This window comes from Salmo salar, chromosome 03 (genome assembly GCF_965601325.2).
Source record: "Salmo salar chromosome 03, fSalSal1, whole genome shotgun sequence".
In the NCBI taxonomy this organism is placed as follows: domain Eukaryota; kingdom Metazoa; phylum Chordata; class Actinopteri; order Salmoniformes; family Salmonidae; genus Salmo; species Salmo salar.
Genome location: NC_138293.1, coordinates 84,689,645 through 84,761,733, shown reverse-complemented (window position 1 = coordinate 84,761,733; position 72,089 = coordinate 84,689,645). Strand labels below are relative to the sequence as shown.

The 72,089-nt window shown below is 44.6% G+C and overlaps 2 protein-coding genes across 2 annotated transcripts; one reads left to right on the top strand and one right to left on the bottom strand.

Moving 5' to 3' along the window:
• Window positions 1–16,295: 16,295 nt before the first annotated feature.
• On the bottom strand, window positions 16,296–22,851 carry fa10 (Coagulation factor X). The gene is given in 9 exon segments (NM_001173786.1): window positions 16,296–17,957; window positions 18,243–18,360; window positions 18,572–18,687; window positions 18,955–19,089; window positions 19,350–19,463; window positions 19,652–19,676; window positions 20,066–20,235; window positions 21,772–21,954; window positions 22,790–22,851. Coding segments are annotated over 8 exon segments (1,305 nt in total). The 5' UTR covers window positions 21,863–21,954; window positions 22,790–22,851; the 3' UTR covers window positions 16,296–17,421.
• A 10,187-nt stretch (window positions 22,852–33,038) lies between these two features.
• Window positions 33,039–61,246, top strand: LOC106606542 (putative G-protein coupled receptor 139). Its single transcript, XM_014202816.3, has 2 exons — window positions 33,039–33,556; window positions 54,769–61,246. Exons 1-2 carry the CDS (start codon window positions 33,406–33,408, stop codon window positions 55,749–55,751), a joined length of 1,134 nt encoding a protein of 377 aa, XP_014058291.3. The 5' UTR covers window positions 33,039–33,405; the 3' UTR covers window positions 55,752–61,246.
• Window positions 61,247–72,089: the final 10,843 nt, after the last annotated feature.

Genomic DNA, 72,089 nt, shown 5'->3' with positions numbered 1-72,089 from the left:
AGGCAGTCATATGGAGCTGTGGCTGAAGACGGCCTACAGGTGCAGTCTGGGAGAGTGATAGGAGGGAGGGAGGGTGGGGGGGGGGGGGGTGGGGGGGGGGGTAATAGGGGCGAGAGGTGACCGTTTCAGGGGCTCACTGCAGCCTGAGGAGAAAAGGAGTACTCTCAGATTACAGACGTTACCCTCAGTTAAATGTCACTCATATTCATTACCATCATCTGGGGTGTATTCATTAGGCACCAAACGGAAGAAAATGGACTGAAACAGAGAGGGACTATCTGGACTTGTCCAATAAGATACATTCCTTTAGATTTTCTGTTGCAAAACATTTTAAAACTTAAGGCACTTAACCTTAATTTGCTCCAGGGGCGCCTTACTACTACAGTATGGCTGACCCTGTAAAACAACACATTTCACTGCACCAATCCGATGTATGTGACAATAATTATAAAATATATATAATAATAATATAAAATAAATAAATATGACCCCCTTTGTTATAGCGTTCCCTCCCAGTCAAATTACTTAAACAATATCAAATATAATATACATTGATGGTACAAAGCATTAGGAACACCTGCTCTTTCCATGACACACTGACCAGGAGAATCCAGGTGAAAGCTATGATCCTTTATTGATGTCACTTGTTAAATCCACTTCAATCAGTGTAGATGAAGGGGAGAAGACAGGTTAAAGAAAGATCTTTTAGCCTTGAGACAATTGAGACATGGATTGTGTATGTGTACCATTCAAAGGGTGAATGGTCAAGACAAAATATTGAAGTGCCTTTGAATGGGGTATGATAGTAGGTGCCAAGCGCACCGGTTTGAGTGTGTCAAGAACTGCATTGGAGCATTGGAGTCAATATGGGCCTTGGAGTCAATATGGGCCAGCATCCCTGTGGAATGCTTTCGACACCTTGTAGAGTCCAATCCGGATGAATTGAGGCTGTTCTGAGGGGAAAATGGGTTGCAACTCAATATTAGGAAGGTGTTCCTAATGTTTTGTACACTCACTGTATTATTTAATCACTTCAACATTGCAAATTAGTATGACTATAAGTCATATAGATACAGATATTGCTCAGTGTAAGAAGAGGTTGTGTAATACTGTAAAATTCTATGTGGTTCTAGGAAGTGCATGGTGCAGCAGCGTCTCGCAGGTTAGGTGTCCATATGGCGCCCTGCATTAGGTGATTAAAGGTGTTAGAGTCAACAAGCTCTCACAGTCTCTCGTCAGAATTAGACATTCATCCATTACCACTTTAAGAATCATTCTTTTTTTAGGCTTTGCCAATGCATTGATATTTAAATTATTATTACATTCTAAAATATGTGAGAATAATGTGGACATTGCCTGACTAAATAGATTAGACGCAGGCAATTTATAAATTGTCTGGCTGGACTGATGAGACAGTGGATTGCGCAGTGAGATGGAACAACGTCATAGCTTTAGCCAGTGGTAAATTGTGGATTATACAACAGGTGAGGCTAATCCTGAATGCTGATTGGTTAAAACCGCAATCCAGCTGGTGTCTATTCGCCAAGTTACCACCTTAAAATGCCTATTTCCTCTGACTGCGCAATCCATTGCCTCATCAGCCCAGCCAGGCAATTTATAAACTTGATCTCCACTATAAAAAGCATCTAGACATTATCTCAGGTGAAATTGCGTCTCATTAGCTCATTGTTATGGATGTATCCAAATAAATGTCACTAGAAAACAGCTTAAATGAATGGAAATGCAGCTACTTTGTTGTTATTCTGGCTGCACTGTTTGACATGACAAAGTTAGCCGTAGTTGGCTAGCTAGCAAACAAGGGATAAGAACTTTGCCAGCCAGTATGGTAATAGAACATTTAGAACAAACAACTAGGTCACATCCATAGATACAGAACAAAAAGACCTAACAACACCCGTGCCAGTATATCCTCCAAACTGGCATTATCACTTAAAGAGACACCGGCTGGAATGCGGTTTTAACCAATCAGCGGCCAGGATCAGACCCACACGTTGTATATCTTAACGAAATAAGGGCCGACGCAGTGGTTCTAGGCGGAGCCCCACCTGCCCTAAATGACTGGTTGCCATTAACTTCAAAGAATGAACTCCGCGCTGTGGCTGGGGCTCAGCTCTGCCTCGTCCCGCTGCGTCGGCCATTATTTGAGCCCCACATTTTTAACACAAAATCTATATATTCAAAAAAAATTGGGGGGGGGGGGGGGGGCTTGCCTGTTTTGCATGTTATTTTGGCATTAATACTTGTCACATATCAGTTTGCAAACAATGTAAAAAAAAATATATATAATTGAGTTAATTAAGCCGCATACAAACATGGTCTCTGTTTTGTTTTCTTGAGTAAGGCAGCTCCAAAATGCAGGTGTGTCAGCCTAGCTCAGTGCTTTCTGTGGTGGTGGGGCAGCCAGCTGAAAATACGGAGCAGCGCGCCGTGATTGGCTCAGTGTTCTGTCACTCATAGGGACACTACGTCACCGCCAAGTCTAAGGGTAGACTTGGGTATGCTGCCATAGAGTTACGTTAGAAGTGCCCATCCAAGAATGTTCAAGGTCATTGGCCACAGATAAAATTACATCAAATCATGTTATATGTACAGTAGCTTTGATTGGACTGATCATGTGAACATGATTCTTTCAAAATCTTAGCTAGCAGTCATGATCATGAATCAAGTTGACAATCTATTGGCAAATCATTTTTAATCCTTGTCATATGAAGAGAAATAATGCAGAGAAATTATAGATAAAACGTATCAGTGCTCATCGGCCATTGGACATTACTCAACAAGTTGGAAATCGCAAATTCCACAATGAGTGGTTTGTAAGGAATCAGTGACAGTAGCTAAATGTAAGCATTGCAAAGCAATCACTAGCCTGCTATTCAGTGGAGTGGCTGTGCGGTCCCAAATCTGTGATTAAGGGGCCAAGTTTAAAATGATAAACATTCAACATTGGCCATGCTGTCAATGAAGCATGATTTGTGCCATGCTGAAAACAACTGTTAACTCAGAACTGCGAAAACTTGACTTCAGTGAGTTCAAGACAATTGGGAAGTCAGGAATAAATGAGCTCCGACTGGGAAAATACGTTTTGAATGGTCATCCAACTCAGAAATGTAAATCCGGCCTCTTTCTAGAGCACGACCTGAAGATCAATGATGTCATCATGATTGAACCTTGTTTTTTTCAGAATTCCCAGTTGTTTTGAAAGCACCATAAATCCAGAGAATGCCAGAATTTGTTGACAAAATGTTCCCACGAAGGACCGCCGCACCACCTTCCTGTTCAAGTGAGCACAGCACAACAAGGTCAGTCCAAAAATGTATTGTATTCTGCTGCATAAATGATGTAATATGCCAGGGAGATATGTATACCGTAGCTAAGAAAGTAATACTAAGTGTAAGTTGTGTAGTAAGATGTTAGTAGCCCATGTGCCTCACCCTAATAATTTGGTCTATTTACCCCTCTTAATTTCGCCGACTGTTCTGACTTGGTGGTGCACATGTAGCCAATAACCTGTTTTAGATAAATGTAATCATCAAATATTGTAAGAGCTTTCGTTGTCTGTTTATATTCCTCCTTTATTTATCCTACGGTTCTGACTTAAGTGTACAGGGAGAACACTGTAAGAATGGCTCATGCTCTGAATTCTGTCGCTGTACATAATGGCGCCGAAGGAGATGGCTGCCATTTTACGGTCTCCTAACCAATTGCGCTATTGTGTGAGTTTTTTTCGCTTTGTTTGTAACTTATTTTGTACATAATGTTTCTGCAACTGTCTCTTATGACCGAAAAGAGCGCCTAGATATCAGGACAGCGATTACTCACCTCTTACTGGATGAAGAGTTTTTCTCTAACGAGTCGGACTCGAAGGATTTACTTCAGACATCCGACAAGGCCCAAATCCCTGTGATTCGCATGAGAAAGAGACGGAGATATCGGGGACGTAGGGTGGTGTAACTTGTAAGGATCTGACAGCGAGTGGGTAATCTGCCTCTACCATCAGTCCTATTAGCCAACGTACAGTCATCGGATAACAAAATAGACGAACTACGATCACGAGTATCCTACCAACGGAACATTAAAAACTGTAATATCTTATGTTTCACTGAGTCGTGGCTGAACGACGACATGAATAACATACAGCTGGCGTGTTTTATACTGCATCGGCAAGGTAGAGCAGCCGCCTCCAGTAAGACAAGGGGTGGCGGATTGTAAACAACATATTTGTAAACAACAGCTAATGCACAAAATCTAATAGTAAGGAATTCTCAAGGTTTTGCTCGCCTGAGGTAGAGTATCTCATAATAAACTGTAGACCACACTATTAACCAAGAGAGTTTTCATCTACATTATTTGTAGCTGTCTATTTACCATCACAAACCGATGCTGGCACTAAGACCGCACTCAATGAACTGTATACGGCCATAAGCAAACAGGAAAACACTCATCCAGAGGCGGTGCTCCTAGTGGCCGGGGACTTTAATGCAGGGAAACTTAAATCCGTTTTACCTCATTTCTACCAGCATGTTAAATGTGCAACCAGAGGAAAAAAACTCTAGACCACCTTTACTCCACACACATAGACGCATACAAAGCTCTCCCTCGCCCTCCATTTGGCAAATCTGACCATAATTCTATCCTCCTGATTCCTGCTTACCAGCAAAAACTAAAGCAGGAAGCACCAGTGACTCGGTAAATAAAGAAGTGGTCAGATGACACAGATGGTAAGCTACAGGACTGTTTTGCTAGCACAGACTGGAATATGTTCCGGGATTCTTCCGATGGCATTGATGAGTACACCACATCAGTCACTGGTTTCATCAATAAGTACATCAATGACATAATCCCCAAAGTGACTGTACGTACATACCCCAAACAGAAGCCATGGATTACAGGCAACATCCGCACTGAGCTAAAGGGTAGAACTGCCATTATCAAGGAGAGGGACTCTAACCCGGAAGCTTATAAGAAATCCTACTATGCCCTCCGACAATCCATCAAACAGGCAAAGGGTCAATACAGGACTAAGATTGAATCATACTACACCAGCTCTGACGCTCATCGGATGTGGCAGAGCTTGCAAACTATTACAGACTACAAAGGGAAGCACAGCTGCGAGCTGCCCCGTGACACGAGCCTACCAGACGAGCTAAATTATTTCTATGCTCGCTTCGAGGCATGCAACACTGAAGAATGCATGAGAGCATCAGCTGTTCCGGATGACTGTGTGATCATGCTCTCCGTAGCCGATGTGAGTAAGACCTTTAAACAGGTCAACATTCACAAGGTCGCAGGGCCAGACGGATTACCAGGACGTGTACTCCGAGCATGCGCTGAGCAAATGACAAGTGTCTTCACTGACATTTTCAACCTGTCACTGACTGAGTCTGTAATACCAACATGTTTCAAGCAGACCACCACAGTCCCTGTGCCCAAGAACACTAAGGTAACCTGCCTAAATGACTACCGACCCGTAGCACTCACGTCTGTAGCCATGAAGCGCTTTGAAAGGCTGGTCATGGATCACATCAACACCATTATCCCAGAAACCCTAGACCCACTCCAATTTGCATACCGCTCCAACAGATCCACAGATGACGCAATCTCTAATGCACTCCACACTGCCCATTCCCACCTGGACAAAAGGAACACCTATGTGAGAATGCTATTCATTGACTACAGCTCAGTGTTCAACACCATAGTGCCCTCAAAGCGCATCACTAAGCTAAGGACCCTGGGACTAAAAGCATCCCTCTGCAACTGGATCCTGGACTTCCTGACGGGCCGCCCCTTGGTGGTAAGGGTAGGTAACAACACATCTGCTATGCTGATCCTCAACATGGGGGCCCCTCAGGGGTGTGTGCTCAGTCCACTCCTGTACTCCCTGTTCACTCATGACTGCATGGCCAGGCACGACTTCAACAACACCATCATTAAGTTTGCAGATGTCACAAAAGTGGTAGGCCTGATTACCGACAACGACGAGACAGCCTATAGGGAGGAGGTCAGAGACCTGGCCGTGTGGTGCCAGGATAACAACCTCTCTCTCAACGTGATCAAGACAAAGGAGATGATTGTGGACTACAGGAAAAGGAGGACCGAGCTCGCCCCCATTCTCATCGACGAGGCTGTAGTGGAGCAGGTTGAGAGCTTCAAGTTCCTTGGTGTCCACATCACCAACAAACTATCATGGTCCAAACACACCAAGACAGTCATGAAGCGGGCACGACAAAGACCATTCAGGAGGTCTCTAATGCACAGATGCAGGTTCAAACTATTCAGTGTTTTCAGTGTGTGTTCATTGTCATAGTGACAACTGGAAATTATACTTCAATGTATGTAGGTCTAATAAAAAATTATATAGTAACTTGTATTTAAATGTGGCAATTTATCAACACCGTTTAGCCTGCACAACTTTTTGCAGCAAGTGATTTCCATTTTTCCAATTGACTCATGATCAACTATTTGCAATGCTTCAATGCAACAATGTTATCATAACTGGCCAAAAGTGATCACACCAATGCACTTTCTCCTCAACTTTCCCGAAATGCATTTTCTATGCTGTAGGTTGTATCAATAGTTTCTGCGTTTTGCTTCCATGTTTTAAAATAATTGGAGAATTAGGTGAATATGGTCTGATACACCACGGCTTTCAGCCAATCAGCATTCAGGGCTCGAACCACCCTGTTTATAATGTCTGATACACCACGGCTTTCAGCCAATCAGCATTCAGGGCTCAAACCACCCTGTTTATAATTATAGATCTGTGATGCCTGTGATTATAACATTACAGTCCTTTTACTAAAGGAAGACACCAGTATTTCAGTCACACACTGAAATAACATAACAGTCCCTTTACTAAAGGAAGAAACCAGTAAATTGTGTATACTGTACAGTACATTTATGTCTTAAAGCTGATTATTCTTTCCTAACACAACGCAGACTGTATAGCAATTTAAATATAAGCACTTGTGAGAAGCATATGCCTTGTATAATATAAGCCATTTAGCAGACATTTTTATCCAAAGTGACTTAGTCATGCGTGTGTAACCAATGTGAAATGGCTAGCTAGTTAGCGGTGGTGCACACTAATTGCGTTTCAATCGGGTGACGTCACTCGCTCTGAGACCTGAAGTAGTTGTTCCCCTTGCTCTGCAAGGGCCGCGGCTTTTGTGACGCGATGGGTAACGATGCTTTGTGGGTGTCAGTTATTGATGTGTGCAGAGGGTCCCTGGTTCAAGCCCAGGTTGGGGCGAGGAGAGGGACGGAAGCTATACTGTTACACGTGCATATATTTTGGGTTTGGGTGGCCCCGGGAATTGAACCCACAATCCTGGCATTGCAGCGCCATGCTCTACTAACCAAGCCCTACCTTGTGCAGGCGTTCTTTCTTTATTCATAATATCTGTTATACATAGTCCTCCCAAAGACACTTTGGTACCTCTCATTTTAATATGTGCCTTCTCTCTCTCTCGTGCTCTCTCTCTCTCTCTCTTTTTTCTCCTGTGAGAACTCTGGCTGCGGTCTCTCCATTCAGCCTCTAAGCTCATTTCCTCTGACACCTCCACCTGGCAGTCAGGGCTCTCCCCGTCACCCTGCTGTGCCCCAGGCTGGCACTGCCATCCATTCCTATGCCACTCTCCAACCCCTTCCCCTGGAGGACTCCTCACCACTCCAGGGCATGGCCGGGCTTCCTCTCCCCAGGATGCTGGCTCCATCGCTGTGATACACTGAGACGGTTCCCCCAGTCCTGTGATACACTGAGACGGTACCCTCAGTCCTGTGTTACACTGAGATGGTTCCCTCAGTCCTGTGTTACACTGAGTTCCCCCAGTCCTGTGATACACTGAGACGGTTCCCCCAGTCCTGTATTACACTGAGACTATTTCCACAGTCCTGTGTTACACTGAGACTGTTCCTTCAGTCCTGTGTTACACTGAGACTGTTTCCACGGTCCTGTGTTACACTGAGATGGTTCCCCCAGTCCTGTGATACACTGAGAAGGTTCACTAGTCATTATTGCTGTTGCTATACAGTATGTTGACTGTGTGGTTACTATCCACTGCCAGTCCAGCAACAGTTATGTCACTTGGGGATAAATATAATTTATTGAATTGAACTGAATTGAACGGTGCACTGCTCGATGAGACAGCCTAATTAAGGGCTACCCATGACACGTGTTCAGAGAGTCAGAGACACACAGTGGAAGGGTTATATCCAAAGGACAATAGCCAATCCTGGGTTGTATTCATTAGGTAACAAACGGAAGAAAACTGGCTGAAACAGGGAGGGATCTGATCTGGTGAGGACAGACGAGCACACCGATCGCACGCTTGAGTTGTCCTTATTACGAATGTCAGGATGCGAGTCCATGACCTCACATAGGACGTAATCACTATGACAGGATGCAGGCGTGTAAGGCTAGCAGGACAGGAAGAGAGCTAATTTTAAGACTGAATGGTGAGTGGAAGGACACGACATCAACACTCCTCTTAAACACAGTGGAAGGACATGACATCCCCACCCCTCTTAACCTCTCTAGGGTAGGGGGCAGTATTTTCACATCCGGATAAAAAACGTACCCGATTTAATCTGGTTATTACTACTGCCCAGAAACTAGAATATGCATATAATTAGTAGATTTGGATAGAAAACACCCTAAAGTTTCTAAAACTGTTTGAATGGTGTCTGTGAGTATAACAGAACTCATATGGCAGGCCAAAACCTGAGAAGATTCTATATGGGAAGTGCCGTCTGACCATTTCTTGGCCTTCTGTAGCCTCTTTATCGAAAATACAGGATCTCTGCTGTAACATGACATTTTCTAAGGCTTTCATTGGCTCTCAGAAGGCACCAGAACGTTGAATAATATCTCTGCAGTCTCTGGGCGAAAAACAGTAGGGGTTTTGGAGAGTGGTACTTCTGAGAACAATGGCACTGGCGCACGCGTGCATGTGACAACTCCATTTTCTTCTATCAGTGTTTGAACAGATAAAACGTCTCCCGGTTGGAATATTATCGCTATTTTATGAGAAAAATCGCATAAAAATTGATTTTAAACAGTGTTTGACATGCTTCGAAGTACGGTAATGGAATATTTAGCATTTTTTTGTCACGAAACGCACCGGCGCGTCACCCTTCGGATAGTGACTTGAACGCACGAACATAACGGAGCTATTTGGATATAACTATGGATTATTTGGAACCAAAACAACATTGGGTGTTGAAGTAGAAGTCCTGGGAGTGCATTCTGACGAAGAACAGCAAAGGTAATCCAATTTTTCTTATAGTAAATCTGAGTTTGGTGAGTGCCAAACTTGGTGGGTGTCAAAATAGCTTGCCGTGATGGCCGGGCTATCTACTCAGAATATTGCAAAATGTGCTTTCACCGAAAAGCTATTTTAAAATCGGACTCCGCGATTGCATAAAGGAGTTCTGTATCTATAATTCTTAAAATAATTGTTATGTTTTTTGTCAACGTTTATCGTGAGTAATTTAGTAAATTCACCAGAAGTCTTCGGTGGGAATGCTAGTTCTGCACATCACATGCTAATGTAAAAAGCTGTTTTTTGATATAAATATGAACTTGATTGAACAAAACATGCATGTATTGTATAACATAATGTCCTAGGAGTGTCATCTGATGAAGATCAAAGGTTAGTGCTGCATTTAGCTGTGGTTTTGGTTTTTGTGACATATATGCTAGCTTGAAAAATGGGTGTGTGATTATTTCTGGCTGGGTACTCTCCTGATATAATCTAATGTTTTGCTTTCGCTGTAAAGCCTTTTTGAAATCGGACAATGTGGTTAGATAAAGGAGAGTCTTGTCTCCTTAACACAGTGGAAAGAGATTACATCCCCTCTCCTCCTTAACACGTGGAAGGACATGACATCCCCTCTCCTCCTTAACACAGTGGAAGGACATGACATCCTCACTCCTCAACACAGTGGAAGGACATGACTTCCTCACTCCTCCTAAGCACAGTGGAAGGACATGACATCCCCACTCCTCCTTAACACAGTGGAAGGACATGACACCCTCACTCCTCCTAAACACAGTGGAAGGACATGACATCTCCTCTCCTCCTTAACACAGTGGAAGGACATGACCTCCCAACTCCTCCTTAACACAGTGGAAGGACATGACATCCCCACTCCTCCTTAACACAGTGGAAGGACATGACATCCCCACTCCTCCTTAACACAGTGGAAGGACATGACATCCCCACTCCTCCTTAACACAGTGGAAGGACATGACATCCCCACTCCTCCTAAATACAGTGGAAGGACATGACTTCCTCACTCCTCCTTAACACAGTGGAAGGACATGACATCAACACTCCTCTTTAACACAGTGGAAGGACATGGCATCCCCACTCCTCCTTAACACAGTGGAAGGAAATGACATCCCCTCTCCTCCTTAATGCAGTGGAAAGACATGACATCCCCTCTCCCCCTTAACACAGTGGAAGGAGATGACATCCTCACTCCTCCTAAACACAGTGGAAGGACATGACATCCCCACCCCTCTTAAACACAGTGGAAGGATATAACATCCCCACCCCTCCTAAACACAGTGGAAGGACATGACATCCCCACCCCTCCTTAACACAGTGGAAGGACATGACATCCCCACCCCTCCTAAACACAGTGGAAGGATATGACATCCCCACCCCTCTTCAACACAGTGGAAGGATATGACATCCCCACCCCTCCTAAACACAGTGGAAGGATATGACATCCCCACTCCTCCTTAACACAGTGGAAAGAGATTACATCCCCTCTCCTCCTTAACACAGTGGAAGGACATGACATCCCCTCTCCTCCTTAACACAGTGGAAGGACATGACATCCTCACTCCTCAACACAGTGGAAGGACATGACTTCCTCACTCCTCCTAAGCGCAGTGGAAGGACATGACATCCCCACTCCTCCTTAACACAGTGGAAGGACATGACACCCTCACTCCTCCTAAACACAGTGGAAGGACATGACATCTTCTCTCCTCCTTAACACAGTGGAAGGACATGACCTCCCAACTCCTTCTTAACACAGTGGAAGGACATGACATCCCCACTCCTCCTTAACACAGTGGAAGGACATGACATCCCCACTCCTCCTTAACACAGTGGAAGGACATGACATCCCCACTCCTCCTAAACACAGTGGAAGGACATGACTTCCTCACTCCTCCTTAACACAGTGGAAGGACATGACATCAACACTCCTCTTTAACACAGTGGAAGGACATGGCATCCCCACTCCTCCTTAACACAGTGGAAGGAAATGACATCCCCTCTCCTCCTTATTGCAGTGGAAAGACATGACATCCCCTCTCCCCCTTAACACAGAGGAAGGAGATGACATCCTCACTCCTCCTTAACACAGTGGAAGGAAATGACATCCCCTCTCCTCCTTAACACAGTGGAAGGAAATGACATCCCCTCTCCTCCTTAATGCAGTGGAAAGACATGACATCCCCTCTCCCCCTTAACACAGTGGAAGGAGATGACATCCTCACTCCTTAATACAGTGGAAGGACATGACATCCCCACTCCTCCTATGCACAGTGGAAGGACATGACTTCCTCACTCCTCCTATGCACAGTGGAAGGACATGACATCAACTCTCCTCTTAAACACAGTTTAAGGACATGGAAGATGGGCTGTTATGGCACTCTGGCAAGAAGGAAAGGTCAGTTACACACAGTAACACATACAGTGCCTTGCGAAAGTATTCGGCCCCCTTGAACTTTTCGACCTTTTGCCACATTTCAGGCTTCAAACATAAAGATATAAAACTGTAATTTTTTGTGAAGAATCAACAACAAATTTTGCACGCCCAATTTTTCAGTTTTTTATTTGTTAAAAAAGTTTGAAATATCCAATAAATTTCGTTCCACTTCATGATTCTGTCCCACTTGTTGTTGATTCTTCACAAAAAATTACAGTTTTATATCTTTATGTTTGAAGCCTGAAATGTGGCAAAAGGACGAAAAGTTCAAGGGGGCCGAATACTTTCGCAAGGCACTGTAAATGCATGCACACACACACACACACACACACACACACACACACACACACACACACACACACACACACACACACACACACACAAACACACATACAGTACAGCTTTCATTCTATGTTATGGAATATAAAATAATTGTATTGTCCTTCAAGTTCCTCTTTGTAATTCATTTTACAAGCTTGTATATTATACACACACTAGTCTCCTTCACCAGCCAGATATCTCTCTATATATGGTAGCACTTAGCCTGGGGACAAGGTTACACACACACACCACACCACACCACACGCACACGCACACACACACACACACACACACACACACACACACACCACACACCACACACCACACACCACACACACACAAACCAACAGTGTGTCCGGTCCTGGTGTTTTCTCCTTCTCCCTGTTGGTGAAATGTGCTGACTTGCTGATTGAGGTAAGTAACGTAACCCAGGCTACAGGGTAAGAACAGGGATTATCCTGACATCAGCTGTCAGTGCAGCTCCAGCCCATTCTACAGGCCTTATTGCCATGGTGACTTAAGCCCTCCGGCTGTCGAGAGGTCATGATCTTTAGACAGTTAGGGGAGGCCTGCCCTCTGATGCTAATGCAATACACTAAAGATCAGCTGAGCGTGACCTCATTATGTGCCAATGTACAGATAACTACTAAAATAAAGGAAACACTTGAGTAAATGAGGGATACAAAGTATATTGAAATCAGGTGCTTCCACATAGGTGTGGTTCCTGAGTTAGTTAAGGAATTAACATCCCATCATGCTTAGTTTGTCTACCATGGCTAGAATAAGGGATCTCCGTTACTTTGAAAGAGGTCTCTAAGGAGCATAAGGTTTTAAAGTGAGTGTTCATGTGTGTCTCAGTCACCAGATCTAAACCCAATTGAACACTTATGGGAGATTCTAGAGCTGAGACAGTGTTTTCCACCACCATCAACAAATTATGGAATTTCTCAAGAATGGTGCCGCATCCCTCCAACAGAGTTCCAGACACTTGTAGAATCTATGTCAAGGTGCATTGAAGCTGCTCTCATGGTGGCCCAACGCCCTATCAAGACACTTTATGTTGGTGTTTCCTTTATTTTGGCAGTTACCTGTAGATCTACACACAGGCAGGGAGTAACGCACACACACACACGCACGCACGCACGCACGCACGCACGCACGCACGCACGCACGCACACACACACACACACACACACACACACACACACACACACACACAGTACATACAACCTTAATCTGTCCCTCTTCAAAAGCAGCCACATGGACCCCAGTACATTCTATCTTCCTTCACAGAGCCTTGAAGAAGGTTATCTGCCCAGGTTGCTCTATGGGGCTGCAGGGGGTCATAACCCATTAACCCTTTGTGGGTTATGGACAGGTTAGCAGAACAAAGGCCAACTCAGGATTTACTGTTCAATATCATCCAGAGGCCTGGAAAGGGACAGGTAACAACAGTGTTTTGATGTATCCTCCTGAGTGATTGGATTGCGTGCGTCATGTTAGGTAGGATCAATTATACACTTGACTTGAATGTGATCAATCATTATATACTGAAGATCTGGGCATTTGTGTGTGTTGTGGTTTGTGAGACTGTGTGACTAACTGATTGATTTATGACTAATGTAAAAGTCTAGTAGGCCTGCATAAACAACATCAACGACTGCTCTCTGTCTCTCTCTCTCTCTCTCTCTCTCTTTCTGTAAAGGAGAAGCCTTCATCTGCATCTGCAGTTTAAAAAATATTTTATTTATACATTTTCTGTTTTCAAACAGCTATTGCGTCTGCAGTTTTGAAACAAAAACTGTCCCCCAGCCCAACCTCAGACCCAGGCGGTGGCCCCTGGAGGAGCAGCGTCACCTCCACACTGCTGCACAATTACCCAGCCAAGTGAAGTCTGACGCTGTCTGGCATCCATGGAGCTCCATGTGAGGAGGGCCTCAGCCTGCACCACCCAGCCCAGTGGAGAGCATCATCTCTGGGCCAAGAGTGAGAAATCTGGGGTGGGGGCTGGGTGGTTGGTTGGAGCATGAATGGAGAGAAAGAGAGAGAGGGGGGGTGGATATCAGATGGGGATTATGGTATAATCATAGATATGTCATCATAGACTACTGCCCCTCCATTATAACACACACACACACACACACACACACACACACACACACACACACACACTTTCCCTCTCTGACATATGACCTCATACACAGGCTCAGACATATTGCAGACAGATAATCCTTACATAAGACAGGGTCATTTGATGTTACCCCGAGCACCCCCAACACACACACACACACACACACACACACACACACACACACACACACACACACACACACACACACACACACACACACACACACACACACACACACACACACACACACACACACACACACACAGCATCATATCCTCAGCAGGAGACATGGTGGATTTGAGGTCACAGCATGTGGCTAGTATAGGGGGTTATGGGGTAGCTAGTGGATTACAGTTTTGTAGGGCAGCAGTCCGATTTATAGTTAAGTACACCGACAGGATAGACCACCAACCTACACATCACCCCTACACTCTCTCTCTGAAGATGAGTACAGCTATGTAGATACTGGCTTTGTCCTGAAATGACACCCTATTCCTTTTACAGTGCACTACTTTTACAGGCCCTGGTCAAAAATAGTGCACTACTTAGGGAATTGGGTGACATTTGGTGCGTAATCACTGTAAACTATATTCCCCAGCTGTCTCTATCTATCACATTGCAATGTTTTTTTCTGTCAGCTCAAAGTGAGAGCACTTTATATAAAGGGCCATAATCCCATTTCTCTCTGTCACATCAATAACAGGCTCTCTCATGTTCCTCCATTCTCACCTTTTCATCAAACCCAGTGAGTCTCATCCCCTTCCTAAACCGCTCTCTCTCTCTCTCTCTCCACCTCCTTTTTTTCATTCTCTACATTGGAGTTGCCATATTAGGGGATTTTTTTCCATCTTACAATTTGACTACTTTGGCTGTGTTTACAGCCCAACTCTGATATTTTTTCCACTAATTGGTCTTTTGACCAATCACATCAGATTTGTTTCACATCAGATCTTTCTCAGAGCTAATATGATTGTTCAAAAGACCAATTAGTGAAAAACAATATCAGAATTGGGCTGCCTGTGTGAACGCTGCCTTATAGTAGATTTGGTGGGAGTTTTGCTCAGTTTCTGTGTGAAAGTGTCAATTAAATCTGGCAACACTGCTGTGTATCCACCTGAAGTGTCCTCGTTGTTTTCTACATATTGCCCATTTCCCTGCAGGGCTGGGCAGTACTAGTGTGCTTGTCTCAGGGCTGCGGTGCGAAAGGATGTGGCAGGGCCAGCACACGGGGCCAGGCACAGGAAGGAAGGAGCTCCACTCAAATTCCTCTCTATTGGACAGAGGCTAAAGGAGCTGGGGGCATATTTTGGAGCCAGGAGACATCTCCTAGGAGAATGCCATGGCAACCAGGGCCCCAAAGCGGCGAGGGCCCCCAGGCTTTGGCAGGGGTGTTCCAACTCCCTTTTCAAGTGCCCGATCAAAAGTGGCAGGAAAGGTTCTGTTATTGGCAATTTGGCATCTCTCCTTTCTTTTCTTTGTCTTTCTTCCCTTGCTCCGCCTCTCTTTCTTTGGTTACACAGGAGGCTGGGAGCTGTCCCGGACCAGGCCGAGGTCACCAAGGGGGCTGTGAGAAGATGGAGAGTAGTGTCTTTGCAATGGATTGTGGGAAAATGTTGCCAAACAACGCTAGGGGGAATGTGGCTGTGATGGTAGCTTGATATTGGACACAATAGTGAAATGTAGCATTGATGTAGCATCTGTAGCAGTGGGGGTAGAAGTGATCATTCTACACTCAAATGCCAGCTATTACAGATAAGATCACCAAATCTGTCTGTGTGAGTCTCCTGCTTCTTGCTAGATTGCTCTCGACATGCTAGTGAAAGTCATTTACACCACCAGCAAAAGCAGTGGTTCTGATCCATATAAGAGCTTTGAGAAGGTGCTGGAGATCAAAGTAGGCTACAGTTGACGACATTACAAAGTTATAGACGGCTTTACTCGTCGTCATTGTGACACATTTACTTTGACGCAGATGTTCCTTAATGCGCTGCAGAACAGACTTGAGAGTATACCTGTATACGTGTGGTCTTCCCTCTCTTTTGTTCTTCCTTCTCTTCAATTGACCCATATTCCTCAGTAATGAATTAAACTGACACCAGGGTTAACTTTTATTAATACATTCTTAGTAAAGTGATTAACATTAAAAGGTATACAGTGCAATTACCAACCCTTCTCTCCCAAAAAAAGAACATCAGTTAAGAGTAAGACAAGAGCAACAGAACACACATGCTGCATTATTTAATGTTCCCCTAGTCTATCTGCAGTCAGCCAGGTACTATATTTGGTAGGACATGATACAATAGTATTTTAATGAAAATACCGCCACCTTGTGGGATAAATAAAGAACTACACAAATGTGGGTTGTGTTCATTAGGGCAGTGGTTCCCAACCTTTTTCACTAACTGTACCATCAACAGAATTTTGCTTTGCCTAGAGAACCCCTGAAATACCCCCGCATGTACATTTTACCAGTAAGCCTATGGTCTCATGAGTCTTCTCAAGTACCCCTAACTCATATACTATACGATAGGTGGAATTCAACTTATAGGCCCAATTATTATTTTTTTAAATTAAACAACAAGGGATAATTTAAGCAAAAGACATCAGCCATATGGACAACCAGACCCTTCCATTGAAAAAAGACGTAAGATAAGAGTAAGGTATGTTACACAAACAGAATGCATCTCAATTTCCCCCTTTTTCTCTGGCCCTCCCTTTACGTTGTGATTTCCCTCCTTCATCATGCTCCCTGTTCAGCTTTCTTCCCTCCCTCCTCTTCTCCTCCCACATGACCCCTATCCCTTTCCACCTCTATCCAATATTACAATATCCTCCATTTATTTATTTCCTTGACAGTGTCACCTCCGTTCTCCCTGTCTTGTCTTCCCTAATTCTTATCCATTTAAGCCTTTGTCCAATACCATCAACCCTCACAATTATTCTCCTAACCCCCTCAACCTCTCCCTCTCTTCCCTGTACCCTCCCTCCCCCTGATCACTACCCCTGAATCCCAAACCCCTAGTCCCTAGCCACGAAGCACTTACATAGATCTGAGAGGATTGGACCGGTATAAGCAATATGGCGGTAGCTCCATCTGGCCTTCTGATAGGCCAGACAGGAATTGGCGCCATATAGCTTAAAGGACATCTTTCCAATCCTCTCAGATCTACCCTACTGCATAGGGGGTGGGGGTTAGGGGTTGATTTGGGATTCAGAGCCCCTTAGCGTGAGTCCGTGAGGGGCTGCAGCCAGAGCAGGAAACGGGACACCTTCTGGTAGATATAACCCTGACTACAGTCTGCCCCTGCTGGTCTGGAGACTACCCCGGTCAGATAGAACACCTCCCTGTGGAGAGATAGGATGGGACTCCCCGGCCCCAGGATGCAGTCACCCTTGGGTCTCACCGTCGTACAGCCCATCTTGTTGGTGACCAACCCTGGGTGCCTCTCCACACACTGGGGCAGACGCTCATACGCCAGGTGGTTGAGAGTGAGTGGGCCCTGGACCTCCGTGGCGTCCACAGGGTCCTTCCAGCCGGTGACCACGGCCGGATACTCGCCAGTCATCAGGACGACCTCTGCAAAGTCGCGTTCGGGCAGGCAGGCAGCGACCACGTGTTTCTTATAGACGATGCGCTCGCGGAGCTCGAGGACGGCCAGGTCGTTGTCAGGGCGACCGGGTACGTAGCGGGGGTGGACGTGGACGACTTGGACATAGAGCGTCTGTTCGCCATCTTCAGATGCGGTTTGGCGCTTGCCTGGGAGGGGAGGGACGAAGTACTCAAAATCAATGAAGGAACACATACTGTAAAGCAAATCAAAAACATACCCTCACACACACGCAGGAATGAATGCACGCATGTACACACACACACACACACACACACACACACACACACACACACACACACACACACACACACACACACACACACACACACACACACACACACACACACACACACACACACACACACCCACTTCCACCACCAGTGGAGCCTGAGCCCGTAGACTGGACATGATGCCCCATGATGAGCACTCACCGACAGCCACCTGGAAGTTGACGTATTTCTGGGCACACTGGGCTGTAGTTAGAACCAGGTTCTCCTTCAGAATGACACCACTACAGAACCCTACAGACTCTGTACTCTTCAGAATGGCCTGCACAATGACAACACAACAGTTACAATATACAGCAGAGATGACACAGCAAAATATATTATCACATCTATGGGAATATGTGCTGTAGCTTTGAGAGTGAGGGGTTGACTTCATGAGAAAAATGAATCTGAGAGCATAATAGTGCCTGTCAGTGGACAGTGTGTACCTAGTTTGAATTGTGTGTACCTCATAGTGGTGTGTGTTTTCCTACCTGCCAGGGACACTCTCCAGAGTTGCAGGCTAGTCCCTCAAAGTTGCTGGCGATGTTGGTTGACTGTCTCTTTGTCCACTGGCTTAGGCTGTTCACCTTCCCACAGGGGAATGTCACTGAGAGAGGGATGGAGGGAGAGAGAATTACTGAGTATAGTTTAGTACAGTACTGTATAGTATAGTACAGTTTAGTATCTAGTATAGCATAGAATTAGCCTCGTACGAACCATCCTGATCTCGCAAGCTTACATTCTGTTTCACTATCCGCTAGCGAGATCAGGATGTGCGTATGAGGCTAGAATAGCATAGTACAGTACAGAATCGCTTAACATATATGATAGTATAGTATAGTATAGCATAGCATAGTAATATCTGGTCACTGACCTGCAGGAATACACTTCACCCTCTCCTTCTCCTCTAGTTTCCAGCCACGGGCACAGGAACACTCATAGGACTGGTATCCTGGCTTACAGAACTGACTGCAGCCCTTGGTCTTATCCAACATACACACTGTCTGATCTACAATCACACAGAGAGAGAGAGACAGAGAGGGGGAGAGGCAGGAGGGAGAGATGAGAGGATTACAATTAGGCATATTTCAAATTTCGACAGCACAGTTAGTGGATCCATAGAAAGATTTCAAATAATTACGGATTTGTTGAATTTGTTATTTTGAAACTTAATTAAAAAAAACATGTAGGCTTCTTCACTGTTGATGTTTTTTTTTTTACAACATGAGTTCCCCACCAACTCGGTGTTGGGTCCTTCACGTCTCTCACCTGTCTCGCAGTGGACTCCAAAGAAGCCTGACTTGCAGACACAGTCGTATCCCCCCACGCTGTCTGAACACATGGCTCCGTTCTTACACGGCTTCTCTGCACACTGGTCCCCATCTGTACGCACACAGGGTTAACAACACAGCCAGTCAAATGGTACAGTCACTAATACAACACACGTGTTCTTGGGTGAAGCGATTTTAACTGTCACACCAAATCACATGGATTTCAACTGAGTGTTAACCTAAAAGACTAAGTACTCTGATATGTTTGAAGAGAATGTCAGTCAAAATCATTACACTTACCTATGTAGACTGACCAGAAGATATCCTGAAAGATCAAAACAAAGTCCACTGTCAGTTTGATTCAAAATGTCTACAGAATCATCAGGAGTCCACTGTCAGTTTGATTCAAAATGTCTACAGAATCATCAGGAGTCCACTGTCAGTTTGATTCAAAATGTCTACAGAATCATCAGGAGTCCACTATCAGTTTGATTCAAAATGTCTACAGAATCATCAGAAGCAAGAAGAGAGATTAAAAAAAGGAGAGGAGTGGAGAGAAGCAAGGAAAGGAGGAAGGTTTGGAGGTTGTTAAAGAGGACGTCTGAGGTGAGAAAAGGAAGGATGAGCTGAAGGAGGTGAGGAAAGAAGGGAGTCTAATAGAGGGAGGTGTGAGGAAAGAAATCTGCTCAGTGGGAAGAGGGAGCATTGGCCCACCGTGCGGTAGGAGTCCTGGAAGATCTCCCTGGCCTCCTCGTAGTTGCAGACCTCCTCCAGACACTCCCTCTCCAGGTTGGCAGGGAGCAGGCTCTCCTCGTTGCCCACGCTGGCCCTCTTCTGGCGGGACAGGGTGATCACTTCACTGGCCTCCTGTTTGTCCAGGAACACTGGGGGGGGGGGGGGGGGGGGATTTTAGTTGTTGTACTTTTGATACTCATTCACAAAAATAACTTTTTTATCTCAATGGATAGTCTATTTTTCATAAAACCTGATTCCACTTAAATAGTTAGGTCACACATTTGAAAATAGTTTAATACAGATTCTCAGCCTAAATCTGTCAAATCTATGTAGTAGAGTACAATAGTAACAATCTTTGTTACTAATTAACTAAGGCCTAAACCCAGTGCCAAAAAAGCACAGAACTACACCAATAGACCTAAACACTCTTCACACAGTACCTTTGACTCTACGGATCCCCACTCCCAAAAAAGGGTCTCAGATTCCATTAAGAATGTAGCCTAATGTCTCCATGACAAACTCTCCTTGTCTAATGTCATCCTGCCCCTTCCCATGTCCTGGTGTCCTGTCTACTGGATAAACAGGCCCTTTCCATGTCTTGATGTCCTGTCTAGTGGATAAACAGGCCCCTTCCCTGTCCTGGTGTCCTGTCTAGTGGATAAACAGGCCCTTCCCATGTCCTGGTGTCCTGTCTAGTGGATAAACAGGCCCTTTCCATGTCTTGGTGTCCTGTCTAGTGGATAAACAGGCCACTTCCCTGTCTTGGTGTCCTGTCTAGTGGATAAACAGGCCCTTTCCATGTCTTGGTGTCCTGTCTAGTGGATGAACAGGCCCTTACCTGTCCTGGTGTCCTGTCTAGTGGATAAACAGGCCCCATCCCTGACCTGGTGTCCTGTCTACTGGATAAACAGGCCCCTTCCCTGTCCTGGTGTCCTGTCTACTGGATAAACCAGTCCCTTCCCTGACCTGGTGTCCTGTCTACTGGATAAACCGGTCCCTTCCCTGTCCTGGTGTCCTGTCTAGTGGATAAACAGGCCTCTTCCCTGTCCTGGTGTCCTGTCTACTGGATAAACCGGTCCCTTCCCTGTCCTGGTGTCCTGTCTAGTGGATAAACAAGCCCCTTCCCTGTCCTGGTGTCCTGTCTACTGGATAAACCGGTCCCTTCCCTGTCCTGGTGTCCTGTCTAGTGGATAAACAGGCCTCTTCCCTGTCCTGGTGTTCTGTCTACTGGATAAACCGGCCCCTTCCCTGTCCTGGTGTCCTGTCTACTGGATAAACCGGTCCCTTCCCTGTCCTGGTGTCCTGTCTAGTGGATGTGAGTTCCTCCTTTCAATGTTAAGTGCTTTGAAACCCAGTGAACCCTCGAAATAATCCGTTTTCATTACTGACTGGATTGGCCATCCAGGGACAATAACCATCCAAGGAAAGTCCCTCTGTGCACTTTTGTTGGGGGTGGCAGGAAGCCTAACGGTTAAGTGCGTTGGCCAGAAACCTAAAGGTCGCTGGTTTGAATCCCCGAGCCAACTAGGTGAAAAATCTGTCGAAGTGCCCTACAGCAAGGTAAATAACCCTACTGTAATTACTCCTGTAAGTCGCTCTGGATAAGAGCATCTGCTAAATGACTAAAATGTCAAATGTGTTGCTCAAGGCCATCAGCCAGCAGCATCGTGTCCCTGGTCCGTTACCTGTCTTGGTGTTTTTAGTGTCTAGTCTGGCCGTCACAGCTCCCAGTAGCAGTAAGGAAAGCAGGGTGGCAGTGGTGGCTAGGGAGCCCATTGTGGCAGCTAGAGGACAGTCTGTCTGAGTCTGTCTGGCTGTTTGTCTGTCTAATCCTGTCAGCTCACCTCAGCAGAGTTCAAAGTTCACACCTAAAAACAACAAGGACCAGAGTTCAGAGATTCCCACATTTTGACATAGACATCACAGATGACATAATGGATGAGCTTCAAAGAGGAGGGTCATTTTATGTGCAGGATCAGAGTAACCTACAAAACAAGAGGATGAAGACTAATTGTTGTGAGTGTTGTTAAAAGCTTTTGGATCTTGAGATCATCATTAAAATCTTAAACTTCAGTCTTGCAGCTTCCTCACTCTCTATGTAAAAAGACCTACAAATCAACAACCTGCTTGTTTAATAGTTAAGACATCAAATGATCCCATCAGAAGTGACGATGCATTTTCTGAAGAACCCCCGGACTTGGTTACAATGCTGCCATCGTGTGGTATTAAACCCCGTTTATTATTGTCTCATCCATTTCCAATCATAAACAACAAAGAGGGATAACATCAAACACCCAAAACAAACTAGATTCATTGGTATTAAGCCTAATCAAATAGTTAGTTTAATAGATTGGCTGTAACAGAACAAAACAAAACAGGCCTGTGTGTTTCTATTTAGTCCAATATGAGTATGAACTGGTTCATGTTGTGAATGATGCTGCTGTCGGCTATAAAACAACATATGACACGACCAGACTAATCTGACATGATGCCGTAAAAGCTTGGGCTACCACAAACTGCTAAAAACATACGAATGTATGGATCTTAAACGACACTTGAAAATATAGAGGCCTATCATGCATCCACGCTATGTTATGCTACCTAAATCGCAACGAGTATCCCATTATGGGAGAGATGGACCGCTATTCAGGGCGCGGCAAAACGCATGATTATTAGAACGGTGAAAAATGCACGGTAACCTACCGCGTCGGACTTCAACCGGGGCTTGGACGGAATGAGAAGGATGACAGAAGCCTGTTCGGTTGGTTCTCTCTCTGGTTCCGACACGCAGTTCACCGTGTGGATCCTCGGCTCTGAGATCGCAATAGAGGTTGACAGCATCACACTCCAATGTTGCTTTTTCAGGCCACTGCGACGTGTTTAATCAACCACGTGAGGGCGGTCTTGGATACTTTATTCAAAGCCATTAATACAAACACTGTATGTAGGCTACTATACTGTATTGGTCCGTCCTACTGTAACCCGTTCTACTGTAACCCAATCATGGATTGTTGATGCTACTGTATGTACTGGCCATTGAGAGGTTTGAAGCCGCCGCCATATTGGTACTCCTGAGAAGGAGCAGTTCTCCAATGCTTCAAGGACAAAATTCCATGCATTAGTAGTTTTAAAAAAAGTTGGGACAGTAACATTAGTACTCAAAAAAATTACTTTATTTGTATGTTTAGTTCACATAATATAATTTAAAAGTATGCATTAAGGTGTCTGTGGTAGAATATGCATGGCAAAAATGAATGTAAACGTAAATAAATGCATTTCTATAGCTTCCAAAATCTTTTTTTTACACTGGAGGAGAAATACACATTTTACACTGGAGGAGAAATACTAAAATGGCTTCGTAGTGGCTTCAAAACAGCGCCCCCTGTCAGTTATCCAGTGTTTATACACATCGTTAATATTATCCTATGGTTCTATGTAGGTCTCTTCACTGTTGACGTTGAGACTGGTGTTTTGCGGGTAGTATTTAATGAAGCTGCCATTTGAGGACTTGTGAGGCGTCTGTTTCTCAAAGTAGACACACTGATGTACTTGTCCTCTTGCTCAATTGTGCTCAACTCCTCTTTCTATTCTGGTTAGAGCCAGTTTGAGCTGTTCTGTGAAGGGAGTAGCACACAGCATTGTACGAGATCTTCAGTTTCTTGACAATTTCTCGCATGGAATAGCCTTCATGTCTCAGAACAAGAATAGACTGACGAGTTCCAGAAGAAAGTGCTTTGTTTCTGGCCATTTTGAGCCTGTAATCAAACCCACAAATGCTGATGCTCCAGATACTAAACTAGTCTAAAGAAGGCCAGTTGAATTGTTTCTTTAATCAGCACAAAATTATAAACTTGGATTAGCTAACACAACGTGCCATTGGAACACAGGAGTGATGGTGGCTGATAATGGGCCTCTGTACGCCGATGTAGATATTCCGTAAAAAAAATCTGCCGTTTCCAGCGTCAATAGTAATTTACAACATTAACAATGTCTACATTGAACTTCTGATCAATTTGATGTTATTTTAATGGACAAAAAAATGTGCTTTCTTTCAAAAACAAGGACATTTCTGAGTGACCCCACACTGTTGAACAGTAGTGTATATGGTTGACAATGTTGAGCTTTCAACGTGACTTTTGAAATGAAGCATCACTTTCATGATCCTCGACCTGAGGACAAGGTCGAGGATTGAGGAACACACACCCTTTGGTGTTGAATTCTCCAGTCATTGGTTGAATGCCCAAACAACACAGGGTTTTCCATCCTTGATTGGTTAATCACTGGGCTGGTTACCTTGCTGTCTTCTCCCCCTCTCTCTTCATCAGGGTTGGGGAGTAACTGATTACATGTTGGGGAGTAACTGATTACTGTTTTATCTTTTCTTTTATATGTAATGTAAGTGCCTTGATGTGTTTGGACCCCAAGTAGAGTAGCTGCTGCCAATTTTAAGTTTGTTCCACCTGAGTGAGTCTGACCACAAGTCAGAGACCACTATGATGACACACCAAATGCGTTAAATGAATTACTTTTGTCTTCTTCTAATAATGCCTCTTAAAGTAATCCAAAAGTAATCAGATTACGTTATTGTGTTTGGGTAATCCAAAAGTTATGTTACTGATTACAGTTTTGGATATAACTAGTAACTGTAATCGATTACATTTAGAAAATAACCCACCCAACCCTTCTCTCTATCCCCTCCCTCCCTCACCTCTTCCTTCCTGCATCTCATAATATATAAACAATATATGCCATTCAGCCGAGTTTTTTATCCAAAGAAACTTACAGTCATGCATGCATTTTACCTATTGGTGGTCCTGTGAATCAAACCCCCTATTCTGGAGTTATAGCCTCAATGGTCTACCAAATGAGATAGAAAGGACATCAGGACAACTCTCTCTCTTTTCCTCCTTCTCTATCTCCCTCCCTCCCACCCTCCCTTCGTCCCATTAGTTTGCCCTCCGTGTTAAGGAGCTCTCCGTTCCTCCACCCCACCTCTACCCCAGCCCACCCTGACCTTCTCTCCCGACTCTCCCCGGTGCCAATGATAATTCCATTTTACTTCGCCGGTGTGATCGGAATCATAATCACAGCGGCTTTGAAGTCGGGCATTAAACGCGATGGAAATCCGTCCATTATAGATCAATGTGAGAGGGCAAATGCACACAGACCCAGACAGCAGCAGCAACAACAAGAACACCAAGGGAGAGAGGAAGGGCGAGATAGAGAGGGAATAAGAGAAGAGAGGGAGAGGCAGGAAGAAAGAGGAGAGGGAAGGCAGGTGGGAGAGGAAGGGAGGAAGAGGAGAGGAGGAAGGAAAGAGAGAGAGAGAATATGAGTAGGGAGATGTTTGATCACTTGTCAGCTTGGACGAAAATTCTAACTTAAACAGGCGACATGGCAAACAAGAATGGAATCTCAAACCAGTAGGACTTTACCTTTATCTGTGTGAGTGTGTGTGTGTGTGTGTATGCACACGTGTGAGTGTGTGCAGTATTTTATGACCTCAGGGCTATAGGGCTGCAGACTGCAATGTTAAGTGTTGATCTATTTCCTCCAGTCTAATAACAGAGGCATTATAAAGGCCTGCTTCACCAGCCGATCCCCAGAGCTGACCTGGTCTACCAAACTAGTCTAGCCCAGAGAGGGTCACTGTGGCTGGGGAGGGGGAGAGGGAACGTGCCCCGGCCTGCTGGATCTGGAGGTGGTGGTGGATATACAAATTATCAGGATATGGAGATTTCCCATCGGACGGCATTCTGATTAGAAATATGTATAAATAAATAACTAGTTATAATACAGTACCAGTCAAAAGTTTGGACACACCTACTCATTGCAGGGTTTTTCTTTATTTTTACTATTTTCTACATTGTAGAATAATAGTAAAGACATCAAAACTATAAAATAACACATATGGAATCATGTAGTAAACAAAAAAGTTTAAAACAAATCAAAATATATGTTATATTTGAGATTCTTCAAAGTAGCCACCCTTTGCTTTGATGACAGCGTTGCACACTCTTGGCATTCTCTCAACCAGCTTCATGGGGTAGTTACCTGGAATGCATTTCAATTAACAGGTGTGCCTTTTTAAAAGTTCAATTTTGGAATTGTTTTCCTTCTTAATGCGTTTGAGCTAGTCAGTTGTGTTGTGACAAGGTAGAGGTGGTATACAGAAGATAGCCCTATTTGGTAAAAGACCAAGTCCATATTATGGCAAGAACAGCTCAAATAAGCAAAGAGAAACGACAGTCCATCATTACTTTAAGACATGAAGGTTAGTCAATACGGAACATTTCAAGAACTTTGACATTTTTTTCAAGTGCAGTCGCAAAAACCATCAAGCACTATGATGAAACTGTCTCTCATTAGGACCACCACAGGAAAGGAAGACCCACAGTTACCTCTGCTGCAAACGATAAGTTCATAAGAGTTACCAACCTCAGAAATTGCAGCCCAAATAAATGCTTCACAGAGTTCAAGTAACAGACACATCTCAACATCAACTGTTCATAGGAGACTGCGTGAATGAGGCTTTCATGGTTGAATTGCTGCAAAGAAACCACTACTAAAGGACACCAGTAAGAAGAAGAGACTTGCTTGGGCCAAGAAACACGAGCAATGGACATTAGACAGGTGGAAATCTGTCCTTTGGTCTGATGAGTCCAAATTTGAGATTTTTGGTTCCAACCGCCGTGTCTTTGTGAGACACAGAGTAGGTGAACGGATGATCTCCGCATGTGTGGTTCCCACTGTGAAGCATGGAGGAGGTGGGATGGTGTGGGGTGCTTTGCTGGTGACACTGTCTGTGATTTATTTAACCAGCATGGCTACCACAGCATTCTGCACTGATATGCCATCCCATCTGTTTTGCACATAGTGGGACTGTCATTTGTTTTCCAACAGGACAATGACACAACACACCTCCAGGCTGTGTAAGGGCTATTTGACCAATGAAGTGAGTGATGGAGTGCTGCATCAGAGTACTGGCCTCCACAATCACCTGACCTCAACCCAATTGAGATGGTTTAAGTTGAGTTGGACTGCAGAGTGAAGGAAAAGCAGCCAACATGTGCTCAGCATATGTGGGAACTCCTTCAAAACTGTTGGAAAAGCATTCCAGGTGAAGCTGGTTGAGAGAATGCCAAGAGTGTGCAAAGCTATCATAAAGGGGGGGGGGGGGTGTAGGTGTGTGTGTGGGGGGGGGTGTTTGAGTGAGAGAGAGAGAGAGAGAGAGAGAGAGAGAGAGAGAGAGAGAGAGAGAGAGAGAGAGAGAGAGACAGAGAGAAGGGCAGTAACACAGTAAATGGACATGGCATGCAGGGTAAATGGTGTGTTTCTTCTTTAATGATGCATCTCCTTCCCTGCTTTCTGTTTCTTTAAAGATGTCCGCTCAAAGAGGGGAACCTCTCTCTCATCTTCTGTTTTGATGAGATTGAGAAGAAAAGAGGTGGAGAGCAGGGTAAGGAGGGGAATTGAGTGCGAAGGAGGGAGGGAGGGAGGGAAGAAGGAGTGGAAGAAGAAAAGGGGAAGGAGCAGGAGAAGAAAAACAAAGAGAGAGAGAATAATAAGAGAGAGACCTGGGTCCCCCTGCATCAGTGAATCAAGCAGCTGATTATGCCTGCATACCAAACCAAAGGCTAATATACTGAACATCCATCATAAATACAACCTGTCGCTCACGGCAATACTGATGGATAGAACACAACAGGCTGCAGAGGGAAGGGATCCCTGGGTCTCCCTCCATCTCTCCATCTCTCCCCCATCCCTCCATCTCACTCACTCTGTTATTTTCCTTCTCCTATGTTCCCTTCCTCCTTCTCAAACATCATTATCATCCCTCTCGTTCCCTCTATCCCTCTCCAAGATTCCTTCTCCCTCTCATTCCCTCTCTCCCTCTCCCAGACTCCTTCTCCCTCTCGTTCCCTCTCTCCCTCTCCCAGAATCCTTCTCCCTCTCGTTCCCTCTCTCCCTCTCCCAGACTCCTTCTCCCTCTTGTTCCCTCTCTCCCTCTCCCTCTCCCAGACTCCTTCTCCCTCTCGTTCCCCCTCTCCCTCTCCCAGACTCCTTCTCCCTCTCGTTTCCTATCTCCCCTCTCCCAGACTCCTTCTCCCTCTTGTTCCCTCTCTCCCTCTCCCTCTCCCTCTCCCAGACTCCTTCTCCCTCTCGTTCCCTCTCTCCCTCTCCCAGACTCCTTCTCCCTCTCGTTCCCCCTCTCCCTCTCCCAGACTCCTTCTCCCTCTCGTTCCCTCTCTCCCTCTCACAGACTCCTTCTCCCTCTTGTTCCCTCTTGTCCCCTCTCTCCCTCTCCCAGACTCATTCTCCCTCTCCTTCCCTCTCTCCCTCTCAGACTCCTCCCTCTCCTTCCCTCTCTCCCTCTCCCAGACTCCTTCTCCCTCTCCTTCCCTCTCGCCCTCTCACAGACTCCTTCTCCCTCTTGTTCCCTTTCTCCCTCTCCCAGACTCCTTCTCACTCTCCTTCCCTCTCTCCCTCTCCCAGACTCCTTCTCCCTCTCCTTCCCTCTCTCCCTCTCACAGACTCCTTCTCACTCTCCTTCCCTCTCTCCCTCTCCCAGACTCCTTCTCCCTCTCCTTCCCTCTCTCCCTCTCACAGACTCCTTCTCCCTCTCCTTCCACTCTATCCCTCTCACAGACTCCTTCTCCCTCTCCTTCCCTCTCTCCCGCTCACAGACTCCTTCTCCCTTCCCATTTTGATTCCCTCACTCTCACTCTATTCTTTCCTTTTCCAATTGTGACAGCATTGTAAGTATATGTGCACTATCCCATAGGAATGTGTGCATATGTGACACATGATGAGACTTGTGGTGAGTTAGGCCATAATGTCCATCCCAATCTGTGCCTGTGTTAAGTGCCTGAGTATACCTAGATATGTCAGTGTGCCTGGGTAAGTCTGACAGTGACACTGTGCATATGTGTGTGTGAGTCTACCTGTGTGTGTGTCTGTGTGCGAGCGTGTGTGTGTACACCTCTCCTAATGGTGTGGGTAATGAGGATGTAACGGGTGTGTTAACGACACAAACAGTGGGAAGATAGATGTCACTGCAGCCCTGGGGAGACCTATCGATAGGCCAGCCTGTCAGGCAGGCAGGCAGGCAGCCAGGCAGGCTGTCACTACAGGGGCCAGAAGAGATAGTGGCAGCCGATAGGGACCACACAGTGACACAGTCTCTTAATGACCTGTCCTGACACACCACCACCAGCCGTCACGACTGACGAGAGATGCCGTAATACCTCCCAGGATGCATTGAGGTCAACGGTGTTGTAATGATGTGTGTAGTATTTTTATGCAGGGTGTAATGGACGTCAGACTGCTTTCTCAGCCGTACCACTTCGTCCTGCTCCAGCTCACAGCAAGACTAGAACCTGGGACCGCTGCCTCGCAAACACACCTGACCGGCACCCTGAAATGTTCTTACCCAGTTGCGCCACAGAAAAGCTTGCAATTTGGCTCTTTGAGTGAAGACATTTCAGGCTGATAGGGTTGAGTGTGTAATTATGTTTTTAACACTATAGACCAGAGTGCTCCTGACCCTCTGGCTGTTCCAGAGCTCTGCTAGCTGCTGAGAGTAGTCTAATACATTACCTTCCTATTCCTCTCCCCATCTCCCTCTCTCTCTCTCTCTCTCTCTCTCTCTCTCTCTCTCTCTCTCTCTCTCTCAGCTCCCTCTCTCCATCCACCTCTCCTCATCTTTCTCCATGATCAATTAACATCTAGTCTATATTTTATTTAACATTTCATTGTGCTGTTGGTGCGGCCCCCTCCCTAACTCCTCCTGCCTTTGTAAATGTTCCATGTTGGAGAAGAGAATTAAGGGCATGTGAACCACACCCCTTATCTTCCTCAATCCATTTATCTCTTATCCATCCCTCCATCCTCCCTTCATTATTATAAATCAGCTGATTATGCTGGCATACTAAACAAACCGCCTGGCTATTACACTGAACATCCATAATTAATACAACCTTTCACTCACGGCAAATCTGATGGATAGAACACAACAGGCTGCAGGATGAGATCCCTGGTCTTCCTACACCTCTCCATCTCTCCCTCCATCTCTCCGTTCATCCCTCGCTCCATCCCTCCCTCATTCCTACCATGTTCCTTTTTCCTTCAGCCTCTCATCTGTGCTGAGTCCCCCCCTCCCAAACATCATCCTCTCTCTCCTCTCCCCTGTTTTATTCCTCCCCTCTTTCCCACCCTCTTTCCTCTTTCTCCTTCTCTCTCTCCCTGTCTTTTCCCTCCCACTCATCTCTCCTTCTCTCTCCTTCTCCTCCCGCTCTTCTCTCTCTACACCTCCCTCCCTCCTCTCTCTCTCCTTCCCTCTCTCCCCTGCCCATAGGTTCCATTCTGTGAAATCTTGGCAGGTGAGTGAGTGTTATATTTTATTCAGCAGTGAGCCAGCCTCCCCCTGTATAATGGCTGCCTCCCAAATTACACCCTATTCACTACATAGTGCACTACTTGACCAGGGCCCATAGGGTGCCAACTGGGATGCATACAGTGTTATCCATTTAATCAGGGCAGTGGGGGCCTAACCCCTAGTACCTGAAACCACTCTTGTGCAGAGTCATGCCTGATATCACTGAACATTGATTTTATGTCCACAGCTGCAACTACAGTGAATATATTATGTTTGTCATATGTTCTGTATGTATTCATTTCAGCTGACAACAATGTGAATCGATTGTATTCTATAATTCAATGTACACATTGTTATGAACAAATGTTCACTATTCACTCACGATGTAGGACCCGCAAACAATGTAGTGCTAAGATGTTATTCAAATGTTTTCAAGATCGGGTGTATGAGAGGCGAAGTCAGGTGCAGGTGAGAAGCGAAATGTAACCAAGCGCACTTTATTATAGTTCCAAAATACGAGAGCACTACATAAATAAAAACGCGCTCAAAACCATGGAACATAACCAAAGTAAAGCGCGTAAATCAAACACCATGAAAAACATGAAACAATTACACACAAAACATGATGGGAAACAGAGGGTTAAATACAAGTAGATTGATTGGGGAAATGAAAACCAGGTGTGTATGGAAACAAGACAAGACAAATGGATAATAGAAAAATGGAGCGGCGATGACTAGAAAGCCGGTGACGTTGATCGCCGAACGCCGCCCGAACAAGGAGAGGAGCCGACTTCGGCGGAAGTCGTGAGAAATGTAGAGAAAGAGGACTTGTATGCAGAAGATTGAGCATAGAAATGGAATGAAGAGATTGTATTTCTATGGGACGAAGTAGGGCAGTGGAGTCATGAGTGTTACGAACAAACAGTTTGACCATTCTGTAATTGTAGAGACAGAGGATTTCTATGCAGAGGATTAAGCAAATAAATAGAATGAATAGATTGTATTTCTATGGAATCAAGCAAATAAATAGAATGAATAGATTGTATTTCTATGCAGAGGATTAAGCATAGAAATATAATGAACATATTGTTCTATGGAATCAAGCAAAGGTATGAAGTAGAGCAATACATTTGTGTTATGAACAAACAAATAACTTCCACCCATAGGACCCTAGTACAAAAATGTTATTCAATGTAGAGACAAAGGATTTATTGCACTAGATTAAGCATAGAAATATAATGAATAGACTATATTCCCATGGGATTACGTAGGGCAGTAGAGGCACATAGCCATCAACAGGAACAGATGCCAAGGGGTGAGCACTTTGTACGTGTCACAATGACACTGATTCACTGATTCACTGACTCACTGATTTACACAGATTACCTCATAGTTTACATTGTAGGCAATCAGGATATCTAGTTAACCATGCGCACAGGTGTTCCCACACATGTACACAACACGTGTACACACGTATGACCATTGAACTTGTTGGCACACAAGCAATCACACACAATCACACACGAGATGACAGATGGGAGTTCAATGGTGCATGTGTACATGTGTTGAGTACATGTGTTGAGTACATGTGTTGTGTACATGTGTTGTGTACATGTGTTGTGTACATGTGTTGAGTACATGTGTTGTGTACATGTGTTGAGTACATGTGTTGTGTCATGTGTTGAGTACATGTGTTGTGTCATGTGTTGAGTACATGTGTTGTGTACATGTGTTGTGTACATGTGTTGAGTACATGTGTTGTGTACATGTGTTGTGTACATGTGTTGTGTACATGTGTTGAGTACATGTGTTGTGTACATGTGTTGTGTACATGTGTTGTGTACATGTGTGAGAACACCTGTGCGCACACAACCGTTGAACTTGTTGGCACACAAGCAATCACACACACACACACACACACACACACACACACACACACACACACACACACCACACACACACACACACACACACACACACACACACACACACACACACACACACACTACTCCCATCTGTCATCTCGTCTTCCCCCCAATTTGATATGTTCTTTGTGTAGACTATACTATGTTCTCACAAGGGAAACATTACCACTCCTCCTCCTTCCTCCTTCCTCCTTCCTCCGCTCCCTCACTCTCACTGCCTTCCTGTCTTCTCCTCACTCACATATATCCAAATCATCTTTATCCCTCTCTCCTCTCTCCTCTCCTTCCCGTCTGCTTTTCCCTCTTTTGCTCCCTCACTTCTCCTTACTCACTCCTCTAGTGTGCCCTGGCTCTCTCTCTACCCCCTCCCTCCTGTCTCTCACTCCATCTCTCTCTCTTTCAATTTCTCTCTCTCTCTCTCCCTCTGTCTTTACCCCCTCCCTCTTTAAATCTATCTTTTTCTCTCTCTCCATCCTCTCTGTCTCTGTCTTTCTCTCGGTTCATTCTGATTCTCTCTCAGTCACACATGCATGCAGCATCTTCCCTCCCCACTTACTTTCTCTCTCAACTCTCCTCCTCCTCTCTCCCTCCTCCTCTCTCCCCCGTCACACACACATATCACCTCTTATCTTCCCGTCTGTGTCGTCTGTGTCTCAACATCTGTCTCTTTCACACAGACACTTACAGCCTCTTCTCCCCTCTCTGTCTCCCTCTCTCTTCTTCTCTCTCTCACTCAGAGACGCACAAACGCTCGCGCAACCTCAGCTTCAACACATACCACACACTCATGCCGACTGGCACCCAAGGACAGAGCACCCTCTCTCTCTCTCCCTCTCCCTCTCCCTCTCTCCCTCCCTCTCTATCTCTCTCTCTCTCTCTCTCCCTTTCTCTGTCTCAGTCCTGCTGTCTGGGTCTGTGAGAGTGTGTGTGTTTCTGGGCTTCCCCGACTCCGAGCCGAGCTGAGCTCACACGCTCCTGAGCATTTGAGGACGAGGACCAGGAGGAAGAGGAGGGCCATGGAGCACAGCCACATCTTCACCCTCCTTTCCCCCCCCAACAGCAGTGCCTGGAGCCCGGGGCAGCAGCTGGCCGACACTCCCCAGGGTTGCCCCCTTGGACCACTGCCCGTCATCTACTACAGCGCCCTGCTCTGCCTCGGCCTGCCCGGTAAGAGGGAGAGGGGGGAGAGGATGGATTAGAGAGAGTGTGACTGTGTGTGCATTGTTTGTGTGTGTGTGTTGTGCCTGTCTTACTACGTATATGTATTTTTTGTGAATATGTATTTGTTTGTGTTTGTATGACAGTGTGTGTGTGTTTGCTATACTCTCAGTGAGTATGTGTTTGTGTTTGAAGTCTGTGTTTTGTGCTCAGCTGCTCTAGTCATTCATTTATATCTCACATTGACCTTGTCTTGTCTGTGTGCTCGAGTGTGTGTGCATGTGTCTGTGCCAGTGTGTGTGTGTGCCCATGCCGCACACACAAACACAGAACTACTTGTGTGTGTGCGCTCACCTGCACGTCGGTCTGTTGGATCAACAGAGATAAAAAGCCAGACAAATGAAAAAAGGGATGAAATGTTATTTTCTGTTACTCAGCTCAAATTTCACCTCTTTTAAATCATCCGGCTTCTATTCACCAAGTGAATTACAATGATGTGAAGCAGAAAGAAAGACCTGAAGGATTTATCCAGGTGATGACTGGTCCTGAAATGTGACTATTTCCTATGTAGACGTGACCTCTAGGACATAATGTGCGACTGTCTTTCCTACGTAGACGTCACCTCTAGGTCATCGTTTGGGACTGTCTTTCCTACACAGATGCCACCTCTAGGACATCATTTGGGACTGTCTTTCCTACACAGACACGGCTCCTTGACCTCTAGGACATACTGTGTGTTAACCGGCTCTCTGACCTCTGAAAGATATTGATGCATCCCAGTCATGTCTGATCCAAAGACGTATGGGTCAGTTCAGACCTGGGCTGATAGCTTGACTGTAATATGTGTTTGGAGTAAAACACGCTGCTTCCTAGAGAACTCCTTGTCTGTGTTATAGCTGCGGGTAGACACACTTAAATGAACACACTGTACCATTAGTCTGTACTGAGACTGCCGTGGCTTTCAGGTGCATAGCCTACGAGCCATCGTGTTGTTGGGTTACTTACAGTACTTCATCGTTTCTGTAAAGACTTATTGATGAGTTTATTCACAAGACAGATTTTATATGTCTGCTTCCCTACTCTGTGGTCTATGGATGGACACTTACCCAGTCTGGGCAAAATGGTCTCATTAGAATGTGTCAAAATAGTGACATTTAACCACTGTGATAACAGTGCATTTGGAAAGTACTCAGACCCCTTGACTTTTTCCACATTTTGTTATGTTATAGACTTATTTTAAAATGGATTTTAAAAAAAAATCCTCATCAATCTACTCACAATACCCCGTAATGACAAAGCAAAAACAGGTTTTAAGAAATTGTTGCAAATGTATTAAAAATAGTATTCAGACCCTTTACTCAGTACTTTGTTGAAGCACCTTTGGCAGCGATTACAACCTCAGGTCTTCTTGGGTATGAAGCTACAAGCTTGGCACACCTGTATTTGGGGAGTTTCATTCTTTTCTGCAGATCATCTCAAGCTCTGTCAGGTTGGATGGGGAGCGTCGCTGCACAGCTATTTTCAGGTCTATCCAGAGATGTTCGATCCGGTTCAAGTCCGGGCTCTGGCTGGGTCACTCAAGAACATTCTTTTTCTGAAACAACTCCTGCAGTGTCTTGGCTGTGTGCTTAGGGTTGTTGTCCTGTTGGAAGGTGAACCTTCGCCCCAGTCTGAGGTCCTGAGCGCTCTGGAGCAGGTTTTCATCAAGGATCTCTCTGTACTTTGCTACGTTGAAAAACATCCCCACAGCATGATGCTGCCACCACCATGCTTCACCGTAGGGATGGTGCCAGGTTTCCTCCAGATGTGACGCTTGACATTCATGCTAAAGAGTTCAGTCTTGGTTTCATCAGACCAGAGAATCTTGTTTCTCGTGGTCTGAGAGTCCTTTAGGTGCCTTTTGGCAAACTTCAAGTGGGCTGTCATGTGCCTTTTACTGAGGAGTGGCTTCCGTCTGGCCACTCTACCATAAAGGCCTGATTGGTGGAGTGCTGCAGAGATGGTTGTCCATCTGGAAGGTTCTGCCATCTCCACAGAGGAACTCCGGAGCTCGGTCAGAGTGACCATCGGGTTCTTAGTCACCTCCCTGACCAAGGCTCTTCTCCCCCGATTGCTCAGTTTGGCCAGGCGGCCAGCTCTAGGAAGAGTCTTGGTGGTTCCAAACTTCTTCCATTTAAGAATGATGGAGGCCACTGTGTTCTTGGGGACCTTCAATGCTGCAGACATTTTTTGGTACCCTTCCCCAGGTCTGTGTCTCGACACAATCCTGTCTCGGCGCTCTACGGACAATTCCTTCGAACTCATGGCTTGGTTTTTGCTATGTCAACTGTTGGACCTTATATAGACAGGTTTGTGCCTTTCCAAATAATGTCCAATCAATTGAATTTACCACAGGTGGACTACCATCAAGTTGTAGAAACATCTCAAGAATGATCAATGGTGTCATAGGCGTCGATGAAAGGGGACCAAAACGCAGCGGGTATAGTGCTCGTCTTCGTATATTTATTAAAGCGAGTGAACACTTAAACAAAAATAACAAACCGACAATCAACAGTTCTGTAAGGTTCACAGACTATACAGAAAGCAACCACCCACAAACCCAAAGGAAAAAACAGGCTGCCTAAGTATGGCTTCCAATCAGAGACAACAAAAGACACCTGCCTCTGATTGGAAACCATACTCGACCACACATAGAAAATGAACATAGAAAAAGAAAACTAGAACATATCCCCTGGAAACAAACAAACCCCAAAACACACAGAAACAACACCCCCTGCCACGCGCCCTGTCCATACTACAATGACAAATGACCCCTTTACTGGTCAATTTTGAGTCTCATAGCAAAGGGTCTGAATACTTATGTAAATAAGGTATTTCTGTTTTTTATTTTAAATACATTTGCAACAATTTCTAAATACCTGTTTTTGCTTCATCATTATGGGGTATTGTGTGTAGATCGATGAGGGAAAAAACGTGAGAATAAGGCCGTAACGAAACAAAATGTGGAAAAAGTCAAGGGGTCTGAATACTTTCCGAATGCACTGTATATGTCATATATTACCTCTGGTCTGTGTTGTGGCAGCTAGAGAGCGAGAGGGAGAGAGAGGCTAGAGGTCAGGACAAATGCTGATGTCCAATCTATGATTAAAGTCTATTTTCTGCCCTTGAGGCTATAGCAGATATATTCACTCTGCTTCAGCTCCAGACCAGAACTTCACCTCAATTTGTTTCAACAGGGAAAAAAGATTGTAACCCTCAATTCTAAAGCTATTACCCTACATTCTTTAATGTATTATATTCTAGTTTTATTTTCAACATTGCATGTTTTAAATGCATTCACTAAAAGAGGTTATTGCACTCAGTGCTAGTTTTAAGTAGAGTGTGGAGTGAATTGACTGGCCCTTATTCTGAGCAGTAATACTGTGATCTGTGTTTGATAAGAGTTTCATAAGGGATGTCCTACTTTCTATTACAATGGATCAGGAGTAAGAGATTTCAAGATGTACACTCTGTTCTCAATAAGGGAATCTGCAATCCAAAGTAATAGAAGTGCTTTGTATGACAAACTATCATAAAAATGTTTCCTGCACGTCGCCTGCTGTCTTGAAGAAAGAAAGCCCCTTTTACCTCCTCGGGCTCCATTTTTCTGTTGAAAGGTAAATCTATACTGTAGTAGCTGACCACAATCAATTATGTTTGCAGCCCTGCATGCTGAATCCTTGGAAGATGGAAGGAGTTTGAATCTTCTGATTTTGAAATGGTTGATTTTTACTTGTTCTACTACAGTAGTTTTGCTGACATATCATCCCACCTGACCTGGACTGATAGCTTGACTGTAATGTTCATTTGGAGAAATAGTATTGCTGCCTAGATACCTTTTGTCTGTGTTGTAGCTTGGGGTTAGTCGCACTCCCACTGGGCACAGATGTCAATTCAACGTCTATTCCACGTTGGTTCAACGTAATTTTGTTGAAATGACATGGAAACAATATTGATTCAACCAGTGTTTGCCCAGTGGGATGTAATTAACACACTGTGCCATTAGTCTGTTCTGAGACTGCTGTGGGCTTTGGGTACGTATGTAAATCATCTTGTCTTTAGGTTACTTACAGTGACCTCGATGTAGAAAGACATAAAGAGAGAGGGATGGATAGATTTGAAGATGGAGGTAGAAAGAGTGCATGATGAGACGATGTGAGAAAGAGAATGTTATTTCTAGGACAAAGAGAAGAAGTGTTGAGGAAAAGATGTGCAAGTGACTTGAGGGTGAAAAGTGAAACTGAGAATGAGAGCGATAATGAGAAAGAAGTTTAAATAGAGAGGAAGATCAGGAGAGAAAGAGATGTGAGCAGGGAGAGAGATGTAGATCAGGAGAGAGAGGTGAAGAGCCAGAGAAGGAGAGTGAGAGAAAGAGAAAGAAAAAGATGAAGAAGGAGAGAGAGGTGAAGCTGGAGGGAAAGAGAGAGAAAGGGGTGAAGAGGGAGAGGGAGAACGACAGAGCGATAGAACGACGGAGTGAGAGAACGACAGAGCGATAGAACGACGGAGTGAGAGAACGACAGAGTGATAGAACGACGGAGTGAGAGAACGACAGAGCGATAGAACGACGGAGTGAGAGAACGACAGAGCGATAGAACGACGGAGTGGGAGAACGACAGAGCGATAAAATGACGGAGTGAGAGAACGACAGAGCGATAGAACGACGGAGTGAGAGAACGACAGAGTGAGAGAACGACAGAGCGATAGAACGACGGAGTGAGAGAACGACAGAGCGAGAGAGGTGAACATGGAGAGCAAAAAGAGAGAAGTGGAAAAAAAATTGCTAGAGAAATTAGAAGAGAAAGAGAGAGGTGAAGAGAGAGAACGACAGAGAGAGGGAGAGAGATTAATAACAGTGGAGTCAGTGAAGTGGCACCCTGAGACCTGAGTGAGGAAGCCAGACGACAGAGCTATGATGAATTGCCACCTATTTAATTAATCGCTCACCCGTTCTTAACGGGCGCTCTCTCTCTGCCTCACGAGGCTGCTGCTCTATGGGAACGAAACCAGCGTGGTCAGGCTATCGTGTTCAGGCAGCAGCAAACATTACAGTACCCTACAGTACCACAACACTGGGCCGGGGATGTGTTATAGTCTGTGTCTATGCTTATGTGTGACTAACAGGAATTCAACTTTTCTGTTGTTGTATTGAAGTTATGGTTTGTAGCCTAGGCAAAGCAATGAAACACAAGCATAAGTTTAGGTATTGTTACAGCATAGTTAGGTGTCAGAAAAATGATTGAGGACTTTTATGTGGTGGTTGTGGAAATGAAATAATGTATTTTTATACCATAGATGGTTTGATCGTCTCTACTGCATGTTATTGTCACGAATCCCACCGAAGGTGGCTCCCCTGCCTGTTGGGGCGGCGCTCGGCGGTCGTCGCTGCCGGCCTACTAGCCACCGCTGATCCCTTTTCCCTTTTCTGTTTGTTTGGTCTTATTGGTTGCACCTGTTCCCTGTTTTCTTTCTTGATTTGTGTTTATTTAAGCCTGTTTAGCCCGCCCAGGTTTGTGCAGGATTATTTTGCTGTTTGTATTTTGGATGTGCTGGCTGACGTCTTATTTTTCTCTCCGGACTGTTTTGCCCTGTGTTATGGGTTGGTCATTATTATTACGCGCCCTTCGGTTTTGGCGTGACCGTTTTGTGCTGGAGAAAATAAAGACGATATACTTAACCTCTGCTCTCTGCGCCTGACTCCAACCACCACTCCTAGAATCCGTGACAGTTATTGAGAGGACATCATTTTTGGGGGATTCTTGTTTATGGTTGGTGTTACCTAGCCTGGCTAGACCACACAAAAGCACAATGTTCAGTCCTGGTGTAGCCAGGCTAGGTCATACCATGAAGAATATCTGAAACAGTGTTCAGTCCTGGTGTAGCCAGGCTAGGTCATACCATGAGGAATATCTGAAACAGTGTTCAGTCCTGGTGTAGCCAGGCTAGGTCATACCATGAGGAATATCTGAAACAGTGTTCAGTCCTGGTGTAGCCAGGCTAGGTCATACCATGAGGAATATCTGAAACAGTGTTCAGTCCTGGTGTAGCCAGGCTAGGTCATACCATGAAGAATATCTGAAACAGTGTTCAGTCCTGGTGTAGCCAGGCTAGGTCATACCATGAGGAATATCTGAAACAGTGTTCAGTCCTGGTGTAGCCAGGCTAGGTCATACCATGAGGAATATCTGAAACAGTGTTCAGTCCTGGTGTAGCCAGGCTAGGTCATACCATGAAGAATATCTGAAACAGTGTTCAGTCCTGGTGTAGCCAGGCTAGGTCATACCATGAGGAATATCTGAAACAGTGCTATACTAGGTCCTACAGCTATAAACTCTTAGAAGAAAGGGTTCCAAAAGGATTCTTCAGCTGTCCCCACAGGAGAACCCTTTTTGGTTCCAGGTACAACTCTTTTTGGTTCCAGGTAGAACAATTTTGGATACAGAAAGGGTTCTACATGGAACCCAAAAGGGTTCTACCTGGAATTAAAAGGGTTCTTCAAAGGGTTATCCTATGGGGACAGCTGAAGAACCCTTTAAGGTTTTTTAAAGAGTTTATGCATGCACCATTGCAGCTGTTCTTTTGCTGTTGCTCCCTGATGCCAATAACTCTCTGTACCTTTTTATTCACAACCAATTAACCAACATCTCACCAGGGAGCAGCTCCTGTGCTTACTGTTCACAGAGTCCTGATGCATGTGTGTAGTCACTAGTTAGGTTGCCTACAGTCTTGTATACTGTATGAATACTGTATGTAGCCAGGGAGTTTGGTGTATGTATACTGTATGTAGTCAGGGAGTTTGGTGTATGTATAATGTATGTGGTCAGGGAATTTGGTGTATGTATACTGTATGTGGTCAGGGAATTTGGTGTATGTATACTGTATGTGGTCAGGGAATTTGGTGTATGTATACTGTATGTAGTCAGGGAGTTTGTGGTATGTATACTGTATGTATACTGTATGTAGTCAGGGAGTTTGGTGTATGTAAACTTTATGTAGTCAGGGAGTTTGGTGTGTGTATACTGTATGTAGTCAGGAAGTTTGGTGTATGGATACTGTATGTAGTCAGGGAGTTTGGTGTGTGTATACTGTATGTAGTCAGGGAGTTTGGTGTATGTACTGTATACTGTATGTAGTCAGGGAGTATGGTGTGTGTATACTGTATGTAGTCAGGGAGTTTTGTGTATGTATACCACATGTAGTCAGGGAGTTTGGTGTATGAATAATGTATGTAGTCAGGGAGTTTGGTGTGTGTATACTGTATGTAGTCAGGGAGTTTTGTGTATGTATACTGCATGTAGTCAGGGAGTTTGGTGTATGAATTGTATACTGTATATAGTCAGGGAGTTTGGTGTATGCATACTGTATGTAGTCAGGGAGTTTGGTGTATGTATACTGTATGTAGTCAGGGAGTTTGGGGTATGTACTGTATACTGTATGTATTAAGGGAGTTTGGTGTATGTATACTTTATGTAGTCAGGGAGTTTGGTGTGTGTATACTGTATGTAGTCAGGAAGTTTGGTGTATGCATACTGTATGTAGTCAGGGAGTTTGGTGTATGTACTGTATACTGTATGTAGTCAGGGAGTTTGGTGTATGTATAATGTATGTAGTCAGGGAGTTTGGTGTGTGTATACTGTATGTAGTCAGGGAGTTTGGTGTATGTACTGTATACTGTATGTATTAAGGGAGTTTGGTGTATGTATACTGTATGTAGTCAGGGAGTTTGGTGTATGTACTGTATACTGTTTGTATTCAGTATGTTTGGTGTGTTTATACTGTATGTAGTCAGTGAGTTTGGTGTATGTACTGTATACTGTATGTATTCAGGGAGTTTGGTGTGTGTATACTGTATGTAGTCAGGGAGTTTGGTGTATGTACTGTATACTGTATGTATTAAGGGAGTTTGGTGTATGTATACTGTATGTAGTCAGGGAGTTTGGTGTATGTACTGTATACTGTTTGTATTCAGTATGTTTGGTGTGTTTATACTGTATGTAGTCAGTGAGTTTGGTGTATGTACTGTATACTGTATGTATTCAGGGAGTTTGGTGTGTGTATACTGTATGTAGTCAGGGAGTTTAGTGTATGGTTACTGTATTTAGTCAGGGAGTTTGGTGTATGTATACTGTATGTTGTCAGTTAGTGTGGTGAATGTATGTATCTCTTATAAAGAGATTTTATATTTGGGCCATTGATCTGCTTGCCCCACTGGGGAGGTGTGCGTTGTTTGTGTGTGCATGTGTGCGTGTGTGTGTGTGTATTTATGTGTGTGTCTGTGTGTGCATGACTGCGTGTGTGTCAGGTAGAAAGGAGGATAGGATGAAGGGAGAGAGAAGGATAGGATGGAGGGACCGGAGTTGACAGAGGGAAGGGACAGGGGCTTTGGGGACAGTCTCAGGAAGGGAGGGAAAGAGGAGGATGCTCTTATATCCACCAGGCAGCGGCCTGTCAGGGAGGAGATGAGCCAGAGATGACAGGGGAGGAGGGAGGAGGGAGAGAGGGAAGAGAGAGGTGGGAAGATAGGTGTTTTTAAAGCTGTTGACACAGTGACAGTTCTGACTGGTGTTGAAAGTGTATCCGTTACCCACATAAAAACCAACTAGGCAGTGTTAAGCTGTGAGAAAACACTGAGAAAGGTGTACAGTATCCTTAAGGCTCGCTCAGTACCGCACAGCACTGTTTAAAGGAGGACTTAGATCTCATTTGTCAATGTTTATGACTTAGAACTAATCATTAGGTAGTCGTGGAAAAGCTCCCAGGAACTGACATTCATCTCGCAATCTGCCGGCCATACCCCTCCTCTCATCCTACTCCTCCCCTTATTATCCTCTCTTTACATCCTCCCTCTCCCCCTCTTCTTGTTGTTTACTTCCTGGTCTCTCCCTCATCCTCCCCTACAAAAGTCTATCTCCCTCTCTGGTTCTATCATCTCCTATCCATCTTCTTGGTGTCTCTCTCTCTCTCTCCTCTCTCTCTCTCTCTCTCTCTCTCTCTCTCTCTCTCTCTCTCTCTCATCTCCAGGTTGCTATAGAGCTTCTATAGACAGTGAGAGCAGAGCAGGAGTTGAACAACAAGGTTTGGTTCAATAGACTGTGTGCTCTGAAGAATCTAAAGGTCTCATCAGGCAGTAGCACAACACTGCAGTGGCATCAATACAAACCTGGCCCGGCATCTATTTCTCTATCTACTCTCTCCTCTTCTCTCTTATTTGCTTGTCTCTGTTTCTCTCTCTACAATTATTCATAGCTTTTTTTCTCGCTCTCTGCCTCTATTCTCACCCTCCCTCTCTCTCTCTCTCTAACTATCCTCTCTCTCTCTCTTTCTCTTTCTCTCTAACTATCCTAGCCCTCTCTCTATCTCTCTTTCTAGTTTGCCCTCTCTATCTCTACCTCTATTGTCACTCTCTCTTTTTCATTCAGTATCTCTGTCTTCACCCTCTCTCTCCTACTCTAAATATTTATATTCTCCACCTCCATATCTCTCTTTAGGAATGTATTGATCTATGAAAGCACACAGCAGTGTATGGTTAAGTGTTAGTTCACGGGAGACGAGATAAATAAAGAAATAAACTCAACATCTGTCTTTGTAGAGAGGGTACAAAGAATATTCTTAGAAAAAGGGTTGTACCTGGAACCAAAAAGTGTTTATTCTGCAGGGACAGCCGAAGAACCGCAGAACCCTTTCTTTCTAAGTGTATAGCCAAGATTGTATCGTAAATGTACAACATAAATAGAGTGAATGGATTGGTGGATTGGTTGCTCAGTCTAATCAGACTCTTTGATAAGACAAAAGGGCAAATGTTTGTCATAAGGTTCAAAGTGCGTGTGACCTTTGAAACTGCCTTTTGATATTTCAATCATGCCTCTGTTTTCCTCCCACTCCCTTACCTTCTCCATCACTACCTCTCTTTTCCTCCCACTCCCTTAACTTCTCCATCACTACCTCTCTTTTCCTCCCACTCCCTTACCTCCTCCATCACTACCTCTCTTTTCCTCCCACTCCCTTACCTCCTCCATCACTACCTCTCTTTTCCTCCCACTCCCTTAACTTCTCCATCACTACCTCTCTTTTCCTCCCACTCCCTTAACTTCTCCATCACTACCTCTCTTTTCCTCCCACTCCCTTACCTCCTCCATCACTACCTCTCTTTTCCTCCCACTCCCTTACCTCCTCCATCACTACCTCTCTTTTCCTCCCACTCCCTTAACTTCTCCATCACTACCTCTCTTTTCCTCCCACTCCCTTACCTCCTCCATCACTACCTCTCTTTTCCTCCCACTCCCTTAACTTCTCCATCACTACCTCTCTTTTCTTCCCACTCCCTTACCTCCTCCATCACTACCTATTTTTTCCTCCCACTCCCTTACCTCCTCCATCACTACCTCTCTTTTCATCCACATCTTCTCTCTCTCCATTAAACTATATCTGCCTCTCCTCTCCCCTTCGCTCTCAATCAACCTCTCACCTAACCTTTCCCTACCTCATCTTACACTCCTTCAACTTTCTCTCCTACTTTCTGTCTAACCTTCTCTCATTTCTGCCCCTCCCCTCTCTCTCTCTCCCTCTCTTATTTCTCCCTCTCTCTCCTTCTCTCCTTCTCTCTCTCTCTCTCTCTCTCCCTCTCTTATTTCTCCCTCTCTCCTTCGCTCCTTCTCTCTCTCTCTCTCTCTCTCTCTCTCTCTCTCTCTCTCTTTCTCTCTTTCTCTCCCTCTCTTATTTCTCACTCTCTCTCTCTCTCTCTCTCTCTCGCTCTCTCTCTCTCTCTTTCTTTCTCTCTCTCTCTCTCTCTCTGTCTCTCTCTCTCTCTCTCTCTCTCTCTCTCTCTCTCTCTCTCCCACACACACACCACACACACACACACACAACACATCCACCAGACTGATTAAGCTGACTCCCTCAGATATGCAGCCTGAATCTAACTTCAATTTCCTCATCATCCCAAAAACGTAATTGCAAGTCTTTTCTCTCATTTAATTTCTCTTATTTTCATTATTCCTTTCTCTTTTCAAATTTTGACTCTCTTTTTCTGTGTAACAATACCAGGCCCGGGGTGTAGATTGCGGCATGTCTGACAGAAGATTCTGCATGAAATAGGGTGCTATTTGCGAGGCAGTCATAGTGTGGCATCATCTAATGTATTTACCTCTTCTTTCTATGGGGTTAAACTGTGCCTCTCCTGTCTTCTCCTCCACCGGAGCAAGGGGGCTTGTTTCTACACCTCCTTTTTTAGGGGGGATGACTCAGCATCATTACACACCTTGGGGAGCACTATGTGTCTCAGTCTGTGTGTGTGTGTGTGTGTGAGTGCATGTCAGTATGTGCATGTCAGTATGTTTGTGTATCAGAGTGTGTGTGTATCGTTCCCCCCTCCTCCTCCCCCAACAATGTCATTGGCCTCGTCCCCTGTTATATTGAAGAAGCAGCAGAGTAGAGACGCACAAACACATGTGGCAACAGCCCCCATTCTCTCTCTCTCTCTCTCTCTCTCTCTCTCTCTCTCTCTCTCTCTCTCCCCCCACAGGTCATTCTAATCCCAACTCGGTTGGAGACAGCCCAGGCTGCCCTCATCTCCAGCCTATTTCTCCCAACGTCATGGTCACACATCAGGGGAGATGAGACAGAGGGAAGAGAAAGGTGAAAAGGGAGAGAGACAGAGACATAGAGAGAGAGGCAATTGTTCTTTTATTTTTATTTGATTTTAATATTTTGAGAGAGTTTGAATTTGAGAGAGAGAGAGAGAACCACAGAAAGAACCACAGAAAGAGACACAGTGGGAGAGAGAGAAAGAAAGCACAGGAGAAGCACTTTGTGGTTGTTGTCTGTTTTATTCTCAGTCTTTCATCATCCCTTCCTCCCCTGGTAGAGATGGTTCCCTCCTGGACCAAGTCGCATGTCGAGTAGAGCCACCCTGCCTGCCTAACCCTGCTGCCCAACCCCAGCTACATAGACACAGGTTGCATCCCAAATGGCACAGGGCCCCGTTCTAAAGTAGTGCACTATACAGGGAATAGGGTGCCATATGGGATGCACCCAGAGACAGAGAGCAGCAGTCAATTGAAATGAATGGGCCATCCAGTGGAGGCTGGCTGTGGCTAAATGGAAATGTCAAGCGCACATCCGATTCCCTTTGTCCGTCTGTTCAAGTCCCTGTCTCACTAGGGAGTGCCTGGCTTTTCACTGAATAATACCATGGCCACGGAAAAACACCCCATTTCAATTCCGCATATGGTCATCCCTCTTTAGAGGTAGATGGAGAAAGAGGGCTGGATAGAGAGAGAGAGAGAGAGAGAGAGAGAGAGAGAGAGAGAGGGAGAAGGAGATAGATGGAGAAAGAGGGCTGGATAGAGAGAGAGAGGTAGAATGAGTTAGATGAAGAAAGAGGGCTGGATAGAGAGAGAGAGAGAGAGAGAGAGAGAGAGAGGGAGAATGAGATAGATGGAGAAAGAGGGCTGGATAGAGAGAGAGAGGGAGAAGGAGATAGATGGAGAAAGAGGGCTGGATAGAGAGAGAGAGGGAGAAGGAGATAGATGGAGAAAGAGGGCTGATAGAGAGAGAGAGAGAGAGAGAGAGAGAGAGAGAGAGAGAGAGAGAGATGGAGAAAGAGGGCTGGATAGAGAGAGGGAGAAGGAGATAGATGGAGAAAGAGGGCTGGATAGAGAGAGAGGGAGAAGGAGATAGATGGAGAGGGAGGGCTGGATAGAGAGAGAGGGAGAAGGAGATAGATGGAGAAAGAGGGCTGGATAGAGAGAGAGAGGGAGAAGGAGTTAGATGGAGAAAGAGGGCTGGATAGAGAGAGAGGGAGAAGGAGATAGATGGAGAGGGAGGGCTGGATAGAGAGAGAGGGAGAAGGAGTTAGATGGAGAAAGAGGGCTGGATAGAGAGAGAGAGGGAGAAGGAGATAGATGGAGAGGGAGAGGTTAGAGGATTATTATGTGAGGAATCCATTGCGTTGGATTTGCTGGCATCTTATAATGTCTCTCCCCAGGTGGCTTAAAGCTTAGCGACACACTTTGATACACAAACACACAGAGACACAGAGACACACAGGAGCAAGGAGAGAAACCACCTGGTTACGCTTTCAGGTACTCCAGGCAGATGTACAGACACAGACAGACAGACAGACAGACAGACAGACAGACAGACAGACAGACAGACAGACAGACAGACAGACAGACAGACAGACAGACAGACAGACAGACAGACAGACAGACAGACAGACAGACAGACAGACAGACAGACAGTAACGCGGGTCGTCTAAAGGAGACCAAGGTGCGGCGTGTGAAGTGCTCATATTTACTTTTAATGAATATACTTAAACAAAACAACAAAACGACCGACAACAGTTCCGTCAGGTGACATACACTAAAGAGAAAACAACTACCCACAAAACCCAGGAAGAAAAACCCCTACTTAAATATGATCTCCAATCAGAGGCAACGAGGATCAGCTGCCTCCAATTGGAGACCAATCCAAACAACCCCAACATAGAAATAGAAAAACTAGAACTTAAACATAGAAATAGAAAACATAGAATATCCCAAAACATCCCCTGTCACGCCCTGACCTACTCTACTATAGAAAATGACATCTTACTAGGGTCAGGACATGACAGTACCCCCCCCCCCCCCCCCCCAAAGGTGCAGACCCCGAATGCAACATAATCAATAAAGAAACCACAAAACAAAAGCGAGGGTAGGGAGGGTGCTAATTGACTAGGGCGGCTCAAATGCAGTCCACATAACCTTAACCTCCAGCATAGGAGGCGGCTCCGGTTCTGGGCGTACTCCTGATCCTTCCGCTTAATTACCACCTGACCGTGGATTGTCGTCGAAGGAACCGGACTGTAGATCATTGCTGGAGGTTCCGGGCTGCAGGCCGCCGCTGGAGGTTCCGAGCTGCGGGCCGCCGCTGGAGGTTCCGGGCTGCGGACCGCCGCTGAAGACTCCCGGCTGCGGACCGCCGCTGAAGACGCCGGGCTGCGGACCGCCGCTGAAGACTCCGGGCTGCGGACCGTCGCTGAAGACTCCGGGCTGCGGACCGCCGCTGAAGACTCCGGGCTGGGGACCCGCCGCTGAAGACCTCCGGGCTGCGGGACTGTCGCTGGAGGCTCCGGACTGAAGAGCGTCGCTGGAGGCTCCGGCCTGAAGAGCGTTGCTGGAGGCTCTGAACTGAGGAGTGTCGCTGGAGGCACCGGACGGAAAAGCGTTCCGGACTAGTGACCGTTGCTGCTGGCTCCATGCCATGGATCATCTCTACAGGTTCCGCGCCAAGGATCATCACTGGAGGATTCTTACCATGGATTATCTCTACAGGTGCCGGGCCATGGATTATTCCTACAGGCTTCGTGCCATGGTTTATCCCTACAGGCTCCGGACCATTTATAATCCCTCCAGGCTTTTTGCCAAGGATTATTTCTTCAGGTTCCGGGCCATGGATTACTTCTTCAGGCTTCGTGCCACGGAATATTCCTACAGGCTACGGGCCATGGATCACCACTAGAGGCTTAGTGCCATGGATCATCTCTACAGGGGTCGGACCATCGATTATTACTGGAGGCTTTGTACGTGGAGCAGGAACCGGTCTCACCGGACTGGGGTGACGCACTGAGGACCGAGTGCTCAAAGCAGGCACCGGCCGTACTGGGTTATGGCTGCGCACTGGAGGGAGAGTGTGAAGAACAGGCACAGGACGTACTGGATTCTGGAGGCGCGCTGGAGGGAGAGCGCGAGGAGCAGGCACAGGACGTACTGTGCTATGGAGGCGCATTGGAGAGAGAATGCGAGAGGCAGGGACATGCTTACCACAAAAAGCACGGGGAATTGGCTCAGGTCCCAGTCCTGGCTCAGCCAAACTACCCGTGCAGTCCCAAACATTTTTTTTTGGGACTGCCTCTCGTTCTTCCCAGGTAGGCTCCGGTATCGCTTGATTACCTGGCCCCAAGTCTCTCCTCTCAATCCACTCCTGATGTGACCAGGTGTCCATTTCAGCCCGGGCACACCGCTTGATCCAATCATGGTGGGTAGTTCTGTAACACGGGTTGTCTAAAGGAGACCAAGGTGCTGCGTGTGAAGTGCTCATATTTACTTTTAATGAATATACTTAAACAAAACGACCGACAACAGTTCCGTCAGGTGACATACACTAAACAGAAAACAACTACCCACAAAACCCAGGAAGAAAAACCCCTACTTAAATATGATCTCCAATCAGAGGCAACGAGGATCAGCTGCCTCTAATTGGAGACCAACCCAAACAACCCCAACATAGAAATAGAAAAACTAGAACTTAAACATAGAAATAGAAAACATAGAAAAACCCAAAACACCCCCTGTCACGCCCTTACCTGCTCTACTATAGAAATTGACATCTTACTAGGGTCAGGACGTGACACAGACAGACAGACAGACAGACAGACAGACAGACAGACAGACAGACAGACAGACAGACAGACAGACAGACAGACAGACAGACAGACAGACAGACAGACAGACAGACAGACAGACAGACAGACAGACAGACAGACAGACAGACAGTACACACACATACACAGAGCGTGTAGGATGAGATAGTAGAGCGAGAGACATTTAACTTTCCACTCTGGAACAACATCAGTAGCATAATCAAGTGAAGTTCAACAACAAAAACAATTGAGTGGCTAGATGAGTGTCCGGGAGGCTGACTGGTGAGTGATCAGCAGCACACAGGATGGGATCGTCTGCTGGATTATCCCATTACACTTGGAGAGGAGAGAGAACCTGAAATGCTGCAAAGCAAACTGATAATGTGTGTGTGCGTGTGCCCGCAGGCCCGTGTGCCTGGGCATCTCTGCCTGCTTCTGACAAGGACATCTTTAGTCATTATCTGGAGCCTGCTTTGTCATTAGTAATCAGCTGATAGCAGAGAGGTGTGACATGTGATGGACCAGACTCTGAGCTGCCATCTTTAATCCAATCCCACGTCTATTACCAGACAGACTGGGAGAAAGAGAGAGGGGGAGAGAGAGATAGAAGGAGAGAGACAGAGGGAAAGAGAGAGGTGGGGGGAGGAAAAAGATAGGCGGAGGGAGAGGCACCACAGACCTCTTTCATCTAGCAGGATGTCCTGTGACGTGCTAAGTGCATTGATGTCTCTGTGACATAACAATGCAAATCAATGTCAGAAATGTCATGGACAGACATACAGCAGCTTTATCTACTGCAAGAGAACAAAGAGGGATGAATGTTGCCTGGTTGCCTTCAACACACATCATTGGAATCAGCTATTTTAGATGGAAAGGGAAACTTCTGATTTAATCAACAGAGCTCGCTTGGTTACAAAAGCACAGATCTTGACAGCTGTTGACAGCTTGCACATGTTCTCTTTACGCTTAAGGCTACTTCCAAAATCTCCACTTTTCTCCCAAAGTGTACACTTTTATACTCACCATCATGAGGTACATTGCAGTTTCCCACACACATGTACTTACACATGTACACACGCATGACCATTGAACTTGTTGACATACAAGAAATCACACACACACACACACACACACACACACACACACACACACACACACACACACACACACACACACACACACACACACACACGCACACACACACACACACACACACACACACACACACACACACACATATGCATACACACATACACACAGTTGGTTTTGCCTTAGTAACAGCAGGCTAAATCATATAGACCCCTTTGTGTCCACGTTTCTCCTACTACTGGCAGAGAGTCCCAGGAAGAGGGGAGGGAGGGAGGGATGGAGGGAGGAAATAATAGAAAACTGTGATTGTCCCAGCACGACAGAGGGAGGGATGCAGGGAGGGAGAGATGGAGGGAGGGAGAGAGAGAGGTAGAGAGAGAGGGAGGGGGGCGAAGTTATAGAAAACTGTGATTATCCCCCACATCTTGCTCATGAACAATTCACCATGGCCCAGCACGACCCTTAAGAAGGGTGGGAGGGAGGGAGGGAGACTGGGAGAAAATGATAGAAAACTGTGATTGTCCCTCCATGTCCCCTGAGTCATTCCCCATGCTCCATCAAGGACAGAAGGGAGGGACAGAAGGGCGGGACATAAGGGAAGGACAGAAGGAGAGAGGAAATAAGGAATGTGAGGGAGGTAGTTAGATTGCAAAGAAAGAGGCGAATGAGGAGGAAAGGAGAAGTGAAAAGGGAGAGAAAAGATGGAAGAAGAAGCAAGGAAAAGAAAAGAAAAGAAAGAGTGAAGGCGTGAGGAGAGGAGGAAGAATCAAGAGGGGGAGGAAAATACAGAGGGAGAAAGAGGGTGGTGTCCTTGGACTGTTTATCTGGGCCAGCCGGAGCCTCAACGACTCAGCAAGGCCGTGACGGTGCGCTGTCATTGTTCCCTGGTTTTGTTGTGGCGCCGTATATTATTATTTAATCGGGCTAACTAATGGACCCGCGAGTGCCACCTTGCAACTCACCAGGTGGAGGGTGGAGGAGGTGAAGGATATGGGGAGAAAGAGATGGAGGGAGGCAGCGAAGGATGAGGTTGAAAGGGGGAAGGGAGGAGGGAGGGAGGGAGAGAGGGAGGGAGAGAGAGAGGGAAGGTTGAGGAGAGAGAGAGAGAGAGAGAGAGAGAGAGAGAGAGGAGAGGAGAGGAGAGGAGAGGAGAGGAGAGGAGAGGAGAGGAGAGGAGAGGAGAGGAGAGGAGAGGAGAGGAGAGGAGAGGAGAGGAGAGGAGAAAAATGGTCACAGGCAATATTCTACTAAGCAAATGATTAGTCTTTAGAAAGGGGTTAGGGTTAGGGTCAGTATTGTAGTACTCGAGACTGGTCTCGGTCTCGAGTCCGGTCTTGAGACCACATATTGAGTGTCTTGGTCTTGTCTTGGTGCCGGATACATTTGTACTCGGTCTTGACTCAGTCTCTGACAGTGAGGACTCATCATTACTTTCCGGGGACCAGCGGAGACCAGCGGAGTAAAAAACTCCTAATTATCAGCTTCCATTCAGTCAGCCCATAAAACCATTTCGCCAGGCCAAATATATACACTCCTTCCTTGAAACATGAATATCTTAACAGCCTTTATATCTACAATAGACATGTTTGCGTAGTGGTGAACCTACAGGCCTTCAGTGTGTGACAGGTTCGTGATTCTGACAGGACAGCAACTGTAATACCAGAGCTCTCATGTAGGTGAGTGCACTTTCTGTAAAACACAAAGGGCCAGTGGTGCACTGGAGGGTATATGCAGGTATAAGCATACACTCTGTTCTTAATCCCTACTGATACAATTGATCAATTATGTAGTACAATAGAGAAATCATGCACAAAGTAGCCTACACAATCGCAAAGGACGTGAAATATATTCACATGCGTGCTGCACACATAGCCTAGTTTCAGTGGAATATCATTTGCAGGCAGCAAGAGCGTGCATCTCTCAACTGGTTTTGGCATGGAGCAGCTCACAGAAGAATGACATCGGTAGCTGGTAGGGTAGGACAGACGTTTCAACATATGATATCTACCAGTATATGCTAACTAAGGCAACAATGGATATGCAAACCAGGTATTGAAAAAGTGTTGGTTGGTAGGCTATTTGTGATGCGCAATTTTCATAATGTGCTGTTTGCATCAGGGGCATAGACATGGACCGGCCTGGGACAGAGGCCCACCCACTGGGGAGCCAGGCCCTGACAGGCCCACCCAATCAGATTGATGTAGTTTAAACATTGTTGTGGATTTAGACCATCACATTTTTGTATTTTTTCTGTTAAAAAAAGTGTGGTTTTGAGTGACAATTTGAAAAATCTATAGGAAAACATAACATAACATAGGATTTTTCACACAGGGTGCCTTTCCTTCGCTGGGGGGGCTGAACGTTTGGGCAAAATTAGAGTATACCCACATCTCCAAGCACCACTTCACCACTGCATAGGGCTGATGGAAAGACAGCAGTCACACACAGCATGATGTTAAAGGATAAGCAGTCCATAAACTAGGACATAATAAGCCAGTAGGTCCCAATCATAAGAATACAAAAACACAACCATTAACAATTTCCCAATCGAAATGTACAACTTTTAATTCCCATTGCAAAAAAACAATTCACATTTAACAAACAAAGTAACTGGTGACCTAAAGTTTCAAGTGGAACGGATATGAAACAAACAGACAATCATAATATCAGTCAAAAATATAAAATTCCCAGTTTATGCTGCAAAACCAACTTTAGAAGACGTTTTAAAAATGGGTTATATTTGACTCAACGTTCCATGACGTACACTAAGGCATTGTTGGCAGAATAGATGGATGCAGTTCAGTATATGATTAATATAATTCACCTATACATTTCTTGGTAGTCCAACAAATACAGCAATCAGGTTGTAAATCACAGCTGGACTGGTACATTGTTTGCTGCCTCCACATGCACTGTTTCTGTTTCAATTACTCAATATTCTGGACAAAAACGGACGAATGTAATTAAGGCTGGGAATGTCAATAAAATCAAATTAGCAAGCTAAAAACACAGAGCCTAATGTTAGCTAGATAACTAGCTAGCTAGCTAGCTGCTAGGTGGATGTCATTTCATGCCATTGGAAGAGTGGGTGTGACTGACTTTTTCCCCTCATATCGTTTTTTTCGGTAGCTATACACAGCTAGAGATGCATGTGTCATTTGCTTATCTAGCAAGAACTTGAACGACTGTTATACAGTTAGCATATCTCTTGTGTTGCAAATTCACTCTACCTATCTTCTCCGATTTCAGAGCACTCACGTCTGAGTGCAAAACAACTAATGAATTTGCAAAATCCGAAACACCTGCTGAATATGACCAGTGTCAGTAAATATAGACCAAAAAAGTCATAGTTATTCAGGAACTAGACTAGATAACACTCTAGATAACACTCTAGATAACACTAGATAACATGTAAACAGCCTAACCAGCTCTGCTACAGCGACAAAAATGGTCAGAGTGAGGTGTTCTCTCATTTGTGTCTGGGAGTAGCTAGCTTGCAAGCTAGCTAATTTTAGCCAGTTAGCTTGGGTGCTTGGTTGGGACAAGCATGCATTGGCAGGCAATCTGCAGAAGGACTAGGAGGCTACAATTCCCCATCGTTTATCTGTGCAATTTTGACGGCCAACTAACTGAAAACGTTTGAAAGGGTTTATCTAATGTTCCTTCGTTATAATACTCATTTAGAACTCTTACTATGGTGGTGATTTGTCAAATTTACAACATAGTCTTGAATTGGACATTTTTCTGGTCTCGGTTTTGACTCGTCGCGGAACCCTCCAGATTTCAGTCTTGACTCGGTCTCGCCCTCCTCCGTTCTTTGGTCTTGACTCAGATTCGATTTGCTCCGGTCTTGGTCTTGAATCAGTCTCTCTTTCAGTGGTCTCGAACACAACACTTGTTAGGGTTATGTAAAGGGTTGTTATTTGGTTCTCTTTATGCCAATAAATGGAAGACAAATTAAACTTTGTGTAGACGTGTGTGTGTGTGTGTGTGTGTGTGTGTGTGTGTGTGATTGCTTGTGTGCGTGTGTGTGTGTGTGTGCGTGTGTGCGTGTGTGCGTGCGTGCGTGCGTGCGTGCGTGCGTGTGTGTGTGTGTGTGTGTGTGTGTGTGTGTGTGTGTGTGTGTGTGTGTATGTGCATGTACATGTACATGTGTGGGTGTGCTCCATATAGGTAGAGTGTGTGCTGTTTCTGATTGGCTGAATGAGTGTTGTTCCTTGTCAATGACCTCCCCAGTAAAACTAACTCTCTTCCTCTCTCTTTCATTTTCCTTTGGCATAACCCGTTTTCATTCCACTTTCAATTTCAACCTCTCATCATAATTTTTTCTTCACTTCCATGCTTTTCCTCTCATGTAATTTCCCCATCACTTTCCTCTCCTTTCTATCTCTGTCTCCATTCATCTCCCCATATATCTGACCCTTGGCTCATACTCTCACCCCTCACATCCGTTCCTTTCTTTCGTTGCAACAACTTGTTTCCACTCTGCTTTCTATCTCTCCCTCTCTTCTTCCTTTCTCAACTCTCACCTATTCAATTTCTCGACCACTCTCCTCCTCTCCTCTTCTCTCCTTTCATTCCCTCCATAAACCACCCATCTGTGCCTCCCCATCCTATCCCTTCCCCTCTCCTTCATCTCCCTAACCTATTCCCTTGTGTCACCCTCATAACCTTCCCCCTCCCCCTCATCCAGCCAACATACTCACTGTCATCATCCTCTCCCAGCTGGTGTTACGGCGTCAGAAGTCCTCCTATAACTACCTTCTGGCGCTTGCCGCCGCTGACATCCTGGTCCTCCTGCTCATCGTCTTCGTCGACTTCATATTGGAGGACTTCATTTTGGGCGCGCCCCTTCCCCCCTCCCTCAACAAGGCAGTCCAGGTCCTGGAGTTCTCCTCCATCCACACCTCCATCTGGATCACGGTCCCCTTGACCGTTGACCGTTATATTGCAGTCTGTCACCCGTTGAAGTATCATAGCGTTTCCTACCCAGCCCGGACACGGCGAGTCATTATGGGCGTCTATATGGGGTGTTTGGTGTCTGCGGCGCCTTACTACTGGTGGCCTGAGCTGTGGCATGGTTTACCTGGAGGTGGTACAGGAAGTGGAGGAAGGGGGAGTAGTAGTAGTAGTGCTGCGCAGCATGTGCTAGTCTGGGTGCACTGCGCGACTGTCTATCTCCTCCCCTGCTCTGTCTTCTTCTCCCTCAATGCAATGATCGTCAGGAAGCTCCAGCGCCGTCGCAGCTGCTTCCGCCTGCGCGGCTACTCCACGGGCAAGACCACCGCCATCCTGCTCGCCATCACTTCCGTGTTTGCCGTCCTCTGGGCACCACGCACTGTCGTGATCCTTTACCACCTGTACACGGCGCCGCCGGCGTCCCCGGGTCCCGCCCGCCTTCTGCACCTCCTAACCGATGTGGCGAACATGCTAGCTCTCCTCAACACCGGGGTCAACTTCTTTCTCTACTGTTTCATCAGCAAGCGTTTCCGGACCATGGCGGCCACGGTTCTCCGGACGTTGTTCCGATGCCGTAAGCAGCCGCCGCCGTTCTACGCTGGACACAACTTCTCTATCACCAGTAGCCCCTGGATCTCCCCTGCCAACTCCCACTGCATCAAGATGCTGGTATACCAGTACGATAAGAACGGCAAGCCCATCTGCATCTCCTCGTGAGGGGGGAAGTGTGGAGGGTTTCCCTGACGACCGACCTTGATGATGACCCGATTCTGGGACTCTTTGAGCTTTTCAAATGTCAACAGACATTTAGAGTGGAGGGCTGGAAAAGTGGAGGAGAGGAAAGGAGAGTTAGAGGAGAGGATGAGAGGTGGAGGAGAGGAGAGATGGAGGAGAGGAGAGGTGGTGGAGAGGAGAGGTGGAGGAGAGAAGAGTTAGAGGAGCGTCTGAGAAGAGGAGACAGAAAGGTATGTGGTTGGTGTATGGATACGTAACAATCTATCTATCTGAAGTGAGAGAAAGAATGTTTGAGAACAAGAAGAAGAAGAAAAGTTGAGAAATCAAGTAGGAATGTTGCTGAGCACAAACAGCAGAACAGAACTCACAACCCAGCAACAGAGTGTTGAGAACCATCTCTCCACTCATTCATGCGAAAAAGCAATCTAAAAGACTGATCATTCAGGCTGGATAACTGCCTGTCTTTTTGGCTGTATTACAGCTCCGACAGTGTCTGACGATGAGCTTTGACTGTGATCAGGGACTGATAAACGAGCATCATGGCGGCTGCTTATTACTGGGTTTTATAGCCAGCCATTTGTAAATGGGAATGGAGAGTGACAACTGAGGAATTCCTCTGTGACATATCAACCTCGCTTTGACATTGGGACATTTTTGGTACTGTCTCTGTTATACTGCTGTCGACGGATGGGGAGGAGGAGGTGATGGAGGAGGGACGGTGGGAGGATGAGGGAGGCTCTGAATCTGAACAGATCGCCATCATCCAATGGGAGCCCTCTCTAGTCAAAGAGTTCATCGCAGAGACTCTCAGCGAGAGAAACCACTCACCTTTGAAGAGGTATCCGTGGCATTGATGCTCAAGTCTTAGACATCCTTGTCCTTAGTGGTGACCTTAGATGATTTGATTCGCAATCACTACCATGTCCCCTGACATGTTTTGAAACCCTGCTGACATTTCCTGTTAATATATAGTGGGTCTCAGAGGTGCATTAGACATTACAAGAGACTTTTTATTAAAAAACGGATCTGTGGATGTTAAGATGTTCTCAGTGAGTGAATTCATCAAAGATGGAAGGGATTGGGAAAAATAACCCTCCAATCAGGAGCAGTCTCACAGGTGTTGTTAAGGATAAATAGGAGCTGCCTGTTGTTGTCATGGTGAAGGATTATGGTAGACTTGACTGTTAGATCAGTGTTCTTTAATACCGATCTTGAAGACACACATGTGCAGGTTTTTGTTCTAGCCCAGTACTAACACACTTGATTCAGCGAATCAACTGATCATCAAGCAATTTGAGAGGTTGAATCAAGATGTGCTAGGTGTGTTAATGCTGGGTTAAAACAAATAACCTGCACACTTTGTGTGTCTTCGGGACCAGGATTGAAGGAGAAACAATTACAATACTTTGTTGTAGAGGTGCCATAGGATCAGTAATCTTATAACCATGCATTCCACAATTTTAAAAGGAGGACATTTCTACCATTTACAGAGTCTTCAATTAAGTATTGGTTGTCTTTGATGATTGTATTAGTCATATTAGAATGAATGTATTTGTGCAGCTCCTGAGACCCTTAACTTTATATCACTGACTAGATAGTGTCTGTCTGTCTGTCTGTCTGTCTGTCTGTCTGTCTGTCTGTCTGTCTGTCTGTCTGTCTGTCTGTCTGTCTGTCTGTCTGTCTGTCTGTCTGTCTGTCTGTCTGTCTGTCTGTCTGTCTGTCTGTCTGTCTGTCTGTCTGTCTGTCTGTCTGTCTGTCTGTCTGTCTGTATGTATGTATGTATGTATGTATGTATGTATGTATGTATGTATGTATGTGAGAGAGCAAGAAAGGGAGAGAGACAGGCAGAGAGAAAGATAGAGAGAGTAAACGAGAGTTAATTAATCAATAACGCCAGAGGAAGTGTGGTATATGGACAGTATACCATGGCTAAAGGGTTGTTCTTATGCACGACTCAGAACGGAGTGCCTGGACACAGCCCTTAGCCCCTTAGCCGTGGTATATTGGCCATATACCACATACCCCTGAGGTGCCTTATTGGTATTATAACCAGGTTAACAATGTGATTAGAACAGTAAAAAGCCAGTTTATTCTCACCCTCAAAGCTGTATTTTCCTATTCTCTCTTCAACCCTCCTCTGTCTGCCTGGCACGAGGGTGAGAAACCAGATGACTGAGAAACTATGAATCTATGAAGCCACGACAACTCATAGATCAACTGTGTTCTGTCCTGCCCAGAAACAACAACCTATAAAACCAGCCAGGTTGCTCACGATTGACTGCGAAATGTGAAGTCCGTCCAGGTAAGCCGGACGTCGTTAGAAGACCTTAATTAAAACTGTCCGCAAGGGGCAATAGTGAGTGCTATTACCATCATGTAGGCTTGGGTTTTGCTTGGGCAATGTGGATGGGGATGGGGATGGCCGTGTTCGATCCAACTGCTAGGTTTTAAGCCTATCCCAAACCTTAACCCTTACCTTAACCATTCGGAATTAATGCCTGAACATAAACTTCTTAGGGCTAGGCGTCCCGTCATATTAAACATCTAGGTACATACAAGTGTCTTATATCGGTTAAAAGCTTAAATTCTTGTTAATCTAACTGCATTGTCCGATTTACAATAGGCCTTACAGCGAAAGCATGCCATGCGATTGTTTGAGGACGGCGCCCCATATCAACATATTTTTCAACCAGCACAGGATTCATAAAATCACAAATAGCGATTAAATAATCACTTACTTTTTGAAAATCTTCCTCTGACTTGCAATCCAAAGGGTCCCAGCTATAACATGCATGGTCGTTTTGTTAGATAAAATCCTTCTTTATATCCCAAAAAGTCAGTTTAGTTGGCGCCATCAATTTGAGAAATCCACTCGTTCAACATGCAGACAAAGGAATACAAAAAGCTACCAATAAAATTTGTTAAAACAAGCCAAACTATGTTTCTATTTAATCCTCAGGTACCCTAAAATGTAATTAAACAATAATATTTCAAACAGAAAGAAGTATGTTCAATAGAAAAGTAAAATTAGCAAGTGCGCGTCCTCTTCGTCGCGCACCCTCTTCGTCGCGCGCCCACAGACTGATTTCCAACTGTGACTGCCAGTACCAAAACTCTAAATTCTTCCTCGTTTGGGAAGAAACAAGCCTGAAACCTTGAACAAAGACTGTTGACATCTAGTGGAAGCCATAGGAATTGCAATCTGGGAGCTGGAATTGCGTAGGACCAATAGGCAGTTTACTTTGGGCACGTCAGTCAGACAGGAAGTGGAGAAAAATAGACCCTAACCTGAAGAAGTTTTAACTGTGGAGTTCCTTTTGTTTTAACCCTATCCCAACCTTAACCCTAAACTTAACCATTTGGAATTAATGCATAAACTTAACCTTAAAAATCTGACGTTTATAGACAAACGTTGGATTCTGCAGTAAGACTGTGAGAGCTTGTTGTATAAAACACATCTCTGTTATTTTCTGTCCACTGAACATTCACACACACATTACACACACACACACGTGCACACACAAACATACACACATATCAATGCACAAACACTTTGTGGCCCTTAGTCCTCAGGCAAAACATCTATTCATCTATCCACATTGGGTGAAACTAAGCCAGAGGGCAAAATACACAAAACATTTCCTTTGAAGGATTCAGTGTGACATGGCCTCATAAATCGTGTATTAAATGCATTTTATATCTGATGAATGGTAGAAATATAGCTCCATCTCTCATATTTGATATCTCATTGTAGGCTATTACCCTCTCAAAGTTGTCCACTGGCCTCTGGAGGGCAGCACACCGCCGGTCACCCGTGATACAAGTCAGTACTCGACGTTCATCCATTTCTGAGGATGTTGGGAGATGACGTGGACACCAGCCACTAGAGGCAACAGTGAGCTCTGTTACCTTCAAGCATCTGCCGCTGGTTCCAAAGGTTGCATGTTCGAATCCAGGGATAGAAAGTTGTTTTCGATTTTTTTTAAAGAAGCCTATCCCAAACCTTAAACCTTACCTTAATCATTCGGAGTTAATGCCTAACCTTAAGAATACAGAGTTAGTGCCTAGACTTAACGTTGGAACAATAAAGAGAAATAATCAAACACTTCCAAATTTGACTTTTGAGAAACATGGATGAACGTTTAATTCTGACGTGAGACTTTGAGAGCTTTCTGGGTACACTAGCCCCCATAGAGGGTGTCCACTGCCAGAGCTTCACACCCACATCTGAACAACCATCAAAAACAGGTTGTTTACTAATCTGTTAACCAGTCAACATCACTCTTATCACAGGCTTTAGCAATTATCTTTCCAATTTCACACACACACACACACACACACACACACACACACACCTCATTCGTTAAAAATAACTACTCCCCAGTAAGGAACCTTCAGAGCATGGAAGGGAGGTATGTTATTAGAGCTATATAATGAAGATAGTTGACCTCAGCTGAGACACTGTCAATAGTCAATAATGACCCAGCATGCTCTCTGCCTTGACTTGAACCCTGTCCAATCAATGTTTACTGGTCACATTAATGTTGTTTTTTGGTGGTTGCCCATTGGTCATGTTAATGTTGTTTTTTTGGTTGGTCATGTTAATGTTTTTTTTGGTTGTCTATTGGTCAGGTTAACGTTGTTTTGTGATTGTCCATTGGTCATGTTAATGCAATTTTTTGGTTGTCTATTGGTCATGATGAGCAATATGCATCAATACCACAACAGACACTTCAGTACCACTTTATTTGACCAGTTACAGTGTCATAACGTTGTCATATTGTCATAAACATGACATAACAAATTATATAAGATATCCCGACAGTTTATGTCACTGAATGTCAAGTGACAATCAGTAATAAAATGTCAAACAGGACTTCATAACTATCCCAGAAAATGGGGTAAAAAAAGCAATTATGGATTTTCTTTATTGAAAGCATCCCAACATTGCTAGTGTGATATTAATTTATAACCCTCGTCAAAGGTTCCCACCAATGTTAATTAGACTGATTACAGTAATTTGATTTGTGAAATAGTAAACTAATACTGAAAACACCAGGGGGGTGCAGTCCTTGCCTGAGCTGTGGTTGGAAAACAGATTCAATGAATACGACCCAGGTGTCCTCTCCATTTACCACGTGAGGGACTCTGAAACAGGTGGGAGGGAGTGGTAGTTGCTATGGTGATGACTAGGGAACACCCACTGTTGGTGACATCAATAACTCATAACCAGATAATCATCATAGGAAACTCTTATCTCTGGAGGCTTCACGCTTTTCTCAAACAGATACTGTAAACCTGTATATAAAAAAGGGCAAATACAAATAGATCACATAAGAATATAATATTTTATTTTCCTCCACTCTTTCATTTTCTCTCTCTGAGTATGTCGGTATGTGTGTGTGTGTGTGTGTGTGTGTGTGTGTGTGTGTGTGTGTGTGTGTGTGTGTGTGTGTGTGTGTGTGTGTGTGTGTGTGTGTGTGTGTGTGTGTGTGTGTGTGTGTGTGTGTGTGTGTGTGTGTGTGTGTGTGTGTCGTGCATGCGTGCGTGCGTAAGTCTTTGTGTGCTTCCACGTGAGCGCGCATCTGTCTGAGTGCAAGAGCTTTCAAAAGTGTGTAAAATATCAAGTCAGTTAAGACAAAAAATGTGTATAGTAAATGAAACAAAATATCTCTGTACTCTAAATTATTAAATAGCTTATTTATGCTCCTTGGTGTAGATGACCAGTCCATATACAGAACATTATTATTAATACATTAGCATATCTGAGATTGTATTTCCCTCTGCTTACAGTATGGCAGTCTACTGATAGCTTTTCCATTGTGTGTTTTCTACATGTCTGGCTCTTTTTAAAATCAGCTGTTCTCGTAGCCTGTTACCAGATCTGTTGGTGCTGTATTGCCAACTCAAACCAATGACCATAGGAGTTGTCAAGACAGCATAAGCAGATCTGGGATCAGGCTACAATTTCTCCATGACAGCACTTCATAAGATGTGAATTGATTGAATGTAATGCATTGATTGTTTTGGCTTGCATAATTAAGGTGCAATATGCGGAAATCGCTCTGCCATTTCCTGGTTGCAAAAATTCTAATAGTTCGCCTAATGTCAGTTTATGTGACAAAACAAGCAGTCATTGTGTAGAGAATCATTGTAGCATCTAAACTGCTGTGAAATATATATTCCATAACCAAAAAATATTGTATTTCTAGCTGTTTGAAGCTGGTGTACAAAACCGAAAGTAAAACAAGCAAAAACGAAACATAAGAATGGGAAGCATAGAAATAGTGCATATAAAACAGATCTACAGCTTCTCAGACTCGCTTTCAATGAGAATGACAGATCTATAACTCAGATTTCTATGTAAATTTGGTCAGGTCACCCAAAAAGTTACATATTGCAGCTTTAACTAACGAATTTAAATGAATATAATGTATGTACAGTATGTATTTGGTCATTTCCTGTGAGAAGGCATGTTGAGAAGGATTATTCCCCTCTGATATTTTATAACTGAGAATAAGATAAAGATACCCTCTAATAATCAAAGATGTCTGTCTGGTCTTGTTTGTCTCTGTCAATTGTTTTTAACACATTCACACATGAAATAACATAACACAGTTGAAGTTGTATTAATTTTCCTAATATATTGTGACACACATGGCATGATTTGATGTGTAAAGTAAAATCCTGATCCTTATTTTTTATTTTATAATGTTCCTAATGATGAATAGAATACGTGTACCAAGTTTCATGGTTGTATCAGAAAGTGCACAAATTCAGTATTTTCTTGGCACTTATCTGCGTATTGTGCAAATCAAAAGGTTTTCAAAGTGTTGTAACACCCAATGAATATCACAATATCACAAAGTACATACCAAAATCCTCAAAGAGTTGTCATATCCTAAATTAATCTGATTGTTCACGGTTCGACCATCACGTGATACTTCAAACAACAAGGAGGTCAACGTTACTCACTGAATGTATCCCCTACTCTCAATACAGTGCACTACTTTTGACGAGGGCCCATAAGGTTCTTGTGAAACGTAGTGCACTATGTAGGGAATTGGGTGCCACTCACCCACTGTCACCACTCACCATGAGAGTTGTGAAAATGTTTTTCCATTGTTACAAAATCATTGCATCATAATGAATTGTAATGCTTTGTACAACCTGTGAGTTGCTATTCACGTCATTAACAAGTACAACGTTCACCGTGGGGGAGAACAACTGCCTTTCACCATCTGCGCCCACTCAGTATTGCCTAGATTTGCATAGTTATAACAAAATACAACTTTTGGGGTTCTCATAAGCTTACAATGTTGTTTTGATTATTGTTTGAACAGTCGCTAAGATTATATGTGACCCTGATTCAGGAAACTAGGCGTATGTGGCGGGTCACTATTTCACAGGAGAGCCATTTGAACATGATTTTTTTTTTAATCAAAATGTGTTTTTTTGGCAGAAATGCCTTCTCGAACATGTGAACTTTCATGTGCCTTAATAATAAACTTGTATGCCATCCCTAAATATGAATAACACTTTTCAATTACGAGCCTAGTTGGTTTAGCCAAAGACAAAGTCAGCAACCTTCCCTTTAGCAATTATTGGCTGAGATAATGAGTGGGCTAGACATGGCGAGAGATGAGTTTGCATTGGTCTGTCATACATCACGCTTCTGTTTATTTGAGTTGGTCAGTATGTCTAGGTAATCCTGTCTAAAGCAGCTTTTTTTAAATGGATTGTGCATTAAAACTGTTGCTTTCCACTTTCTGGAGGACTGAGTTTCGAAATCAGTGGAATTCGAGTTTGATAGCTAAGGAGATGGAGGAAACACCTGTCTCCAGATTACATCTTCAAGCTAAGGGCAACCATGGCATCCGACAGGAGACGTGTCCAACCATGAATGATGTATACGGGTAAGATAGTCTAGCTAGCTGCATTTTCAGATATTACACATTTCTAATTTTGACAAAAAAAGCAATTTGCTTGCTTAGCTATAGCCTAATTTTAGCTAGCTAACATTGAACCTGGTTGGTTAGCTACCTGCAGATTCATGTAGGGTAGTAACGTCATGAGTTGTGATTATGGTTGATTGTTTACCTAGCTAGCTAGCTAACGTTAGCTGGCTGGCTTGCTAGCTAACGTTACGTTTATGACCTTATTATTCGTATCTCAGAGCCATTTGCTTGGCTAGCTGTAGCCTAATGTTAGCTAGCTAACATTGAAACTGGTTGGTGAGCTACCTGCAGATTAATGCAGGGTAGTAACGTCATGAGTTGGAATTATGCTTCATTGTTTACCTAGCTAGCTAGCTACACGTCTAAACTAAATACTCCACTATGCAAGCAACCATTTCAGGTGCTTGCATAGGCGTCACCAACTCTCTGGATAACATGAAAACTGCCTAACCAACTCTGCTAGGGCGAGTAAAATGGTCAGAGTGGGGTGTTCTGGTCTCGAAGTAGCTAGCAAGCTAGCCAATGTTAGCCAGTTAGCTTGGGTGCTGGACTGCCATTGTGAGGTCAGAACGTTCGGATCAACCCGACTCATTGGCCAGAGCGCCCAGCGCACGCTTTGAACGCGAAACACTCTGAATTTACGAATGGACAATCTGACAGCACAGTTGCAGTCACCAATGCTCCGGATAACATAACAGCCTAACCAGCTCTGCTAGGGCGGGTAATGTTCATTGAGCTGTTCTCTCTCACTTAGATGTCTGGAAGTAGCTAGGAAGTTAGCTTGGGTGCTTGACTAACGTTAGTACATTCAGATCAAACCTTAAAGAGATGGGTGGGGCTAAAGCTTAAGAGGGTATGAACGATGCTGAATGGGTGTAGACAAAGAAGGGCTCTCCAATAGTAGTACAAAACATTTAAAAGCCATTTTCTCAAAAGGGAGTTTACAAGTTGATCAACTTTCAAAGCAAAATTACTTTCCCATTGTTCCTCAAATGTAGTGTGTGATATACCATTTTGTAGCTCTGAACCTCTACTTTTACCCAATGTAAAAAATTAAAAAAATCAAATGTATCTATGTAAGACCGATTTGAGCCTGTCGGTCAAATATTTGGTTGTAATAGTTGCAAAAAAACTATTTTGGACACAGCAGATGTTAGCTAGAATGCTAACGCTCATTGACATAGGCTGGTAGCAAAGCAACACTACTAGGCAGCAGGACATTCATAAAAGCCTTACAATTCAATTATAATCCAAAATTTGTGTGCAATGCACTCCTTTGCAACATGTAAATGGAGGCTTTTTTTGCTGGCGGTCTATGAGAACTCCCCTGTAATACAGTGCATATGGAAAGTATTCAGACCCCTTGACCTTTTCCACATTTTACTACGTTACAGCCTTATTATAAAATTAATACAATTATTTGTTATCCTCATCAATCTACACACAACAATCCATAAGGACAAAGCGAAAACAGGTTTTGAGAAATGTTTGCAAATGTATAAAAAAACAGAAATACCTTATTTACATAAGTATTCAGACCCTTTGCTATGAGACTTGAAATTGAGCTCAGGTGCATGCTGTTTCCATTGATAATCCCTGAGATGTTTCTACAACTTGATTGGAGTCCATCTGTGTTCATTTCAATTGATTGGACATGATCTGGAAAGGCACACCTGTCTATATAAGGTTCCACATTTGATAGTGCATGTCAGAGCAAAAACCAAGCCGTGAGGTCAAAGAATAGTCCGTAGAGCTCCGAGACAGGATTGTGTTGAGGCACAGATCTGGGGAAGGGTACCAAAACATTTCTGCAATATTGATGGTTCCAAAGAACACGATGGCCTCGATCATTCTTAAATGGAAGAAGTTTGGAATCACCAATACTCTTTCTAGAGCTTCCAACAGGACAATGACCCTAAGCACACGGCAAAGACAATGTAGGAGTGGCTTCGGGACAAGTCTTTGAATGTCCTTGAGTGGCCCAGCCAGAGCCCGGACTTGAACCCGATCGAACATCTCTGGAGAGACCTGAAAATAGCTGTGCAGTGACGCTCCACATCCAATCTGACAGATCTTGAGAGTGTATGCAGAGAAGAATGGGAGAAACTCCCCAAATACAGGTGTGCCAAGCTTGTAGCATCATACCCAAGAAGACTCAAGGCTGTAATCGCTGCCAAAGGTTCTTCAACTAAGTACTGAGTAAAGGGTCTGAATACTTATGTAAATGTGATATTTAAATACGCATAAATGTCTAAAAACCTGTTTTTGCTTTGTCATTATGGGGTATTGTGTGTAGATTGATGAGGGGAACAAAACATTGAATCCATTTTTGATTAAGGCTGGTAACAAAATGTGGTAACAAAATGTGGAAAAAGTCAAGGGGTCTGAATACTTTCCGAATGCGCTGTATATACATGTAAATGGGAGTAATAGTGACACAATCCATGTCTCAAGGCTTAAAAAAATGTTTAAGAAGGTCATACCAAGGATCCTTTTGCTATTAGATTTTTTATTTTAAGACCCCTTGAAGTACAAAAAACTATATATAGAAAAAGTATTTGAAAAAAATATATTTTTGCTTTTAGCCCATACAAAAAATCTAAAGAAGGTTTGTTCTGAAGTGTCTAACCTATATGATGTGGGGGTGCTTTTCTGGTGACACTGTCAGTGATTTATTTAGAATTCAAGGCACAGTTAACCAGCATGGCTACCATAGCATTTTGCAGCAATACACCATCCCATCTGGTTTGCGCTTAGTGGGACTATCTTTTGTTTTTCAACAGGACAATGACCCAACACACCTCCAGGCTGTGTAAGGGCTATTTGACCAAGAAGAAGAGAGATGGAGTGCTGCATCAGGTGACCTGGCCTCCATAATTACCCAACCTCAACCCAATTGAGATTTGGGATGAGTTGGACCGCAGAGTAAAGTAAAAGCAAGTGTTCAGCATATGTGGGAAGTCCTTCAAGACTGTTGGAAAAGCATTCCAGGTGAAGCTGGTTGATAGAATTCCCTAGCGTGTGCAAAGCTGTCATCAAGGCAAAGGGTGGCTACATTGAAGAATCTAAAATCTAAAATACATTTTGATTTGTTTAACACTTTTTTGGTTACTACATGATTCCATGTGTGTTATTTCATAGTGTTTATGTCTTCACTATTATTCTACAATGTAGAAAATAGTAAAAATAAAGAAATACCCTTGAATGATTAGGTGTGTCCAAACTTTTGACTGGTACTGTATACCTCCACAAATTTTTTCAGCTGGTACCGGGGGACCTTCAGTCTTGTGAGGCCTGTGGTCGTCCTAGAGTAAAAAAACAAACATGTACGTGTTCTTGAGTCTCACCTTTACACCGAGTTGTCGTATTAATTCATAGCCCAAACTCTTTGGTCACTACAGACAGAAGTTGGCAGATCGGCTGTACCGACTTCAGACGAGTCCCAATACGCTCGTGTTCGTGAGAGTCTCATCTTTCTATAGAGGGGTCATAATAGTTTGTAGGCCAAACCATTCGGACACTACAGACGATTTTGTGAGAAGACCGATTTTCTGGATGTCTCATGGTCTGACAACACCTCTCTAGCTCTGTCACCTTTCACCGCAGATGCGGAAGTGTTATATAGGCGGATGCAGGGGATTGAGACGCATTCTATGCAAAAAAACATATCTCTAGCTTAAATTGCCAGATTTTTATGGGGATTTTGTATTATGTTAATTAGATTTCCTCCGGGGCACGGACATCAACCTTAAGGGGTTTTAACCTGTCTCCTCCATTTCATCTACACTTTCTGAAGTGGATTTAACAAGTGACATCAACAAAGGATCATAGCTTTCACCTGGATTCACCTGGTCAGTTTAGGTCATGGACAGAGCAGGTGTTCTTATTGTTTTGTATACTCAGTGGAGATAGATACTAATGGTAATAGCAATCAATAGTAAGTAGTGATAGTAATACATCTCTAGAGCCTTCTGATCGAGGGCGGTGCAGTTGCCATACCAGACTGTGATACAACCAGTCAGAATGCTCTCCATGGAGCAGCTGTAAAAGTTCTTAAGGATCTGAGGGGCCATGCCAAATCGTTTCAGCCTCCTGAGGGAGAAGACGCACTGCTGAGCCTTCTTCACGACTGTGCTGGTGTGAGAGGACCATGATAAGTCCCCAGTGATGTGGACACTGAGGAACTTGAAGCTCTTGACCCTCTCCACTGCGGCCCCCTTGATGTATCTGTAGGTGTGCACCCACCCTGTTTCTTGAAGTCCACGATCAGCTCCTTGGTCTTACTGACGTTGTGGGAGAGGTTGTGGTCCTGGCACCACACCTCCAGGTCTCTGACCTCCTCCTTGTCGCCATTGGTGATCAGGTTGACCACCATTGTGTCGTCAGCAAACTTGATGACGGAGTTGCAGTCGTGCGTGGCCACACAGCCATGGGTGAACAGGGAGTTCAGGAGAGGGCTAGGGAATGAGCGAAAGAAAGAGAGACCGAGAGAGTGAGGGAGCGAAAGAGAGCAATAGCACAAGAGAGGGGTGAGGGGGAGAGATAGAGAAACTTGGCTTATAAAACCTCTATCCCCCACTGTCCCAGATGACCTCTATAGCTGAGAATTGACACACACACACCTTTTGAATGAAAGAGTAGAGGCAACTTTACACCTTTACAGATTTGAACAGAGAGGGTTCACCCAACCAGACCCCACACAGAGAGGGCTGTGCTCGCCAATCACTGTCTCTTCCTCACTTACAGAAGACACAACTATCTAATCAATGCCTGTCTCTTACATAATACTGTTCAGCAGTGGAGGCTGGTGACTTGGACAATTGAGGAGGATGGGAAATCAACGGTATAGACGACAAAGTGTTTCATAAATTGTCAAAGACAAATTCATTTAACCAAAAACATTTAATAAATACATTTAAGGTCAAATATTAAGGGAATGGGAATGAGAGGACTACTTACAGAGTGGAAGGGATCATGGCAGTGATTGAATGAGGGTATTGCGCATGAGTTGAGGTGTTCAGAGGATTGACTTCAGTGCAGGACAGGGGTTGAGGTGTTCAGAGGCTTCAGTGCAGGACAGGCTCACCATGAGGGCAGGACAGGATTTGACTGGGAAGACAAAAAACAACAACACAACACAGTTAGTCATAGGAGCTAAGAACGAGTAAGTCCAAGCAAGGATTAAAATCACATTGATGTAAATGTAACAATAACGAGATTGTGTTTGTGTGTGTGTGATTGACTCTACATACAGTAATGAGTGAAAATTGACATGGGCTACTCACAGTGCTTGCAGAGGAAACATTCAATGTGTCAGTGGATTAGAGGACATATCAGACATGGCTTCAGTTCATGTTCATTTGTTTCTCAAATGATTGCCTCGCCTGGTTCACCAACTACTTCTCTGATAGAGTTCAGTGTGTCAAATCGGAGGACCTGTTGTCCGGGCCTCTGGCAGTCTCTATGGGGGTGCCACAGGGTTCAATTCTTGGGCCTACTCTCTTCTCTGTATACATCAATGATGTCGCTCTTGCTGCTGGTGATTCTCTGATCGAGCTCTACGCAGACGACACCATTCTGTATACTTCTGGCCCTTCTTTGGCCACTGTGTTAACTTCTATGGGCTACGTGGGACGCTAGCGTCCCACCTGCGGGACACAGCCAGTGAAATATCAGGGCGGCAAATTCAAAAACAACAAAATGTCATAATTCAACTTTCTCAAACATACAACTATTTTACACCATTTTAAAGATACACTTCTCCTTGATGTAACCACATTGTCCGATTTCAGAAAGGCTTTACAGCAAAAGCAAAACATTAGATTATCCCAGGAGAGTACCCAGCCCAAAATAATCACAAAGCCATTTTCAAAGCAAGCATATATGTCACAAAAACCCAAACCACAGCTAAATGCAGCACTAACCTTTGATGATCTTCATCAGATGACACTCCTAGGACATTATGTTATACAATACATGCATGTTTTGGTCAATGAAGTTCATATTTATATCAAAAACCAGCTTTTTACATTAGCAAGTAATGTTCAGAACTGGCATACCCATCAAAAACTTCCGGTGAATTTACTAAATTACTCATGATAAACGTTGACAAAATACATAACAATTATTTTAAGAATTATAGATACAGAACTCCTTTATGCAAACGCTATGTCAGATTTTAAAATAGCTTTTCGGCTAAAGCACATTTTGCAATATTCTGAGTACATAGCTCAGCCATCACGGCTAATTTGCTAATTTGACACCCACCAAGTTTGGGGCAACCTAAACTCAGAATTACTATTAGAAAAATTTGATTACCTTTGCTGTTTTTCGTCAGAATGCACTCCCAGGACTTCCACTTCAACAACAAATGTTGTTTTGGTTCCAAATAATCCATAGTTATATCCAAATACCTCCGTTTTGTTTGTGCTTTCAGGTCACTATCCAAAGGGTAACGCGCGAGCGCATTTCGTGACAAAACATTTCCAAATATTCCATTACCGTACTTATAAGCATGTCAAACGCTGTTTAAAATCAATTTTGATGCTATTTTTCTCGTAAAATAGCGATAATATTCCAACCGGGGAACGTTGTATTCATTCAAAGAGTGAAAGAAAAAAAATGGTGAGGTGTCGTGAACATGCACTGTCCCCAGGCAGTCCACTTACAAACTCTGCTGCTGTACTTTGCTCAGAGACAGGAGACGCGTCTCTAAAGGCTTTAGAGAGCCAATGGGAGCCTTAGAAAGTGTCACGTAACAGCACAGATGCTGTAATTTCGATAGAGATGCAACAGAAGGACTACAAATTGTCAGACAGGCCACTTCCTGCCTGGAATCTTCTCAGGTTTTTGCCTGCCATATGAGTTCTGTTATACTCACAGACACCATTCAAACAGTTTTAGAAACTTTAGAGTGTTTTCCATCCAAATCTGCATAATTATAGGCATATTCTAGTTTCTGGGCAAGAGTAGTAACCAGATTAAATCGGGTACGTTTTTTATCCGGCCGTGAAAATACTGCCCCCTATCCCAAACAGGTTAACAACCCTCCAGACGAGTTTCAATGCCATACAACTCTACTTCCGTGGCTTCCAACTGCTCTTAAATGCAAGTAAAACTAAATGCATGCTCTTCAACCGATCGCTGCCTGCACCTGCCCGCCCATCCAGCATCACTACTCTGGAAGGTTCTGACTTAGAATATGTGGACAACTACAAACACCTAGGTGTCTGGCTAGACTGTAAACTCTCCTTCCAGACTCACATCAAACATCTCCAATCCAAAGTTAAATCTAGAATTGGCTTCCTATTTCGCAACAAAGCATCCTTCACTCATGCTGCCAAACATAACCTCGTAAAACTGACCATCCTACCGATCCTCGACTTCGGCGATGTCATTTACAAAATAGCCTCCAATACCCTACTCAATAAATTGGATGCAGTCTATCACAGTGCCATCCGTTTTGTCACCAAAGCCCCATATACTACCCACCACTGCGACCTGTATGCTCTCGTTGGCTGGCTCTCGCTTCATACTCGTCACCAAACCCACTGGCTCCAGGTCATCTACAAGACCCTGCTAGGTAAAGTCCCCCCTTGTCCCAGCTCACTGGTCACCATAGCAGCACCCACCTGTAGCATGCGTTCCAGCACGTATATCTCACTGGTCACCCCCAAAGCCAATTCCTCCTTTGGCCGCCTCTCCTTCCAGTTCTCTGCTGCCAATGACTGGAACGAACTACAAAAATCTCTGAAATTGGAAACACTTATCTCCCTCTCTAGCTTTAAGCACCATCTGTCAGAGGAGCTCACAGATTACTGCACCTGTACATAGCCCATCTATAATTAGCCCAAACAACTACCTCTTCCCCTACTGTATTTATTTATTTATTTATATTGCTCCTTTGCACCCCAGTATTTCTACTTTGCACATTCATCCACTGCAAATCTACCATTCCAGTGTTTAAATTGCTATATTGTATTTACTTCGCCACTGTGGCCTTTTTATTGCATTTACCTCCCTTATTCCACCTCATTTGCTCACATTGTATATAGACTTGTTTTTGTACAGTATTATTGACTGTATGTTTGTTTTACTCCATGTGTAACTCTGTGTTGTTGTATGTGTCGAACTGCTTTGATTTATCTTGGCCAGGTCGCAGTTGTAAATGACAACTTGTTCTCAACTTGCCTACCTGGTTAAATAAAGGTGAAATAAAAAATCTAATAAAAAAATGTCAGGAGAGAGTTGACACTGGTAATGGAGTGGAGTGGTGTGGACCTCTTAATCAGGGAACAGGAGGGGATTTAGCTGTGAATACAAATATCAGATACATTCCATTACAGCAGCGCCATCATCGGTT

What these genes read in the sequence shown, in the direction of transcription:
- LOC106606542 (XM_014202816.3), top strand. Translation starts at nt 33,406, where the DNA reads ATGGAGCACAGCCACATCTTCACCCTCCTTTCCCCCCCCAACAGCAGT. An exon ending in GCTCTGCCTCGGCCTGCCCG is followed by an intron (nt 33,557 to 54,768) that starts GTAAGAGGGAGA and finishes CCCCTCATCCAG; the next exon opens with CCAACATACTCACTGTCATC.